The following is a 64315-nucleotide window of genomic DNA, read 5'->3' as shown; positions in this document are numbered from 1 at the left end:
CCTTGGCGATGTTCTGGATACTGGGTTCACCGTAGAGTTGCGCCATTTCATGGTTCATTTTCCTTCTCCATACTCCGTTTTCCTGTACACCACCGTGTTCTGAACACTCGGCGTTCGAAAACACCAAGCGCTTGTGAGTCCTCATCAAGCATCGTCCATGCTTCGTTCCCATAGAGAACAACCGGTCGAATTAGGGATTTGTATATGGTACATTTCGTACGAGGTCGGAGTCTGTTGGACCTGCGGTGTACTTCACTTCGCAGTCAAACTGGCCACATTTTATTCCAGCAACGAATTCAGGTACATATCTGTGAACTAGTCTCATTCTTGTTTGGACGCGTCCATTTTCCCCCACTTTGAAATTCGCGCTACATTATTTACGAAATAAAAGACATACTGAGTTTCATTCTGATAATCTTTCGCTGTTCGAATTTGTGCACTTCAGACCTTAAGGATTTGTGGAGCCCAAATATTGCGCGAATTCCATTGACTATGCATCTTCGAATTTCAGGCTGTTGTTGTTGTCAGTTATCAAGGAGCCATGATAGAGAAATTCCTCTACCACCTCGAGCTCATCGCCGTCGTTCACAACACTACTACAAAGAAAAATTCTGTTGCGATCAGTTCCTCCTGCTAGCATGTTTTTAGTTTTAGACGCATTGATTCCAAGCCCAATTAGCCCTGCTTTGTATTTCAGACGAGTATACAAGTCGGCAACCGTCGCATGTGTTCTTCCGCTCCGTCGTCGGCGGAGCTGATAAATTGATTAGACTTGTTGAAAATTGTGCTCCGCATGGTAAAGCCTGCTCTATGCATAACACCTTCCAGCGCCACGTTGAAGAGCAGACAGGAGAGTCCATCGCCTTGTCAAAGTCCCCTGTGAGTCTCCGACAGATTCCGACGATTCCGACAGCTCACCTGAAACCCGCACAATGCACCGCACACCGTTCATCGTTGCCTGAATCAGTCTTGTCAGCTTTCGGGGAAAGCCGTATTCGTCCATGATTCTCCAAAGCTGTCATCGGCCGATGGTATCATATGTGGTCTTGAAATCAATGAAGAAGTGGTGCGTAGGGACCTGATACTTGCGGCGCTGATAATTTCCAACAAATGTACTTATTATTGTGATGGCACGGTTGTTCCCACAATCCAGCGTGTAACCTTAGGATTACGTAGGATTACGTCTTTCGGGAACATATGGGGGTACAAATTGAAAAACGAAAGTCGACCGCATCGTGAAAAAATGTCCAATTTCAAACGCTTATTGCTCAGTCATTTCATGATAGATTGAGGAGATTTTTGCATCAAACGATTTCGGTACTCTATAACAATTTTTCACCCTGAATAAAATAATATATATCATGTAACTAACTATCGAATAATTAAAAAATCTCAACCCCTATCCTGACGGAAATACCTACTTCTGATTGGTCGAAATTGACGACACATGCGCGGGAGACATCAACACCAAGCTGCCAAGGGGAAATCGGCATTGCAAATACATAAAAGTAGGGGGAGCTTTTGTTCCTATCGAAATGTGTTCCCTAACAGAGACATCAAAACCAAGCTGTCTGGGGGAAATCGACATTGAAAATACATAAAAGTAGGGGGAACTTTTGTTCCTACCGAAATGTGTTCCCTAACAGAGACATTAAAACCAAGTTGCCTGGAGGAAATCGACATGCAAATACATGAAAGTAGGGGATGCTTTTGTTCTCACCGAAAAGTGTTCCTTAAGGCGGCACACCGCACACCGCACACCGGAGCAACAAGCAACTATCAAGCTGCAATACGCAATATGCTACAGGCAGCATATTTTGTTGTTCTTCACATCCAAGAGCAATAATAACGCCTGACATTATGCAAACAATCTACTTAATGTATGAAACTTGTCAAATTATGAGCGATAAGTTGCTCTTCAACCGACACGTCGTGTTGCCAGAGCTGCAATCCATCACCGTCAATGTCACAAAAAAGCTGACCATAGTCACTCAATTCCTCTCACGGCACGTGAGATCCGGATACTCAGTAGTGATGCTCACTCATTTGTTTCTGACACCTAACCAAATGACGGTTGGTTCCAATGCCTCGCACGCCTCGCACTGTCGATCGCTCTGTTTACAATTTTACGTAAAGAGAGTGGTGGTTGTGGTGAATGATGGTAGTGGAAATGTGAGTGACCAGAGAGTTCCAATCATTTTTGACAATCGCGACCGTTACTTAGATCTGTTTGTTGAAGCAGAAGTTGTTGTGTAGAAGAAAAGTAGAGAAAATTGCTTGTTTTGCTGTCGCAAAAGTAAGATCGGGGCTGTCGATCTCGGTTTCTGTGTTTAGTGTAGTTCATCGTCACGGCAAAGTTGTAAGTTTCTGTTTTTTTGTTTTCTTTTTATTTACTCTATTAGGCTCGAGTAGAAGAGTCATCATCTAGCACAGCTATACTCAACGGGGTCCCCGCGGATCGCCTGTGGCCCATTAGGCTCTTTAGGTTGGCCCGCCTGGTCCATTTTAATTTTGTATGAGAAACAATCACGAAAACATACGAGATAATTTTGGTAACATAAGATGAGAATAACGGAGTTTAACACATTACACATTACACATCTAGATATTAGTTGTCTAGAAAAGTGGTATTAGTAGATTAAATGTCTTCCGATCATTAGGGCTAATCCTGAATAAAAATCAAAATATCAATATGAAAATATTAATATGAAATCATTACTTTTTTTTAAATAAGACTAAAATAAGTCTTTCAGTAATGGTAACAAATCAAAACAGTCTGTCACCGTTTTCTATGAAATAGTTTTACCGTTAATATTTATTTTAGCTATGAATCAATTTTGATGGTTTGCATTCCCATCGAAGCGAACATTGTTGATTTTTTTCAGCAATTTAAACGGTTCCCATGAATGATTTATCCCTTTAACGGGTACCGGCATCTATATTGCCACCAACAATTTTATTAATTTCTCTTGAACAATAAATTATCACTTCGGACCTTATGTGGTAACTTCTTCTGATGTCTAGCAACATGCCTGATTTTTTTGAGCGCGAAAAAATCAAAAACTATTCATTTTAGAGCCATTTTTGTGTTAACAACTCTCAATTTAGAGCAGCCAGAAAAAAATTCCCGTAAAGTCATTGGAAAACAGTCATTTTGCTGAAGTTTCCAATGCATATTAATCGTTTAGGACCTGCTGAGTCTGATCATGGGTTTTATTGATTGTTCTTGTTGAAATTAACATCAAAAATTCGGATACAAAACCATTTTCACCTAGAGTTTTCAGCTAGACGGCAGGTGGCAACTATATTACCACCAATTTTTTTAAATGTTTTTGATTGTTTTGCGTATTGAGGAAAATATTATTATTGCTTTCGTCTCCGCAGCCACCACATAATAGGTTCGGTTCGGATTTTCTGTTACCGTTCTGCCTCTGCTGAGATGTTTCGTTCTGCGTTGGAGATGTAATTTTGCTAGGAGATACTGAAAAAATACTTAGATATTCAAGTAGCTCAGTATTCCAGTTTCAGTGCTCTGGACAGTGAGCAATCAACAGTACATGTTGATGTTTAGAATTAATTTGAGAATCTACTCAAATTGCTTCGTGAAACGTTCGCGCTCCGCACTCAGTGAAAGTATTGCTATGTCATTGCTATCAAATATTTTTATCAAAGAGTTTTATTATGAAATTTCTTCAATGTTTGTGCTCGCCGGTGATAATTTCTTAGCTCTTTGTTAACAGTGCCGTCGTGTCTTGAACATTACCCTTCTTCATTATTTTTTTTTCTTTGCGGCCCGCTGCACCATGGTTAACACGTGTTTGTGGCCCCTATGAAAAAAAAAGGTTGAGTACCGTTAGTCTAGACGGATAATATTAAAATTGTGGAAATTCAAATCCTCATCAGGGGAAAGCCTGCCTCTAGGTTTCGGTTTTGGTTTATTTCTTGGAGTAAGAAACAAAAATAGGTGCAATGAGATAAATGTCTTTTCGTCTTTTTCCTGTAGATTTGCTGAGTCCGAAAGAAAGAAAAAGACGGGTGGGTAATGTCGGGGACATAACCGGAGTGACGTAGGACTATATAAAGGGGACAGCTTTTGTTAAATATATATTTTAAATATATTGTTTTAATTCCTTCTTCTACGTGAATACCTACCTATCTACCTGAAAAATGGATTAGTTTACTGTTTACTGTTTATGAATATGTTGATGGTTCTGAAAAGAACCTTTGGTGTTGTGTTTTTGTTCTCACTCGATATTCCCATCTTGTTCGGTTAAACCTTCCTGTTTAGCTATTGCGTTTGCCACTCGCCACAGCTTTCACAGTTGGAAAATTTCTTCCCATCCAGCTTGTGACATGTTGTTCAGTAAATTACATTTAATGCGACGTGCCGGAGAAACACTTTGCCACTCACTGAAACTAATTGTTGCCTTGATGAGCGCCGAACCGAAGCTGCTCTGTTCTTGATGCGGGTTTTCTGATTTTCGTGAGCAGCTTTGCAAGCCAACTCGAGCACTCCGACGGCCGAAACTCTATAATCGCTGTTAGGTATACTGGTGCTCCGGCACCAATCCGTTCGGCCTAGTTACCCTTGCGGAGCAATCAGTGAATGCGACCAACAGGGAACTGGAGACCTGCACGGTTCGAATGGGACTTTGCCTTTCCCTTAACTTATCCTCCTTTGTTACGTCCACGATGCCGATGCCGTACAACCACACGGGTTTACGGTTTGAAAGAAAATAAGATATTTTTTTTGGGTCCGCGTGTTTTATACTCTAGCGGTACACACTCACAGGATAGAGACAAATCGGCAGACTCAGCCAGAGGGGCGAGTCCAACGAGACGAACGAATGAGCGTTAAAAGGGAGCGATGGCAAAAAAATACATTCATTACGATTTGTTCGCTCGTTGGATTCACATGCAGGCTAAAAAGGGTCCTTTTCAGGATCACAAAATTATCTTCAATCTAAAGAGTTTATTGTTTTGTTATCACTCGATATCCCCATCTTGTTCGGCTAAACCTTCCTGTTTAGCGATTGCATTTGCCACTCGCCACAGCTTTCACAGTTGGAAAATTTCTTCCCATCCAGCTTGTGACATATTTTACAGTAAATTACATTCAATGGCACGTCGCATTACCACCACTCAGTATCGGATTGGAGGTAATTTTAACCTGTAATTGAACATTTGCGATGACATTGGTACAGTGTCGACTTTCAATGTGGGGTCATAATTTGGACCCCGAACTCTATGTTTACAAAAATGTCCAACTAAATATGTCGCATTACATGTCCGTCCAATTATCTAAATGTCGAGATAAGTGTAAATTACTGTACTTTCAATCTAGAAGCAATTTAAGAATTGGTGAAAATCAATAAGCTCAGAACAACTGCCAAATTCACATACCCATCATATCCTGGCAAACAAATTATGAAACATTGGTCTCGACGAGTGCATGGTTCAAGGGATTGAATGTAGGTCGTGATTTCATTCGCGTGATATCTCGGCTTATGTCCAATCACTACAACCTAAACGCGCATCTCTATCGCATTGGGCTCGCAGCAAACAATCTTTGTGATTGTGGCGATGGCTACCACGACATCGAGCATGTTGTCTGGTCGTGTATCCGGTTCCATGCTGCTCGCTCTCAGCTCTCTAGAGCACTGAGAGCACAAGGCAGACAATCGGATATCCCCGTCCGGGATATCTTAGGTAGCCGGGATCCTGATCTTCTGCTTCATCTATACCTGTTTTTCAGAAACGCCGATGTCAACGTTTAATGATGTTTCCTTCGTTGTGCCCCCGTTTCATATCCCTCCTATCCGATCGATAAACTTTTACTTAGTCGCGGCAATACATACACACACTCTTTACAGATGCACGGGCCGAAGGTTGTGCAGTCCACTGATCATTCAACAAGAGCCAAAGGTTGTACCGCTCATGACAACTCTACACGAGCTGATGATTGCGCCGGCTAGTGACCATTCTATCCTGGATTCCTCGAGGCGAGAAAGACGCACCACGCTAGATATGGGGTACAGACTAGGGGGGCGTTGCTGATTAATGGTCAGCTGCATCCCAATAGGAAGTATCCCGTGTCGGGCACACGTACAGAGCATCGAAGACTGCAACATATCAATTATGAGAACACTTGTAATACTAACCTCGAGCCAACCGCGAGTAATCGGTTACATATTACTAACATAGTTGTAAGACAAAAATTGTCAAAATATTGGACTCCCGGCCCCGTCAGGCTAACGCCACATGTGCCTTAATAAAATATATATTTTGGGAAAAAAAAAATTATGAAAAAATCAATTTGTGTTTTATTATTATTTTGGATAATGTTTTAGAAAGCATTGAACTGTATTTCCTAAACTCTTTTTTGGAAGGTTTAATGGCCCTGAAAAGCGCCTTGTTTTATGGAATGGTTCCAATTTAGAAAACTTAGTACTCGTGGTTTTGAAAAAAAAAACCATTTCGAACGCCCTCGATGCCGCCTTGTTCTGGATTTGCCACCAAAGCAGTTTGTATAAAGAACAAACTTTTTTTCTTCTGCTACCTGATGCCGTTTTGCGATTGCGTTTGCCACTCGCCACTCGCTGCAACTGCCTGTTGTCTTGATGTCCACCGAACCGAATGTGTTCTGTTCCGAATGCGGGTTTTTTATCGTCGCGAGCAGCTTTGCCAGCTAACTCGATCACTTCGGCGGCCGAAACTATATAACGCCGGCTAGGTGGACTGGTGCACTGGTACTAACGCGCTCGGCCTAGCTACCCTTGCGGAGCAATTGGTTCGAGCGGGATTTTGCCTTTCCCTTCACTATTCCTCCTTCACCATGTCCAGACATGGCTGCTTGGGTTGGTTTGTTGATGTGTTGTGATGCGAACCGATGTGGTGTACGGTTTGAATGAGAATGATCGTTACGGAAGGAAGGTATTGTATTATAGAGACTTTAAACTTTTGCAGTTCATTCGTCTCTAGCCTTGAGAAAGGCTCTTTGAAAACTCTATTCTACTCTACTCCAGCGCTACCACCTCCGCCCTCTTGCCTTGAGAAAGGCACTCGATCCCTCGCCGTCCAGCTCGTCCAGCAACGATGTTGTCCAGTCGGTGTCCACACAAAGAATGGATCGTTACGGCAGCGGAGCGGGGATTTTTGAGCTGACTGGCTGGCTCGATAATTACGCATGTGTGAGACTGCGACCAATGTTTCGTTCATTTTTTTCTTTTTCCTTTCCAATCGTGCTACATTCTATTTCGCTGCTGCTCTGTTTGCCCATTTTGGTCGGTACGATTTGAGGAGCATAAAATGGACCAATCAAAAATGGGTACATAGTGCATTTTGACAATGCTTGATATTTCACAATTATTGAATTATTTATCTCAAGAAAAATGAAATGTTATTCATTATGATAGATGCGTAGATATATTTCCTATCAATTGATGCAAAAACCTTTGCGATCTATTGAGAAATGCTCGAGTTATAAGCGTTCCAAATCTTGCATTTTTTCCTACTTGTTCAGTGCCTAGATTTCCATTTCACCCCCTATATCTTCCGGTTAGACGTAGTCCTACGTCAAAAAATGGATACTCCCGGGCCAAGTGGGGTGAGTAAACCAAAAAGAAAGTCATTTAATTCAACTGCTTGGGGATTGGTGTTAAAAGTGGACGGAAAATTCATCTGTAATATTGACGGGAGTTGCCGTTATGAACAAACTAGCTACGAAGGAGGAAACTTCATCCGTCATTTTCGCCTTATTCATCCTGAAAAATCCCGCATTCATGGACTCTTCGCGATGGACAAATCGGAGCCTCCAAAGAAAAACAGGAAGTGGGTTATATCTATGGTATAACCGCAAGGGTGACGTAGGACTATCGTTGATTTAGAGATCATTTGTTTGAAGTTGAATCTGAATTCATTCTGAATGAATGAATATTTGGGGGACTTCGAAAACGAGAGCGTTACGTTGGAGGCACAAGTTTTTATGCATCCAATATTGGATACGGAAATATCCTACTGATGGGGAGGAATAATCTTCAGAAGCTATTCTGTTAATTGCGATTGATTGAAAAATCACAAAATCAAATGTATTTGGTCACAGTGTTACATGGATAGAAAACATTGAGAGAAACTTTTTCACATGAATGTAATTTTAAATTCCCAGAGGAACTGGCAGATTATTTTCAGTAACGATTAGATATTTCCACATTTTCCTCGACACTGGAAGCCCACCAGTGGTTAATGCTAACTCGATAACCATCTGTTAATAGCACTTGATTGAAACATATTTGGTCACAGTGTTACATGGATAGAAAACATTCAAATAAACTCTTTCACATGAATGTATTTTAAATTCCCAGAGGAATTGGCAGACTATTTTCAGTAACGATTAGATATTTTCACATTTTCCTCGATACTTGAATCCAACAGTGGTTAATGCTAACTCGATAACCATCTGTTAATAGCACTTGATTGAAACATATTTGGTCACAGTGTTACATGGATAGAAAACATTCAAATAAACTCTTTCACGTGAATGTATTTTTAAATTCCCAGAGGAACTGGCAGATTATTTTCCGGATCTTTCTCGATGCTGAATGGCATCCAAACGGAAAAAAATCCGCGCGTGTATATGTGTGTGTGTGTAGCGGCTGCTTCGAGATCTTCCCGGGGAACCGTTCTGGCCTAAGGTGCACAAACAGGCTCTTGGTGACACCGTTCATTCGCACTTTCATGATAAACGAAGAGCTTCACCACAACAGCGGTAACATGCTCCAATCGCTGTTCAATTGGAACTGAGTAGATTTCCGAGCGGCGCTCGCTTATATACCGATTGGTGATTTCAATAGCCTGTTTTGAAAGCAATTTTAAGACTATTGAAACAAGTTTTTGGATCAGAAAGTAACAAGTATAGAACGCGTAGACATTTTATCTTTCGAATGAAGTGTTTATCATACCATTTCGTTCAGTTGTTTAGGAGCTATTAACGCTCAAAATCTCGGTCTCCGGCGTAACGCTTTCGTTTTCGAAACTTTGATTTTACACCCCGGTATAGAAATGAAAGACGTAGTCCTACGTCAAAAACGTGTAGTTGCGAAACGTATGGTAGCAATTGATCATCCAACTCTAGTACAAGCCTGTATCGAACTGGTTACGAAGCATAATATGCCATTTAGTTGTTTTAAATGGTCTGGTCTACGGAAACTATTGAACCCATTATGCAGTGCACTTAATATTACGATTAACCGAGAAAATATCAAGTCACACATTCAAGCGATCGCTGGGAAAACAACGGAGTGGCTAACTGCTGAAATGCGGGGAAGATTATTGTCATTAAAAGTTGATTCTGCCGTATGTTTCGGTAGGCACGTCCTAGGCGTAAATGCGCAATACGAGATCAACGGAAATATCGTATGTCGTACTCTTGGTAAGAAAGACTTTTCCAAATATAATACACATTACACATACTATTTCTGAATCCTACAGCTATGTTGGAAGTTCACGAGTGTCAAACAGCAAAGTTTCTCAAGAACAAAATACTTGATATACTGAAGAAGTACCATCTTAATGTAGAACAAGTGTTTTCGATTACAACTGATAACGGCTCGAATATGCTTGCTGCAGCAAAACAATTGCAACAAGAATATGCTTCTCAAATAATAGAGCATGAAGACGAAGAAGATGATCAATTCATAAGGAATTTGACTGCAGAGCTTGGTGAACAGTTCAACATTATTCGTTGTGCCATACACACTTTGCAGTTGGCTCTAAATGACGTAATTGGTAACGCAGATCCGAAAATGCAAGCAGTAACAAATATGGTTAAGCAAACGAGAAAAGTGAAATATAAAAATTTCTTCGAATATCACAATGCCAGTTATCCTCCACTTTGGTCAGCCACGCGCTGGTGTGGAAAGTATAAAATGATAGAATCTGTTATGAAACAAGAGCAATTTTTCATTGCACTTGGAGAACAGTATCCCGAAACAGGTACGATATGATTATATAATTTAGGGAAAACTTAAATTAATTGATGTTTTTTTTCAGCTATCGACGATGATACTTGGCGCTTCATCAAAGAATACGAGACTGCTTTCAAGCCATTTTATAAAGCAACAAAAATGATGCAATCGCAACATCAACCATTTTCGGAGTTTTACATACAATGGCTTAACGCAGTTCTGGAACTGCACAAACTGGAAAGTAACAGGTTCATCGCCCCACTTTCTCAAAGTTTGATGAGTAGATTTGAGAAATTGAAGCAGAATAATGTTTTCCGGGCAGCTCTATACTTGGATCCTAGGTTCAACTATTTGAATTCTACGGTATTCACTCCAGAAGAGAAAGAGGAAATTCAGGTAATTAAGAGAAAAAAACAAATACGAGAATACTCCAGCTCAATTCAACCATTCCATGCCAAACCGAAATAGTGGTTCTCAGATTTTAGTGAAATGTGGTAGTTTTGTTTTAAATATCAGACACTTTTTTTTTGTTAGGATGACCATTTCCATTTTGGGGTGGTCCGAAAATACATTTTTTTTCTCATATTTCCCAAAAATGTCCAAAAATTCATAACTTTTAAATTACTGAACCGATTCAAATTAAAACCAATTAGTCTTCCTTGAAAAAAATATCCCACTTGGGAAAAACTAGCCTCTGGTTGCATAGTTCTAGCCTAGTCGCATGGAAATATTTAATTAAGACGGAAAACATAATCCAACAACGAAAAAAATTGTTCTCTGATTTCAAGATATGTTATGTAAAACATCCTCAGCTTTTCAGAAAAAATATAAAAAACTATCGGGTGCTGTATTTTTTTAATATTTTTTCTTGAAAGTTGAGGATTTTCCACATAACATATCTAAAGTTCAGAGAGGCGATTTTTCCGTTTTTGAGAAATGATTTTTCAAAAATCGTTTTCCCCTTTTTTCCAAAAAATAACATTTTTCAAAAAATCATAACTTTTGAACTACTGGAATGATTCAGGTGATCGATGTACCATCTATCGATGTAGTCAATGTAGTCAAACAAGAAAAGAACACCTCTCTGATATTCGAATATGCTATGTGAAAAAACCTCAGCTTTCAAGAAAAAATATAAAAAGTATAGTATCCTTGGGTCCGAAAATATTGGTCTAATTTTGAACAGAATTACTACTTTTCACGAAAATTTGTGAACCATTATATCGGTTTGGCATGATATTACTGCATAACTAGTTATATATTTTATCTTGAAATAGATTAGTAAAACTGATATAAGAGAACTAACCACAATTATATTTTGGTGATCTATTCTATAGGAATATTTAATACGCTTATGGGAAAGAATGACTACATTACGTGAAGCTACTGGAAGACTACCATCGCTGGACATATCGAGCAACGAATCGTCAAGATCTATAGTCGTTGACGATATGGACGACTTCCTAACAAATTTGTTTGGTGGAACACTAACTCCAGCAAGTTCTTCGAAATCGTTGGACAACATACGTCAACAAATCAAAATGTTGGAAATTGAGCCACGACAGCCTCATACGTATAGTGTTTGGAACCATTGGTTAGCAAGAAAGTCTTCACATCCAGAGGTATATGATGTTGCTATGCTGGTTCATTCATCACCATCCAGTCAAGCTTCTGTTGAAAGAGCATTCAGCGCACTTTCGCTTGTTTTAACTAGTCGACGTACAAGTATTACGGACGATATACTGGAGAACACGCTTTTACTGAAATTAAATGCGGACATCGTTGAGCACGTTGCTCACGGCTCCTTGGAAGGATTCCAATAAACAGTTAACAAAAATTAAAGACAACATATTGTCTTCTGCGATTATCTAAAACTGCTGTTTTTTTTCTCAAAGATAACATTTCCTTTAATTTAGAATATGATTATATAGCACATACACAATCAGATTCGTTTATTTCGGTTTTTAAGCTCAGCTAGAAAGGCAGCAATGAAAGGAATTCTATTAACATAATCAAATTAAAATAATAATCGTTTTCAAATAAATTTAAAAATTCATCGTATCATTACGAAACTGCTTGAACACAATATATGACTACATTATTCTGACAAAATCACATATTTCACCATTTTTACTTTATTTTCATTCTCTTCCATTCTCACCTAACAACTATCATTTTTAGAATGCTTTATTGAATTGCTATTACATTGCTCTACAAAATATATTGAGTCTAATGACAAGCAAGGACAATGGCATGAAGATAATCAGATGTAAATGTTAATGGCCCTTGATTGAAAGTAACGAACGATTCATATGGGATAATCATATTGTAGCAACTGAGCAATTCCAAATGAAATGACGAAACATGAGTATTTTCGATTCGAACGAAAGTTTGTATTCCGTTTGGGTTGGAGGAAGTATGAGTTTTCCACAGCATTTGGGAATTTTTTAACTCAAGTGTAACTTTTGAAAAGGGCGTATCGAATTAAGTAAAAAAATCCTTGATAATTTATATCTCAAAAACTATGAGTTCTACCGAAATAGTGTCTTGAAAGAGTTATAGAGTATTGATGTCCAAACGTGAAAAAAATATACACTGATAAATCTGGCGTAGTGATAACATCCATACCTCTCACGCAGAGATCACGAGTTCAATTCTCACTCCCAACATTCTTCCAAAAATGGGATTAAAAGTGACAAACCAGCTCTTTATCAATCTCCTTCTAACGCGTTCGCTTACTAAGCGATCGATCGTGAGTTCAAACTCCGGGCCCTCAATTGACCATCTTTGTGTTGTTATAGAATAATTACGTCCACGCAACCATCATCAGCTATGGAAATCGATCCACGGTGGAACAAAGATCGATTCATCCATACAACTGCTCTGCTCTGCAAGAAACATCGGGCTGCTGTTCTATAAATAACCCAACAATGGTCAATATCAACTGTCTCCGCTGTCCGGTCTGCTGAACAATGGAAGAACAGATAGAATACCCTTACGCCGAAATGGCTACTAGAGTGTAATTTACCATAATGTAATGGAACAGAAAACCTAACGCCTAAATGGCTACTACTTCTACTGTGTAATTTACAATTATTAGAAACATAAACATATGTACATCTACACGATAAAAACCCGGCTCTGTTACAGATAAAATGCTAATGAGCCTGATAAATAAATAAATGGGATAAAAAAAAAATAAAAAAAAACTCCTTCTAAATGCTGCCATTCTCGAGATATTTGAAAAAAAAACAATTTCTAATTTATTGTCTTTTTCAATTGATTTTTTTTAAATTTATATATGTATTTAAAAAAAATTATATAAATTAAAAGTCATGTAAAAAAATTAAAAAAAGATCGTAAAACTATTTTTGATGAACTTTTTTTTTATCCCTTTTGTTTATTTTAGGCTCATTAACATTTTAGCTGTAACAGAGCCGAATTTCAATCGTGTACATGTCACATGTTTATCATATCTATAATTAGCACATTACACAGTTCCCATGTTTTCGGCGTTAGAGTATTCCCTTCTATACCATTGCATATGGTACACATTTATACAGTTGCCATATAGGCGTAAGAGTTTTCGTTCTGTTCTTCCATTATCCAGTTAGACCGGACAGCGGAGACAGTTGATTGATCATTGTTGAGTTATTTATAGAACAGCAGTCCGATGTGTCTGGCAGAGCAGAGCAGTTGTATGGATGAATCGATCATATTTCGACCGTGGATCGATCTCCATCGCTGATGATTATTGTTGCGTGGACGTAGTTATTCTGTAACAACACAAAGATGGTCAATGAGGGCCCTGAGTTTTGAACTCACGATCGATCGCTTACTAAGCGAACGCGCAACCAATGTGGCTACGGAGACCCCCTTTGATGAACTTTGTGGAACATCAAATTTTCATGAATTTTCGTGTGTTAACAATCATTTTTAACCACAATCGCACTATTGTTCATTGATTGATCTTCTAATCTACCCTTTAAAATTACCTTTTACTATAAATTTCCTATCAGATTATATTCAGACACAATTCTCGTTCAAGATTTTTCAACCACTTGCAAATAACAGGTTTCTCCGTTACTTTACATGCCAAATTTGGTTTTATTTGCTCGAATAATTATCGAGTAATGCAAAAATTTGTTCTCCTTAAGAGAGGGGGAGGAGTATCTAACCACCATAGATTCATTTATTGCACTCTAAAACCTCCACATGGCAAATTTCGTTTCATTTGCTTAATTAATTCTCGAGAAATGTAGAAATTTGTGTTTCATTTCTATGGCAGCCTCCTTTAGAGAGGGGGGAGGGTCCATAAGAATCAGACAGACAGAAAGACAGACAGACATCACTCCATTTATATATATATAGATAGATAGGCTCTTTTAATATGTATGTCGTGTTATACCGCCATGTTCATGAAATTGTATGAATTTGTTTATAATTTTCAACAACTTTTCCAAATGCATCATTATGGTAAAACTATATGTTTAGGAGGTACGTTGAAAAATATCGTCTTCAAATGTTTTTCTCAGTATATATTTTTTCGTTTGAACATCAATACTCTATAACTCTTTCTAAGACACTATTTCGGTTGGACTCATAGTTTTTGAAATATAAATTATCAAAAATTTCTCTTACTAAAATCGATACGACGTGCCACTTGCGGAGAGCAACATGAGGGGAAATCCTGCAGTGCGACTGAGCATAAGTGTCCATATTGCGGAGGATCCCCACATGCGCTCTCAGCTTGTGAAACTTACAAGAGTCGCTGGGAGAAACAGAAGCGCTCTTTAAAGGAACGCTCGAAGCGCACTTTTGCGGAAATTTTAAAGGGCGCTTCTCCACTGGCCCAACAACAACAACAACCAATCTCAACACACAATATCTTTTCCACGTTGCCAGTTGATGAAATGGAAGCGGACACAGCTAGCGGGGGCACTCCGTTTATTTTCAAAGGGAATCCCCGGCGCAAAAATGTGACCACTCCCAAAGTTCAAGAACAAGTCCCCCCGGTGATACCCCCAGTTAGCTTGCCTAAAAAATCGAGTGCAGCGGACAAGCAAAATCAGGTTCCTCCTGGCTTCCGTGGGAATAGTTCACCTTCGAACGACCCAGCACTCGAGGGGACATCCAAAACCCCAACTGTCCCTGTTTTTCCGTCCAGCTCAACTTCCCAATCGGGATTTATAAAGTTGTCTGACCTTTTGGATCAAATCTTCAAGTGTTTTAATGTTTCTGACTCCATCAGAACCATTGTCATCTCAATGCTTCCAGTATTAAAGACAATTTTGCAACAATTGATGCAAACATGGCCCCTTCTTGCAATGATTATCTCTCTTGATGTCTAATTCAAATAGAGAGGTCGGAGATATCACTGTTTTACAGTGGAATTGTCGTAGTCTTATCCCTAAATTGGATACATTCAAATTTTTAATTCATAAGTTCAATTGTGATGTTTTTGCTCTGTCCGAAACTTGGCTTTCTTCGCGAGATGATCTCTCTTTCCATGATTTCAATATTATACGCTTGGACCGTGATGACAGATACGGAGGGGTGTTATTGGGGATCAATAAGTGCCACTCATTTTTTCGAATTGACCTTCCACCTATTGGAGGGATTGAAGCTGTTGCTTGTCATGCAAACATCAGAGGAAAAGACCTCTGTATTGTCAGCTTGTATTGGCCTCCGAGAGCTGCGGTTAGCCGCAAGCAACTTGTTGACATGTGCTCACTTCTTCCTGAGCCACGATTGATCTTGGGAGACTTCAACTCTCACGGAACTGCCTGGGGGGAACAGTACGACGACAATCGTTCATCGTTGATATATGACCTTTGTAACAGCTTCAATATGACCGTTTTGAATACTGGGGAAACAACACGTGTTCCTAAACCTCCTGCTAAACCAAGTGCTCTTGACCTCTCGCTTTGCTCGAATTCACTATCGTTAGATTGCAAGTGGAATGTAATCCAGGACCCCAACGGTAGTGATCACTTGCCAATCAAAATTTCCATCACCATTGGGTCGAATTCTTCTGAATCTATAAACATGGCATATGACCTCACAAGACACATTGACTAGAAAAAATATACGGACGCGATTGCTCTAGCCATCAATTCCAGAGATGGTTTACCTCCATTGGAGGAGTATAACTTCCTTTCTCGTTTGATCTATGACAGCGCGGTTCGCGCTCAAACGAAACCCATCCCAGGTTCCACTATTCGTCGAAGGCCTCCCAATCTATGGTGGGATAGCATATGTTCCAAGCTTTATGTAGAAAAATCGAATGCATTTAAAGCTTTTCGGAAACGTGGAACCATTGAGAATTTTCAAACGTATTTGGACCTTGAAAATCAGTTCAAAAATTTGATCAAAGGGAAAAAACATGCTTATTGGCGAAATTTCGTGGGAGGTTTGTCACGAGAAACGTCAATGAAAAAATTATGGAAAGTGGCTCGAAACATGAGAAATCGCTCTTCATCGAATGAAAGCGAAGAATATTCACATCGATGGATTTTTAATTTTACACGGAAGGTTTGTCCCGATTCCGCTCCTGTGCAAAAAATTGTTCGAGATATAGGTAGGTGCGTACAAGGTAGGTTCGCACAAGATAGGTGCGATCTTGATTCCGAGTTTTCGATGGTAGAATTCTCTCTTGCTCTCCTTTCTTGTAACAATTCTGCTCCAGGAACGGATAGAATTAAGTTCAACTTGTTAAAAAACCTCCCTGATGTGGCGAAACATCGCTTGTTGAATTTATTCAATCGGTTTCTGGAGCATAATATTGTTCCAGATGATTGGAGACAAGTGCGAATTATAGCTATTCAAAAACCCGGAAAACCCGCGTCCGACTTCAATTCGTACCGCCCAATAGCAATGCTGTCTTGTATACGGAAATTGTTGGAGAAAATGATCTTGTTTCGCCTTGATCATTGGGTTGAAACGAATGGCTTACTCTCAGATACACAATATGGGTTCCGCAGGGGCAAGGGGACGAATGATTGTCTTGCGTTGCTTTCTTCAGAAATTCAAATGGCTTACGCCGCAAAAAAACAAATGGCTTCAGTATTCTTGGACATAAAGGGGGCCTTTGATTCTGTTTCAATAGAGGTTTTGTCAGACAAATTACACTCTCGGGGTCTGCCGCCTCTATTGAATAATATGTTATATAACTTGCTTTGTGAGAAACATTTGAACTTTTCTCACGGAGATTCGGCAGTAAGTCGGGTCTCTTACATGGGACTCCCCCAGGGCTCATGTTTAAGCCCCCTTTTGTACAACTTCTATGTAACCGACATCGACAATTGCCTTACACAAAATTGCAGCCTAAGACAACTTGCAGATGATGGAGTGGTGTCTGTCGTAGGATCAAACGAATCCGACCTGCAAGGACCCTTACAAGATACTTTGAACAATTTTTCAAGCTGGGCCATTGGGCTAGGGATCGAATTCTCCACGGAGAAAACAGAGATGGTGGTTTTTTCTAGGAAGCATAGGCCAGCAAAACCAAAGCTTCAACTTTTGGGTAAACCGATCACTCATGCTATGTCATTCAAGTATCTTGGGGTCTGGTTCGACTCCAAATGTACTTGGGGGCCCATATTAGGTATCTGAGTAAAAAATGTCAACAAAGAATAAACTTTCTCCGTACAATTACCGGCACCTGGTGGGGAGCCCATCCCGAAGATCTTATTATGTTGTATCGAACAACTATTCTCTCAGTGATGGAGTATGGCAGTTTCTGTTTTCAATCAGCTGCCAAAACACACCTCATTAAACTCGAGCGAATTCAGTATCTTTGTCTCCGTATTGCGTTGGGATGTATGCCCTCAACGCATACCATGAGTCTCGAGGTTTTGGCAGGCGTACTCCCACTAAAAGATCGCTTCAATTTATTATCTCTTCGGTTCCTCATCCGGTGTAAGGTTATGAATCCATTGGTGATCGGAAATTTTGAGCAATTGATCGAGCTAAATTTTCATTCTGGATTCATGAATTCATATCATGAATTCACCTCTATGCAGGTTGTTCCTTCTTCGTATATTCCCAACCGTGTTTGTTTTCCTGACTACATCAATTCCTCTGTACATTTCGATCTGTTCATGAAGGAGAAAATCCATAAAAATCCAGATTATCTTAGATTGGGGTTCGTTCCTACAATCTTCAATGCAAAGTATGGGCGTATCAATTGTGATAATATATACTTTACTGATGGGTCCTCTATGAATGAGTCCACAGGATTTGGAGTGTTCAACGTATTTTTTAGCACCTCACACAGTCTTCAGAATCCTTGCTCGGTATATATTGCTGAATTGGCAGCGATATACTGGGCGCTGGACAGCGTCGCCTCACGACCTGTTGAACACTATTACATTGTAACGGATAGTCTTAGCTCTGTCGAAGCTATCCGTTCAGTGAGGCCGGAAAAGCACTCGCCGTACTTCCTTGAGAGAATACGAGAAATTTTGAGTGCTTTATCCAGACGCTGTTATGTCATTACCTTTGTCTGGGTCCCTTCACATTGCTCAATTCCGGGTAATGAGAGGGCTGACTCATTGGCAAAGGTAGGTGCAATTGAAGGCGATATTTATCAGCGTCAAATCGCCTTCAATGAATTTTATTCTTTAGTTCGCAAAAATACCATCGCTAACTGGCAACGCAAGTGGAATGAAGATGAATTGGGCCGGTGGTTTCACTCGATTATCCCTAAGGTTAGCCTCAAACCGTGGTTCAAAAGTCTAGACTTGAGTCGGGACTTTATCCGCACCTTCTCCCGACTCATGTCCAATCACTGTTCGTTAGATGCGCTACTCTTTCGTTTCAATCTTGCCAGCAGCAATCTCTGCGTTTGTGGCCAAGGTTATCACAACATCGAGCACATTGTTTGGTCGTGCGAGGTGTATTTGGCCGCCAGATCGAATTTAGAAAACTCCCTTCGGGCCCGAGGAAGACAGCCCAATGTGCCGGTGAGAGATGTGTTGGCTCGGTTAGACCTTGATTACATGTCCCATATATATGTTTTCCTTAAAGCTATAGATCTTCGTGTGTGATTGTCCCTACATCCTTATACCCTCCTTTCCTTCCTTTGCGGGTAATTCATCCCCTTGCTATAAATAGTAGAATAAGTTGAAATGTAAATAAACTATAGATATACGAATAGATTTAAGAATTGAGTGCTCATCAACATTGTTACAATTTCCTTATATCCCATCCTTCTCCTAAAAATATGTCACCCTTCTAAACTCGAGTACACCGCGAGTAATCGGTTTTCCACCTTACTAACCATAGATGTAAGAAAATTGTTTCTATATATATATATAGTTTTAAAAATATATTTAAGAATTCGGCTCCTTTAAACTTAAGTAACTGAGCCTGTAAAAATAAACGAATTAAAAAAAAAAAAATAAAATCGATACACCTTTTTCGAAAGTTACACATGAGAAAAAAAATCCCAAATGCTGAGGAAAACTCATATTTCCACCAACCCATATGGAATGCAAACTTTCGTTCGAATCAAAAACACAAGTTTTTAAAATCTGCATTTTAGTTCGATTCCATTTGGAATTGTACAACTGTAAAATAAATTAATCAATTAATTCCTCGTTGATGACAGTGAAGGGTCACTTACTGAAGTTTCAAAATGGTTTAAAAATGAAGATTGATGCGAATGGAACGTGAGAATATTCCTCAAACATCGGGATAGCAGAAAACACGGTATGTTATTCTGATTAAGTGTCGTCGCTAACAGTTCTACGTTGTAATGACGTACGTGTGTCTCATTTAGATTAGTACGCTGGAAAGCAGTTTATTTTTTTTAATCTTCTGTGAAAATGATTGATATATATTCTCTAAATACCTGAAGGCCTATTCCTGCCTATTACTCAATAGCTATTGAAAGAGATATTCAATATTTCCTCAAGTTCACTATTTTAATATGAAATTCAACTTAAATCATCCGTTTCCATTGAGGAGGCTTTATTGTGTCACTTTTTATACAGTGCCATAAACTGCGACACGAACACTGCCAGTATGTCAGATTCGGTACCAATCCACAGAATATAACATCCGATAGAACGCCTTGGCAGCAGCTCGTTAGCCGTCCCAACACCGCTCCCAGCTTTTGTGGACTTTGCTCGAGGACAATCTGATTGGCGGTTTCTCAGAGGAATATTTGCCAGTCGATTCCCGACACCTTTTGGTTCACCGAGAACGGACACTGTTGTACCTTGCAAGCTTCCAGCATGAGGATAGCTTAATTCTTTTAGCTAACTCCGAAGGAATGTGCTAAAATGCAAATAGTATTGTCACATTCAAGAAACAAACAATTGATAATCTTACATTCAACATTTTATGAATATCCTCCTAAGATGGAGGCGGCACTATTATTCCCAAGCAACGACTTCTAGCCGCGGGAATAACCCGCGAAGTAAAATTGACGCACAAAATCAATCTGCACGTAGACACATACTCGGACAAGACGAGTCGTATGTCCACTCTACCCGCTGCGATCAATTTGCTTCATCAAATCCGACACGACCACCCTGTCTTATATCCCGGCAACCGATGGATTCAACTCGATGTGGTAATTACTGCTGATGGTCCTGATTCCCACCTTCCGGTTCGAGGGTGTTGTGAAGCTTATTATTTCATTGCGTAGCCGTTCCACGCCCGGTCGGTGAAGTTCCCGCAGCAGACACATGGTGAGAGTTTTCATACTGACCCGGAAGGACCATAGAACATGAGATGCGGGGAGGCCTCCCTGGGAGCAAAAATTAATCAGATGCGTAGCATTTTGTGCCATTTCAGTTTGAAAAGCTGGTGAGGTCAGTAGCGGTCAACCCAGAGATACAAAAATATACGATGAATAAAGAATACAAAAATACTTGGTGGTTTGTTGTTTTCGTGTCTGGAGATTTTTAGCGCAGAAAATCAAGTCATAAAGAGAATAAATGCCATATCCCTGCAGTGTGCAACTCAAAATATAAGTCTACTACAGAACAGACAGGACTTAAATTAAATATCAGTAAAATTGCGAACATGTTTGCAAATTTAGCATCCTTGTAATGATGAAAAACAAATATCGAAAAAAACATAGTCAAACGAGTTACAAAAAGCATAATTTTGCTAATTTCAAACCCAACGGGATCCGGAGTAGAGGGGATCAGAGAGTCATTGCGTGTCATTCCACAAACTAAGTACTAATACAAATGACACGTGTAATATTACGTTGAGACGGCGAAGTTCCGCTAAAAATGTTGAGGCCTAAAACGATGAAAAGAAAATACATGCCTGAAAACACAATATTCTTCAAATTGTATTTGAAATGAAACTGTATATTCACATCTGGCATCCCTAGTCGCAAAGAACGAACACAAACAGGCGAATGTTGTGAATATCGAGACACCAAAACCATCAGCTCGGCTTTTGAGTGTCGCCCGATTCTGACATTTCAGCAACAGGACACTCACCAAGGAGCTCACTTTTCTACTGTCAAGTAGAAGCTCACCATGCGTTAGTGTTGTGATAATACTTTTCTCACACCATTGGACTGGCTTTGGGATGGTCACCAAAGATGATCGTAGTACAAAATTTGTTGATTATCTTTAGGTGAGTACCATCGTTTGATTGTCACGACAAATCGCAGCTCTGCGTGTTGCTAGCGATATGTGTTGCTTTGTAAAGGCGATAGCGATATCGTATTGCGTCGGTGCGAGATCACCAAAAATCATATCGAAAAATCCATTGGCGATAATATTGCTTATTGCATGTTAATAGTTGCTAATTCCTTATTGCTCCGGTGTGAGAGCCGTCTTAGGCAACTAGCAAGTGCAATACGCAATATGCAACAGGCAACATATTTTGTTTTGCTTCGTATACCAAAGCAATGAAAACGCCTGACATTATGCAAACAACCTGCCTAATGAACGAAATTTGCCAAATTATGGGCGATAAGTTGCCTTTCAACCGAAACGTTGTGTTGCTAGCAATATGTGTTGCTCTACAAAGGCGATAGCGATATCGTATTGCGTTGGTGTGCGAGATCAACAAAAATTAAATGGAAAAACCTATTGGCGATAATTTTGCTTATTGCATGTTGATAGTTTTTAGTTGCTTATTGCTCCGGTGTGCGGGCCGCCTAACAGAGACCAACCAAGGTGCCCGAGGGAAATTGGCATTGCAAATATATGCAAGTCGAGGGCATTTTTATATTGCAAGTAAGGTGAGTGATACGATTATTTCTAGCAAATAAAATTTAAATTTGGAGCTTTAAAGTTGGTTGCTTCGTGAAATTTGATATCAATGACCGATCGTGTATTGTGAAAAATTTAGCAAAAACGATTTATTTAAATTTTCATAAATACAAACCAAGGTGTGTTCCCGCTCGAGAACGGATCGTTTGGTTTAAGCTGTCTGTTTTGGTGTGTTCGTCTTCACCCAAGGAAAGTTTATACATCGAGAAAGATTGGAAGAAATATTAGAAAAAGTGATGCTCTACATATAGAATTAGGTGTTGTAAGTCCAGTTAAAATTCGCATTGGATTGAATAAACACTCAGAAAGTAAAAATTATAAAAGAAAATTACCATCCTTCTGTCATCATCACTCGGTAAACACTAATAGAGTGAACCAACAATACCCAACAACCAAACAAAACGGCTCTTTCCAGGACCACCGGATCATTATCAAAGAGTTTAACGATGTAATTCTTCAAACATATCCAACATTAACAGATAGTCTAACGGAATCCTACGTCAACTATGCGGTCGTGTCTCGGACACAACCCTCCTGTGACTTTGTAGCATTATTAGTCAGATGTGCTGCAACAACAAAATGTCACACGCAAAGCACACAAAATCATATATGCATACTCTCCCATGCAACTAAACGCACCACGCTTGCGAGCCAAGCTCAGCAGAACGGCACACTGCCAACGCTTATGTATGAGGCACAGCGAAGGAAGCGAGAAAGAAATTCCTCGCGCTTTCACAAACACAATCATCCAGCGAGAAGTTTTAGCGACACGAAGCTGAACTCGAGCGAGAAAGGGCACTGGTTCTGCAACCACCGGCGTGCACGGACGGATCAAGTCGGTCGTCTGTTTTTTATTCTCCGAGACGGGAGAACGGATAGTTTTCGTGGAAAATTGATTGAGTTTTGGGTGGCGATCCGACGCAGCCCCAATTGCTGGCGGGGTCACGGAACACAGTGTGGTTATATATTTGGGTGGATGCGGAAAATCGTGTTGCCGATCAATCGCTAAATATTTGCGGGGTTCGGCCAAAGCGTGGTCGCAAAGTTAAGTAGAAGTGGCACGCGGTTAAGTAGTGGTTTATCGAATATGTGGCTAGCTCGAGCAACGCAAGTCGAGGGGCTCTGACGAGATAGCTCGACAGCGCTTTGCGAAGAAAAGTGGACGCACACGAAGTGCGCAGTGTGAGAAACCTTTGTGAAGAAAAGATTATCGCACACGTGGTGCGCAGTTGGAGAAGACAAAATGGCGGCTGGAAGGAGTTGCGGAGTGAGCCGGCGGCTTCCGGTGACCAACGAAAAGAAAAGGCTTGGTGAATAGAGAAGAATGACGCCCATGCGGTGCGCAGTGTGAGAAGACAAGATGGCGGCTAGAAAGAGATAAGGTGCATAGGAATAGGCTTGAAAAGAAAGGAAAGCACGGTGAACGGTGAAGAAAATCACAGGGAGTACGGTGGCGTCCGGTGAGAGAACGGAAAAAGAAAAGAGTGAAAATAATAAGTAGTGTGGAAAGGAGAGAGGCGGTTGAATACTGGCCATTGGTCGGCCACACCGTGATCTCAGGAAGAAATCACGAATCGGTGGGAAGGAGAGTGGAATACCAGTACGTCGGAGGGAAGGAGCGAGAGAGAGGAGCTTGGATTTGCGGGACGGAGTGAGGAGGAGATAACCAGTCGTGCCGCTGTCAGCCATCGGGAGGAGAGTCCAGACCAAGCAAGGTGAGTGCGAGCGTGAGAGAGAGAGTGTATGGGTGTGCGTGTGGCTTTGACAAACACAGTTGCATATATCATTTCCGGCATAATGGCGGCCAGTGAGCTGGCCGTGTGAGATGCGAAACTTCTCACAAGCTAGTTCGCAAATGAGCAGATGAAATTTCGTAACAACTTTTTTTTATAGATGGGGCAGATTACCCCGACCTTCCATTCCTTCGGTAGCTGTTCTGTGTCCCAGATCCTGACTATCAACCGGTGCATAGACTCTACAAGTTTTTCCGGATCTCCCTTTAAGAGCTCTGCTAGAAGGTCATCCTTACCAACTGATTTGTGGCTTTTTAACCGATTAATGTCCTCCATAACTTCACCCATCATCGGGGTGGTACGTCGTTGGTCACTACACCGGTGTAGTCCTCATCAACTCCGTCTTGGTCTCCTGTTCGGGTGTTCATCGGAGTGCTGTCTCCACCTTTCGATCACCTCGCGTTCGTTCGTCAAGATGGCTCCTTCTTTGTTTCTGCACATTTCGGCCCGTGGTACAGAGCCTTTATGCGAGGCGTTTGGTTTCTTGAAGACCTTTCGCGATTCTCGAGAACGATAAAGTAGCTTCATCTCTTCACACTCTTTCTCTTCCAAGCGGGACTTTTTTCCCCGAAAGAGATTTGTTGCTTCAACAACGAATCGGAACACTTTCCGTAATTTTAATATTTATTGGTGATAATATATTATAATTTCCCTACAACAATATTACATATTGCTTTACTTCATAGATATCGAAATTAATGAATTCTTGCATTTGTAGGTTCTTAGTAATTCCTCATTTGAATTTTTTGTGTCTTTCCTCCTCTCTTCTCGACTTCAATAAATCTAAATTGTAGATATTCTAGATATTCTAAATTGTAGATATAAATGCACACCGAAATACATTAAATAATATCATGAAACTGTGTTGAGTTTTCGTATCTAGCAATCCAATCTCTACAATTCTCTTCTATCTACGACTTCTATCACTGGCGCCTTTATTTGAATTTCCGCTATTGAATTCGAATTTCCTTTATCTGCCTTTCTTCAATCTCATAAAACCCTTCTGATCCCTATGTTATGTTACTGTGCGTTACGGTGTGGTACATGGGGTTTTGATAGAGTTGTGTTGTCATAGTGAAGCTGTGTGCAACAAGATGTGTTTGCTGCCTTAGCTTCAGTCTGTATCGTTCCACGTTTTGTAGAGTCGCTTGTTGCAGCATGGCTGAGTGTGCTCTATTCTTCTTGTTCAGGCAGCGAAGTCGATAAGTCTTAGACCGTTTTCGTTGGTTCGCTGATGAGCGCCGAACCTACCAATTACCGGTCTGAACTCCTCCTCTTGGTCGACCTGAGCGTTCAAATCACAGATGACGATTTTGATGTCACGTTTTCGGTAGCGATCGTATTAACGCTCTAGCTGTGTGTAAAATTATTCTTTATCGTCATCACTTACCCCGAGGCAACTGCGGTTACATCGTTACATATTACTAATATAAGTAAAAATAAATAAAAATTGTCGAAAATGTAAATTCTCTCACAAGTTCTGCACAGATGTGGAGTTCCAGGAATTTCGAATATCTTCTTGTAAAATTTGTGTCAGAAAAGCGAACGAACTGCTCTCTCGGGCAACTGAAAACATTCAAAAATAGTTACATGGTCTGACCCAAGGCTCATGTCTCATGTTCCCTACTTTGTAATTAAATAGTTTTATTAACTTGACCTGTTTGCATGTATTTTTGTGTATGTTTGTATGTCTGTAGGGTTTTTTTTTTTTATCTTCGCTTATTTTTCGTCGGCCTATTTCCGCCACTTTAGTGCCAATCACCGACATCAGGGAGGCGACTCCACCTGTTCCTACCTATCAGACTCAACAACTCATGAGCCGGGCCAACTTCTTTTACTTCCGCTCCGAAGGAAGACGTAACCAGAGATTTTTCGCCTCAGAAAATCCCAACGACGCCAGCTGGGATTGAACCCAGGCCGATCGGATTGTGAGGCTGTTACGCTAACCATACAACCACTGGCGCCGTCTTCTGTAGGGTTGTCCCACATAAATAAAAATTTGATCCCCTTCCTGTTGACTGACTGATTTTAAAAAATATATATATAAAACTGCGTATGCCACGATCTTGAAAATCTGCCTCAATGCCATAGCCTGCCATAGGCTGCCATACAAATGAAACATAAATTTCTGCATAACTCGAGAACTAATCAAGCAAATGCAATGGAACTTGACATATAGAGGTTTTAGGGATCGATAAACGTTTCTATGGTGGTTCAAAATCTTCCCCCTCGCAAAAGGGGGCTGTCATACAAATGAAACACAATCTTCTTCATAACTCGAGAAAGAATCAAGCAAATGGTGCCATGTTTTGGGCGGGACGAAGTTTACCGGGTCAGCTAGTAACATATAAATTAACAATTAGTACTTGCTGCTTTCTTCGCCCCAACTCGTATTCACTGATGACCTAAAATTCTGCCATCGAGTCTCCCTCAGATTGTGATGCACTCCAGACAGATATCATCACTATGTTGGCTTAGTGTAGTGACAATTGTATATTTCAACAGAAACAAGTGCAAATGACTTCGGCCATTACAACAGTCGTGTTATTCATCTGTATTGAATGGGAACGACAAAGCCAGATCCGGTAAGCACGTGATCGTTATGACCGCGAATGCTTTTTCCGTATAGGTCACATATATCAACGCATTGAAAACACTTTACTGTTGGCTAGTTTGTATCACACTGAAGAGTGCTGCTCCAGTTTGGTTCCCTTATTGCATTGTCCACGTTTCATTGATCGAGCGGATGCGAAAGAAGTTTTTACGCTTCGCTCTTAGTCTTCTTCCATGGGTCGATGCGACCAACCTTTCTCTGTATCCTGACAGGTGTCAGCTCATAGGATTGAAAGCATTATAAGCTAGTAGAGTCACGATGCAGCAGTTATTTATCTTCGACATTCTCAGAGGTTCCATTGACTGTCCAGAATTGCACAGATCCCGTTCAACATTATTCAACAACGTTCAACACGATTTCGCAGCTTACCACATTACCATAGAATGAACTGCGTCTCAACAACCCGTTAGATTCTTGCCTTCGCCAACTCGATATTATTTGTGACGAGCAGGGTACAACATTTTCGAAGACGAAACATGAAAATCGACTCTCCTCTCAATCGCTTCACTTCGAGTAGAACTAAGGTAAATGATGTTGGTTTGTCCACTTTTTTAATACTCTAGTTCAGCGCATCGGTGTTAAATCAGGCATTCAAATGTTTCAAAACACATGAAAAATGGTTTTTTTTTCATGATTTACAGTAGTTTTATTTATATTTATATATTTTTACGGATTCACATGTTTTAACCCTTTGCGGTCGTATTAAATTTGGGCATGGGTGTCGTATTGGTCGGATGCAAGATTATGAAAAATAAACATTTTTTTTATACATATGGTAACTAAAAATGTGATAAACCGTTGAACGAGTAAATAAATATTATAGCTTTCACATTTGAGGTTTCACTGAATGCCCAGCTCTCTTTCAAGAATAAGGTCGAATTTTATCCTCGGTAGTTGTTTTACATTTATTTCCCATCCAGACACTGCATCATTATTGGTCAAATCACTTTTTAAACTTCTCTTTGTAAGAAAGATGTCACATCATCAGAATACTTTTTTTGTTGGATAGTTATAGTTTGTGAACTTAACCTTCGCATGTGATTTAATTTTCAAAAGAGCAGACCAAATGCAAACGCTTCGATAGGCTTCGATGGGTCACGCATCGAGTAATTTCACTTCTTTGCTGAGCGTCTTAGCGCCTTGTTATATAGGCGCTAGCGCGCAACGGGAGAGACTCGATGTTGTACGCTCTGGCACAATCATTTCACATCGAGTGTAGTTTGTGTTATTGGATTGGTCCTTTCAGGACCAAAGAGGTATGGAATTTTCCATCGCATGCGGCACTGGGCCGCTCGGAATCATTCCATGGAAGCGTACCCTCTCCTTAGTAGCATAACTGCTATTTTGGTTGAGATTGCCACATTCGTTGACTTTGCGTGTCAGCCGCATGGGCGGCTGTGGAAAGTTTTGCATCAATCACGTACAGACAGGATCGCAGTTTAAATACAGTCCACTGCTTGGTGAAATAACAAATGGGGTTGGCATTTTAGTAGGATCGAACGAAAGATGTTTGAGCGGAATACATGACAATACGGAATACATGATAAATATTTCATTGTCAAGTCGATCGGAATATTTCGAGTCGATCGGAATGCAGAATCGGAGTATTATCACGGTTTATTATATTAAATCGACAATTTAATTATCAATTGTCTATTGATTATAATAAACCGTGATAGAATTTTATTTGATCTAGCTCGAAGAACAAGCCCGAAATGCAAACTGAATTTGTGAATAATATGGATAATTTACTAAATGAAAATGTGGAAAAAAAGATAAAATAATTTTTAGCTAAAAAAAAAAATTCAAAGAATCGACGATTTAAGTTTATTCCCATATAATAACTGTTTCCGCAAGACTGTTCATTAATCAAAGTTCGTCCAGAATCAAATTTGCACTCAGACCTTCGTTTGATTGCAATGTAAAAGCGTTCTTCCGGTAAGTAAGTTTCTCCGGGGTAGATTCCGACCGTCCAATTCTGTACGTTGAGAGTATTCTGACGACAGCAACCTTCACCTGTAGTGTGCCGAAGTGCGATCCAAGACACGTTCTTGGACCTACACCAAACGGCATGTAGCTGCACGGTACAATGTTGTCCAAATTTTCCTTCGCAAATCTTTCCGGATTAAAACGCAATGGGTCGGGGAAAAACTTCGGATCTCGATGAATGGCATAGATGGGTACTAGCACCGGCATTCGGTTCGGAATGACAAAATCGCTGAAGGGTTCCAATTTATATCCTGAAACTCCTACCGGGAGAGTACATTGGCGTTCGATGAATGGTAGGACGGGATACAGTCGAGCCGCTTCCGAAATCACCATACCGAGGTAAGGCATTTCGTTTATTAGACATTCGTATGGCAAATCGGAGCCATATTTCTGGATACTGCTTCGTATTTCTTCGCGTAGACGCTTCTGTATATTTGGCTGTTGGTAAGATGTTTATTGAATTATTTGAATTTCAATTATAAGAGATTTCACCTTACATTTTTCGTTAGTTCATAGAGTGTAAACGACAATACTGAAGAGGTTGTCTCGAAGCTGGCCATATAGAATGTGGCGGCCTGAGCTACCAGGATGTCGTCTTTCAGAACTAAATATAAACATGATAAAGTAGGATTGAGAATTAATTGAAAAGAATAATGTATTACTCACGGATTCGGTCATTTGTCCCAATAAAAGCGTTGCTTCTTTTCAAAGAGATCATTGAATCAATGAAATCCCCTCGTGTTTCACCATTTTTCTCTCGTCGAAAAATCTCCTGTTGAATTATTGTTTTCAAAAACTCCTCTGTATCCCTCGGGAACAGCTTTAACTTCAAATATGGTACTAATTCTGGCAGAAAGAAAAACGTAGCCATGGTGAAACCCCGCTTTGGTCCATACTCGAAGATCTTTCTGCCGTAGTAACGGAATTCGGATTGTTCGTCCATTAGACAATTGGCCTGGATACCGAAAAATGTGCTCGCAATTACATCCGTTGTAAAACGGGCGCATAGTTCTTTGAATTCCACTTCTCGAACTTGTGGTCGCTTCTCCGGAAGGCAGGAAAGGTGATCCAGCATGTCCTTACCGATCTGAAAAATGATTACAGTGTAACAGGGCAATTATCAGGTAAGCACTCATCCTATTGAATTCAGCTAAAGGAGATGGAACCTGTTCGATAAGTGGCTGCATTCGCTTGAGTTTGAACGATGTAACTTCTGGTGATAACTTGGCTCTCAAATCCTTCCACAAAGGTTCTTTGATCATAAGTAGATTGTAATATCCGAAAAGATCACTACTGCTGTCTGTACACATTTGGCGATTGAGGAAATAAGTCGCATCCTCTGCCAGCAATTTCTTTATCATGACTGGACTTCGTATGACCAAAGCTTTCCGGAAAAAAATATTCACTCCGAAAAAATCTGCGTCCTTTGTTCTCGCATGATTATAAATGTGTTCTATATAATCAAACATTGAATGTACTTGCAACGGTACCGAGCTGAAGTTTCCTACGATCGGAATTTCGAGGATGTAGCTCACACCATGCTCGTTCCAGAAGTTGTGTCTATTCCAGCCATAGTACATCAGCACTGCGATTACTGTTATTATCAAGAGCAACATTGTCGCCGAGGAGCTCTGCGCGTATACTGCTCAATAGTAAATGAAACTCATGATGTTAGAATCGTGATTATCAGCTGTTCCCTATTCTTCATTTGAGTGTCTACCACGTAATCTGTAGAGCTAGTGATTAGATGGTGTATAAATTTACCTGATCAACGAGGGTGTACATTTTTTTTATTTTGTTCAAACTCAGGGATGGCGTTAGGTAGGATCGCAACTGCTTCCAGTGGGGGTTTTTGATCATCAGTAGATTGTAGTAACCAATCGGGTCGCTAGAGGGATCAGTGCACATGTGTCTGTGAAAAAGATAAATTATTTGAATCTCAACTAAACAACAACATAATATGGTCTATGTATTAACTCTTTGAGGTCGCTTGTCTGCTCTCAGCCACCACAGCAAGAAATCATACTAATCTTATACTTTATTCAGCCATGTATCAATTTAGACCTTTTCTTAACGAATCTTAATGCCTGGAGAAACTGTGCACGAGTTAATATGGTGCTTCTAAAGGGTGTGTCACATCAAATTGCATCACGGAAAAAACGCTGTAGAAATTCGCCCAGTAGACCGATCCTTTTGAAAATTTTAGACAGTAAAATAAAAACTATTAAACAACTTTTGGCATTTTCTTTTTATTCATACTTCGAGCCCAAGCCCGTATGCTCGCACCTTCCTCTTTACCCCGTCCATAAGGTTCTGTACAACGTCAGGTTGTAGTTTTTTTTTGAACAGAAATCCATTTTCTCTTGAAGTCCGCCTCCGATTTGACAACTTTTGGGTTCTTCCGGAGGGCCTGCTTCATAATCGCCCAATATTTTTCTATTGGGCGAAGCTCCGGCGCGTTGGGCGGGTTCATTTCCTTTGGCACGAAGGTGACCCCGTTGGCTTCGTACCACTCCAACACGTCCTTTGAATAGTGGCACGAAGCGAGATCCGGCCAGAAGATGGTCGGGTCCTCGTGCTGCTTCAATAGTGGTAGTAAGCGCTTCTGTAGGCACTCCTTAAGGTAAACCTGCCCGTTTACCGTGCCGGTCATCACGAAGGGGGCGCTCCGCTTTCCGCAAGAGCAGATCGCTTGCCACACCATGTACTTTTTGGCAAACTTGGATAGTTTCTGCTTGCGAATCTCCTCCGGAACGCTGAATTTGTCCTCTGCGGAGAAGAACAACAGGCCCGGCAGCTGTCGAAAGTCCGCTTTGACGTAGGTTTCGTCGTTCATTACCAGGCAATGCGGCTTCGTCAGCATTTCGGTGTACAGCTTCCGGGCTCGCGTCTTCCCCACCATGTTTTGCCTTTCGTCACGGTTAGGAGCTTTCTGAACCTGGTATGTACGCAGGCCCTCCCGCTGCTTGGTCCGCTGGACGATTGAACTTGACAAATTCAGCTTATTGGCGACATCCCGGACCGAACTTCTCGGATCACGTCTAAACTGCTTAACTACGCGCTTGTGATCTTTTTCACTGACGGAGCATCCATTTTTGCCGTTCTTCACCTTCCGGTCGATGGTTAGGTTCTCGAAGTATCGTTTCAGTACTCTGCTGACCGTGGATTGAACGATTCCCAGCATCTTACCGATGTCCCGATGTAACAACTCCGGATTCTCGAAATGAGTGCACAGGATTAATTCACGACGCTCTTTTTCGTACGACGACATTTTTCCAAATTTACGAAAAATTGACAGTGAAGCATGGCCAACGTGATCTATACACTCTTATCTGATTATAAGCGAAAGCTGAAGATATAATTCTTAAAAATTAAATTTCTACAGCGTTTTTTCCGTGATGCAATTTGATGTGACACACCCTTTATGAATAATGGATAACGGTACTCAGTATAATTAGCGTGGAAACATAAGAGGATAGTCACGATTCTGAGTAGCTACGATACAACGGATACAACAGTTATAGTAAAAAGGATGAAACGAGGCGGCACCGTCTACGTTAGTAACCCAAATTTTATTTTAAACTATGATATGAATAGGGGAGGAGTCCCAAAATGTGTACGAAAGTTGGTGGAATGTTTTGTAGGTCCATTGCCTTCATTCGAGAGATTTTCAGCCGTAGGCTTGTTCGTAAGACTTGAGTTTATTCTCATGTGATATACACGTTGTTTAGTAATTGTTTAGTAAGTGCATATTTAAAATTCACAGGAAATCTTATTTAGCTTTCATAATCCTACATGATACATGCAGTGATATATGCTCCTTCAAGATAAATTAATTCCGACCAGTACGACACAAATATAAAAATTCAATACGACCGCAAATTGTTGAATATTCAGGGCGGACTCGATTACATGCAATCTCCGATTTCTTTTTATTGTATATAATTGAGTCAAAAAAATTTTTTTTTATTTGTTTTTATGCAGATATTTTTCATTTGTTGAATATGAAAGAAGAATTTAATTTGTGATTCAAACCCTCAAAGTCATAAAATACCTTTCTCACATAAAAAATCCGTTTTTTTATGAGGTGATAGAGGATCAAATTTGATGAAAAAAAATCCTTCTACGCATATGTTCGAATTTCAACAATGACAGAATTACTGAACTTTTCCTCTGCTTCGGGCTCTGTTTGTATTAACCTGGTTCTAATTAGAAAAAATACGCTACGTAAGACAATGCTGAACTATACCCATCTCGGTCTGGGCCGTGTACATATGAGGCGAAGTAATGTATGTTTATTTGAAACGTGTCTTTTGTTTCGCTCGCTCGTAGTAATCTTATATTGCCGTACCATATATATTCTACAAATGCTTACCAGTATTTGTGAGTTATGGCATTTTCTGTCATTTTTACGCTCATTTAATGTAATAAATCGGGATGATAACACATGAGCTAAAATTCAATTTTGGGTGTATACGAAAAACTTCTTTCGAAGTATCGACTCCGTTTTTACTTTTCGATGCGCTATATTTGACGGTCCGGCAGTCGTCGATCCTCTTCGACTTTCCTTTTCGACTCATTTCTCTTTTTCCAAAGCTCTGTTTTTTTAATCTCCCGTTCTTCTCCTCGCTCTAGATTTCTTTTTCCTCTTTGTTCCAATATCTGGGCCGGAAACTCGCTGACCTGTTGACGAGTTTTAGTTCATACGTTGGTTAGTTTTGCAGGTAAAGGGTGTGTCACATCAAATTGCATCACGGAAAAAACGCTGTAGAAATTAAATTTTTAGGAATTATATCTTCAGCTTTCGCTTATAATCAGATAAGAGTGTATAGATCACGTTGGCCATGCTTCACTGTCAATTTTTCGTAAATTTGGAAAAATGTCGTCGAACGAAAAAGAGCGTCGTGAGTTAATCCTGCGCACTCATGTCGAGAATCCGGAGTTGTCACATCGGGACATCGGTAAGATGCTGGGAATCGTCCAATCCACGGTCAGCAGAGTACTAAAACGATACTTCGAGAACCTAACCATCGACCGGAAGGTGAAGAACGGCAAAAATGGATGCTCCGTCAGTGAAAACGATCACAAGCGCGTAGTTAAGCAGTTTAGACGTGATCCGAGAAGTTCGGTCCGGGATGTCGCCAATAAGCTGAATTTGTCAAGTTCATTCGTCCAGCGGACCAAGCAGCGGGAGGGCCTTCGTACATACAAGGTTCAGAAGGCTCCTTCTTCTTCTTCTTCAATGGCACTAACGTTCCTAGAGGAACTTCGCCGTCTCAACGTAGTATTACTTGCGTCATTTTTATTAGTACTTAGTTGAGATTTCTATGCCAAATAACACGCCTTGAATGCATTCTGAGTGGCAAGCTCTAGAATACGCGTGATCACAGTGCAAGTCGGAGGAAATTTCTTTGACGAAAAATTCCCCCGACCAGAACGGGAATCGAACCCGAACACCCGGCATGTTAGTTATGACGCTAACCACTCGGCCACGGGAGCACAAGATCAGAAGGCTCCTAACCGCGACGAAAGGCAAAACGTGGTGGGAAAGACGCGAGCCCGGAAGCTGTACACCGAAATGCTGACGAAGCCGCATTGCCTGGTAATGGACGACGAAACCTACGTCAAAGCGGACTTTCGTCAGCTGCCGGGCCTGTTGTTCTTCTCCACAGAGGACAAATTCAGCGTTCCGGAGGAGATTCGCAAGCAGAAACTATCCAAGTTTGCCAAAAAGTACATGGTGTGGCAAGCGATCTGCTCTTGCGGAAAGCGGAGCGCCCCCTTCGTGATGACCGGCACGGTTAACGGGCAGGTTTACCTTAAGGAGTGCCTACAGAAGCGCTTACTACCACTATTGAAGCAGCACGAGGGCCCGACCATCTTCTGGCCGGATCTCACTTCGTGCCACTATTCAAAGGACGTGTTGGAGTGGTACGAAGCCAACGGGGTCACATTCGTGCCAAAGGAAATGAACCCGCCCAACGCGCCGGAGCTCCGCCCAATAGAGAAATATTGGGCGATTATGAAGCAGGCCCTCCGGAAGAACCCAAAAGTTGTCAAATCGGAGGCGGACTTCAAGAGAAAATGGATTTCTGTTCAAAAAAAAAACTACAACCTGACGTTGTACAGAACCTTATGGACGGGGTAAAGAGGAAGGTGCGAGCATACGGGCGTGGGCTCGAAGTATGGATAAAAAGAAAATGCCAAAAGTTGTTTAATAGTTTTTATTTTACTGTCTAAAATTTTCAAAAGGATCGGTCTACTGGGCGAATTTCTACAGCGTTTTTTCCGTGATGCAATTTGATATGACACACCCTTTATGTTCATTTTTTGACAGCATGCTTCGTCTTACAGTATGGGCGGTATGTATGGACGGTATGTAGGTAAATATTGGTCATATATTTATTTAAGCCCTTTGCGTATTATTTAATACGTCACACATCAAGTAATTTCACTACTTTGCTGAGCGTTCTAGCGCCCTATGTTATGCAAGTACACCACGAGTGAGGCTTCCCGAACTATTGAAGAACCCGTACAATTCACATTAACTTTGTCCAATTCAGTGTTAGTGATTTTTTTTTGTTCCAGTTTTGCTAGCGAACCGTAACAACACAAGAAGATTTGAACCGGACTAATCGACATAAACACAGGCGACGAAAACGGACGAACGATTGGGAACTCGGGATATTGAACTGTCGATCTCTCAATTTCATTGGAAATACTCGTGTGCTTTCCGAACTATTGAAGAACCGCAAGTTTGACATCGTAACGCTGCAGAAAGTGTGTTGGAGAGAATCTGCAGTACGTACGTTCCGCGATGGTCGTACCATCTACCCGAGCTGCGGCAATACAAACGAGCTAGCTACTGCTTTCATTGTGATGGGTAATATGCAGAAGCGTGTGATTGGTTGGTGGCCAATCAACCCAAGAATGTGCGGATTGGTGATTAAGGGCCGATCTTTCAACATCTGCATCATTAACGTGCACAGCCCTTGCACCTTGCAAGTCCCGATGATGGCAAGGCGAAATTCTACGCGCAGCTGGAACACGAATACAAACGCTGCCTGCAACATTGCTTCAAGATCATAATCGGAGATTTCAATTCTCAGAAGGAGGAGGAAGAGCTCAAAATGTAATTGGTATGTACAGCACACATCAGTTAACAAATGAAAACGGCCTAAGATTAATCAATTTCGCCACCTCTAAGAATATGGTCGTATGCATTACCTTTTTTCAACACAAATTCCTCCACCAATACACCTGAAGGTCAACACATCAAACAGAATCTCAGACCTACCATGTTCTGATAGACGGTCGGCATTTCTCGGACATAACTGACTTCAGAACCTATCGAGGTGCTTACATCGATTCAGACCACTACCTAGTGATGGTTAAGATGTTTCCAAAACTCTCCGTTGTGAACAACATTCGGTACCGATGCCCCCACGACGGTACAATCAGATACCGCCGAAAACTACGCTTGAAGCTGCGCTGTCGGAAGAGCACCAAATTACTGAATGACTGTTGGAGTATGATTAAACAGCCATAAACAGCATAGCGGAGAACATCCTAGGACACGTGGGACTAAGACGACAGTACGAGTGGTTCGATGATGAGCGTCAGCCATTGTTACACGAGAAGAACGTAGAACGATATAGACAGAAATGGAAACAGCAAACCCAACTCTTCAAGGAAGAGATGGAAGAGGAGGATTGTGAAGAAATCGAAAAAGCTACACCGTTCTCATGAGTCGCAATGATCTACCGGAAACTCAATTCATCCCGAAAAGGCTTCGTGCTACTGGCGGGAATGTGTCGTAATAAGCATGGAAGTATCCTGACGAACGAGAAGTGACCGAAAGGTGGACGCAGCACTTCGATGACCAACTGAATGGCGTACAGGCAGAGGACTAAGGTAACGATGGAAGCGATTACGTTGGTGCAGTAAACAATGAAGATGTGACACCCCAAAGAATAATTAATGTTAAGAATGTCATCAAACAGCCTAAGAACAAGAAATCAACTGGAAAAGATGGCATCAGTAAAGAACTTATCATACAGAACAGCTTCCGGAGGAGTGGAAAGATGAGGATATCTTCAAGAAAGGCGACCGTGAAAACTTTCGTGTAATCGCCGTTCATAATGCCGCCTACAAAGTGCTTTCCCAAATCATCTTCCGTTGTCTATCGCCACTTACAAACAAATTCGTAGCAGGTAATCCGGTCGGCTTCATCGAAGGTCGGTCTGCTACTGACCAAATCTTCACCATGCGACAAATCCCCCAGAAATGCCGTGAGTACAGCCGCGTATGCTTCAATAACACGAAAAGAGCTATGGAGAGTATGGAGAATCATGGACCAAAATGGCATCCCCGAGCAGCTGACAACACTGATTGAGGCTACGATGGATAGAATAAAGTGCTGTGTGCGAATATCGGGTGGATTATCAGAATCATTTGAGTCCCACAGGATGCTTCGACAAAGTGATGGTCTCTCTTGCCTGCTGTTCGACATTGCACTAGAGGGTGTTATGAGACGAGCGGCGTTCAACTTACGCTGTACGATCTTCAATAGATCCAGTCAATTCATTTGCTTCGCTGATAACGTAGACATTATCGGCAGAACATTTGAGACGTTAGCTGAACATAACATCAGACTTATGTACAAAGCAGAGAGAGTTGGACTGAGAATCAATGCGTCTAAAACCAAATACATGCTAGCTTCCGGATCCGAGCACGACAGGACCCGATTAGGTAGTAGTGTAGTGATCGACGGTGATGAGTTCGAGGTAGTGGACCAATTTGACTACCTTGGCTCAATGGTAACGTCTGACAATGATACCAGCCGCGAGATCCGGAGACGCATTACTAATGAGAGATCCTACACTTTTCTCGAGTTATGGTCAAAAACTTGAGACAACGTTTGTCATACTGGATGATTTGGTAGTAGCGTACCATATAACGTTCTCGTTGATAGCAAATGGAATGTTGCTCCCGGTACTCAGTACCACTCAAGCCAGGTGTTTCGTGTTGAATTATTCCGTGTTTCAACCTGACGTGAGGATTTCCTGACGATGTGGGTTCCACACTTCCTAGACCGTTAGCAGAAGGCCCAGAACAAGTTTGGCCAGAGATTATATTCCGGGGACACACCTGAGAGCAGCGGTGTATGTACCAGAGCGTTCCGAGAGTACAAGAATCTCAGCGGCTTCTGAATCGTACTCCTTTTTCACTACACCACTATTCATTTTTTATTAACTTTTTCAAACTTTTCCGTCTAATTCGCTCACTATCTCTGGCATTCATGTTCGAACCAATTCTTTTTGCTCTCCTTCAAATTTCATTTCACTCCCCTTTTCCTTCTCTCCCTCCTCTCCCTTCTATTCCTTCCATCCTACCTGTTTCCAGTCATTGTGATCAAAGCTTTATATCCGCTAACTTGCCGGCAATCCAAGCTCTCCGTCTAACAAACTTGCTGTCTATAAGTGGATTGTAGCACCTTCAGTTTTTTTATGGAGTGCAGTGGACTCTGGTCCTGATGGTTACAGACACGCCAGAAGCGAATTGATTTCAGTCTCTTTTGTAACTGGATGGAACGGATCCATATATTAACTATTCGGTGATATATTCGTCGTTAGATTCATACATTCAAAAGCAAAATATAAATGTTTGACTTTCGTATAGTTATTCGCTAAATATAAAAGTCATACACATACACACTTGTGAAAGAATTTCACTCGTGGAAGAATTGTGAACAGTAAACTATAAACTGATCGGTAGCTTATGGCAGTTACAGTTACAGTTTCGGGGATATTTTTTTATAATGGACAATATCGACAAGAAAACAAGAAAAAGAAAAGGAAGTTCCTAGAAATCCTTTTATATAATCTTTTTATGCCCCATCTAAAAAAAGGCATTAATTCTTAGTTTACCAATAATACAGAGAATATTAGAAATATGCAAACGTTATATTCCAGAACTTTTATCATCTGGTGATTATCTAAGGGTCGTTATACATTCTTCTAAAGGGTGTGTCACATCATATTGCATCACGGAAAAAACGCTGTAGAAATTAAATTTTTAGGAATTATATCTTCAGCTTTCGCTTATAATCAGATAAGAGTGTATAGATCACGTTGGCCATGCTTCACTGTCAATTTTTCGTAAATTTGGAAAAATGTCGTCGAACGAAAAAGAGCGTCGTGAATTAATCCTGCGCACTCATTTCGAGAATCCGGAGTTGTCACATCGGGACATCGGTAAGATGCTGGGAATCTTCCAATCCACGGTCAGCAGAGTACTAAAACGATTCTTCGAGAACCTAACCATCGACCGGAAGGTGAAGAACGGCAAAAATGGATGCTCCGTCAGTGAAAAAGATCACAAGGGCGTAGTTAAGCAGTTTAGACGTGATCCGAGAAGTTCGGTCTGGGATGTCGGCAATAAGCTGAATTTGTCAAGTTCATTCGTCCAGCGGACCAAGCAGCGGGAGGGTCTTCGTACATACAAGGTTCAGAAGGCTCCTAACCGCGACGAAAGGCAAAACATGGTGGGGAAGACGCGAGCCCGGAAGCTGTACACCGAAATGCTGACGAAGCCGCATTGCCTGGTAATGGACGACGAAACCTACGTCAAAGCGGACTTTCGTCAGCTGCCGGGCCTGTTGTTCTTCTCCGCAGAGGACAAATTCAGCGTTCCGGAGGAGATTCGCAAGCAGAAATTATCCAAGTTTGCCAAAAAGTACATGGTGTGGCAAGCGATCTGCTCTTGCGGAAAGTGGAGCGCCCCCTTCGTGATGACCGGCACGGTAAACGGGCAGGTTTACCTTAAGGAGTGCCTACAGAAGCGCTTACTACCACTATTGAAGCAGCACGAGGGCCCGACCATCTTCTGGCCGGATCTCGCTTCGTGCCTCTATTCAAAGGACGTGTTGGAGTGGTACGAAGCCAACGGGGTCACCTTCGTGCCAAAGGAAATTAACCCGCCCATCGCGCCGGAGCTTCGCCCAATAGAGAAATATTGGGCGATTATGAAGCAGGCCCTCCGGAAGAACCCAAAAGTTGTCAAATCGGAGGCGGACTTCAAGAGAAAATGGATTTCTGTTAAAAAAAAAATTACAACCTGACGTTGTACAGAACCTTATGGACGGGGTAAAGAGGAAGGTGCGAGCATACGGGCTTGGGCTCGAAGTATGAATAAAAAGAAAATGCCAAAAGTTGTTTAATAGTTTTTATTTTACTGTCTAAAATTTTCAAAAGGATCGGTCTACTGGGCGAATTTCTACAGCGTTTTTTCCGTAATGCAATTTGATGTGACACGCCCTTTATTCGATAAAAGACCCGAAAAACACGCAACAACTGCATGAAATGTAAAAAATATGCTTGTTTCGAGCATGCAGTTATGCTATGTTCTTATTCTTACTCCAATGAAACCACAATCGATGAATACGTTTTTATGTTATTTTATAGCTCTTTATACTTACATGAATTATATTCAGTTGTTTACTTTTAATTAATAACAGTGAAAAATTCGAATTTCGTTATTTGTGTTGGAGGATCAAAAATTACACTGTTTTGAGGAGGCTGAATTAGGTGACTATTAAAACATAATAATATTTTTTGGAGTTTTTCATTTAATCATACCCTCTTCTTCAAATAAATGCCAATAAAGCCTGAAAAATACACAATGGCAACATTACAGAGAAGTTCAATTTTCGGTCTGTGACACCGTGCGCGAGTATACGTGTTATGACTTTGCACGCGAGTACAGGAGGGTTAATAAAAATATATATTTTGGATGAAAAAAAATAAAAAAAAATCGATATGTTTCGAGGATTGGTATTTCTGTGCGGATTTCGTTCAACATAGTGGGTAATGAATACAAAATTCTCGATTATAAGGAGTCTAGAACTACGTTAGCTATACAGAAGAATTCAATATTAAATTAATTATATTTTACAAAAGTAGAAAAATTAATTAATTTTGGAACAGTACCTGTTGCCAAAATATTGTGCATCCTTTACTAAAACTTGCTTGATCAGTTCTGGATCCCTCAACACTATCGCCGGCTGCATTAATATGCTGATTCCGAACAGTTCGCTTCCGGCAACCTTGACGTCATTATAGAGTTTATCCATCAGGTCGAAGTTACTCTTTCTAAGCAGCAATGCATCGAGAAAGTTTCCAGCGAACGGTTTCCCCTCGATATACGGTAAGCTGTGAGGTTTCCAGTATCGCGATCCACTCGTTGACGCAAACCAAACGAAGAACCCGGCGAGACAAATTAACGCCAGCGTGAAGACGTCACCGGGCGCACTCAAGCTGATGTAAATCATCTCCGGTAGGTAACTTTTAACAAAAAAAAAAAAGGTAATGAAATCGCACTTATGCTCGGATTCTTTTTTTTTTTGTCAACACAGAAACTGGCCACCTGATACCCGAAGATGAGCACTTCCACATTTGTTTCACCAATCGGAACTGAATATTGAAATGCGACAATGCTAGTGTCTCGAATTCGCTCTGTTCGTGTCACACGATGAGTAAACTGGAGAAGCTTATCAAGTTTCTGCTGGTGACCATTTTTTGCTGTAGTGCTTCTTTTACAAATTTTGTTCACGAAAAAAATTGGATTAATTTCAAGGCAGTTTGGACTGATTCTATTGGATTAAGCATTTCAAATGCTCAAATCTTCAACAATAGAAAGTAGAATTAATCTCAGATTCGGATGGTCAATATTTTTAGTGTCCAGCCACAATTAACAACATGTGGTTTGTCATGTTGAAGTTAACTAGTGTTCGGTCGGATTAATAGGTGTAGCTTTGCGAGCAGGGCAACTAGAACGCCAATAGCGGGAGTTCTGCAATTGGAGGTGAAGAATATTTGTACTATTTTTGCTCATACACGTTTATTTTATGTTTCAGTGTGTTTCAAGTAATTATCGCTCACAGTTTTTTTACTCGAAACTGGAAGGCTTCTCTCTGTCCATACTTTTTGGAAGTGGTTCTCAGGGATGGAACACTCATCTATATTCTACTGCCACGTTGTATTTGTATTTTTGGTTGAAGGTACGCGTAATATCTTAGAGTGAACAAGGAAATACTCGCCCAGCATATTTGCAAGACATAGCCTCTTCAGATTACCAATAAATCCGAACGAAGCAGATGGCAGATGGACAAGTTAATCATAGACATTGGTATGGCATTCGTCAGTAATTTACTTTTATTTAATTATACTTTCCATAGATTTCGAGGAGCGATTCTAGGAGTATATCTTAGACCAGCGGTACTCAACCTTTTTTTCATAGGGGAAACAAACACGTGTTAGTCATTGTGTCGCGGGCCACAAAAAAGAAGAGCTACCGCTTTGTTAACATAGAACTACAAAATTATTGTAGTTCGAGCACAAACAATAAAGAAATTTAATAGTGAAACTCTTCGATACAAATATTCGATACCAATGACAAGGGCCAATAAAAGAATGGTTCGCGAAGTAATTTGAGTAGATTGTCAAATTAATTTTAAGCATTATCATGTACTGTTCATTTTAGAAAACGTCGAACAGCAACAGAAAATTAAAACCGAATCTATTGTGCGGTGCAGGCGAAGGCAAAAGCAGAAGGCAAGGAGGCAGAAGGCAAAAAAAACAGTTTTCAACCGAAGAACACAACTCTCAACGCTGAAAAATACATTTCGTCAATTTTAACCTTAACCCGAGACAATAATTAAAATAACGAAAATTCAATGATCGATTGAAAAAAATCACGAATAGGTCATTAAGCTAGCAGCTAGCGTAGCATAAACCTCATAGCAATACATTCCAAATGGTATTTCTCAAGGCCGAATATTCGAACGACCGATTAATGCTTTATACATACGGCCACGGGAACAGGGAAGGAAAATGTGTTTTCTTTTAATTTTCGTTAATTAGGCTATTAGGTCATGGAATCATAATGGATGTAGTGTACCGATTTTTTTTAAGAATTTCCGATTGGATTGGGATGCAAACCATCAAAATCCATTCAGAGCTAAAATAGTTATTAACGTTAGAATTATTTCATAAAAAACGTGACCTGTTTTTTGATTTGGTGCCTTTATTGAAAGACGTAGTCTTATGTCAAATTGTAGGTAATGATTTCATATTCATGTTTTTACATCTATATTTTTATTTTTATTCACTAACGTCAACAGAATTAGCCCAAATGTTCGGAATCAATATATTTGAAAGATATTTTATCTACCAACACCACTTAATTAAATAAATATTTAATCTACTAACACCGCTAGACAATTAACCAATGTGTAATTGTGTAATGTGTGAAACTCTATTATTTCTATCTCATGTTTCCTAGATGATTTCTTAAAGCCCTGGCAACCCTATCTCAATCAATAAAAATTTAGCGCAGGCAGCATAAAACTAGGGCTCCCACAGGGCTCACGTATTGTTTATTGTTTGAAGTCAATATTGATGCAAATGTTTTTTTTTAATTTTTTTTATATCTGTATTATAGTGATTTTCAACTCATTTGGCTGGTTCGTCACTTTTTACTTCCATTTTTGGAAGAATATCGGGGATGAGAATTGAACTCGTGACCTTCAGCGTGAGAGGCATGGATGTTACCACTACGCCAGATCGCCTCCTGATGCAAATATGTTCAGCATTTGCGATGGCCTGTAGCCAATTATTCCGTTGGATAGTTATTAGATATGTTTGGATATCCATCCGGAAGCTTTATTTGCGATTTGCGATTAAAATACTGCAGCAGGATCGCACGGAGCACTTATTAATTATAGGCTATGATTTGTACACCCAGAATTAATTTCCAGCACATGCTTTAGCCACCCGATTTATTACATTAAATGAGCTAACAGCTAAACAGAAAATGTGCTACTTTCCCATACTGGTATAAAGGGTGTTCGGATCAAAAAGTGGTCAAACTAAATTGCGTGTAAATCGATTATTTGTTTATTAAAAAAATCAAAGTATTTTCCTTTTTGAAGTTCAATTATCCACTTTCTTCGCCGCAGAACGCCAGTTTGCTTTGAACTGCTTCTCGCTGCTAACAGTTTTTTGGGTCTTCTTGAGGTTCTGCTTAACTATCACCCAATATTTTTCGATTGGGCGAAGTTCTGGTGTGTTGGGAGGGTTCTTATCCTAGGGCACAACCTGCATCTTGTTGGCGGCATACCACTCCATGGCCTTTATTCCATAATGGCAGGATGCCAAATCCGGCCAAAACAGCACAGACAAGTAATGTTTCTTCAGGAAAGGCAGCAAACGCTTTTGAAGACACTCTTTCACGTAAATTTCCTGGCTGACGGTCCCGGTTGCAACGAAAATGTCGCTTTTTAAGCCACAGGTACAGATAGCTTGCCAAACTAGATATTTCTTGGCAAACTTTGATAGTTTAATATGCTTGAACATGTCTGCCACCTTTCCCCTTCCGGTTGCTGTATAATACTCTTGTCCAGGAAGCTGTCCGAAGTCTGCCTTGACGTAGGTTTCGTCGTCCATTACCACGCAATCAAACTTTGTCAACAATGTCGTATACAGCTTCCGAGATCTTGTTTTTGCCGTAAGGTTTTGCTTATCGTTGCGATTTGGAGTCACTACCTTCTTATAAGTCGATAGTTCGAATCGTTTTTTAGCTTCATGCACGGTTGTAGACGATATTCCCAACTTATTTGCGACATCTCGAACGGAGAGGTTGGGGTTGCGCTTGAAAGCGCTAGCCACTCTTCTGTTCGTCACTGCGGCTCCCGGCTTTCGATTTCCTCCAGATCCAGGCTTTCTAGTTGTCGACAAACGTTACCCGAACACTTTTTTACTTTGGTGACGGTTGATTTGGCCACATTCAACGATTTTGCTATTTTTGCGTGCGTGTAGTTTGGATTTTCACGACGCATGTACAAAATTTTGGTTCGTCGCTCCTTTTGCTTTGACGCCATTTTGATAACTAAAGATCTAATGTCAAAATCCATCACACCATTCTACACACACACACACACATGAATGATTAGAAAAAATACGGCGAATTTAAGTTGACCACTTTTTGATCCGAACACCCTTTAGTATTTATATAATATATATGCTATAGTAATATAAAAGCAATATGAACGAGCGAAATAAGAGATACATTGCGAATAAGTACGCATTAATGCGTTTCGTATATTTTGCCACATACACGGCGCAGACCGAAAAGGATTCACGTTTATGCTCTCCTTTTTACTCTCAGAAAACACTTTCTAACTTCCAGCTTCCGTTTTTTCTGGGTACAATCTCAAGCTGACGTTTAGTCTGAGAGAGAGAGATGTCTGCTCCCATACATACAAACATTTTAAATCTTTTAAAAAAGGTGCTTTTAATTGTTCATTTCACCCTTCAACACACTGTAGCGGACCGGGTTTCAAAAGACAACCCGGAATCTACGGCCAGCTCGAAGAAGGCTAAGGCTTTCCCACCCGACCTCTCTTTAGCGATTGGCTTAAGCGCCACCTCTTTTGAGGACTTTTGAGGCCGCGTTCGATTGCCCAGCTAGAGACCTGACACGCGGACCTACATTATGTCCTTTTATAAGGATCGGGGAACGATCGAGCTGTACCAATTCCAGCAAGTGAAGGCTGACGGAAGACACTCGCAGAAACACCCGAGGAAACGTCAAACGCCTGAGAATCACTCCAAATTCGACGAAAAACCTCTACAGGGTTTTTTCCATCTCAGACAATGTTCAACAAAAATCCATCAGACTGGCACGGCCATCTGGGAAACAAAAATGCTGACAACAAAAGTTCCAGAGATGAAAATAAAAATGAACAATCACAGGATCATATCATGTATTACCTTTCACTCCTAAACATTACAATAAACGACACACTTTCTGACTCTGGGTGGGCTATGGATTTTACATGATCTACATTTATTTGTACATTGATTATTCTTAAACTAACGGGACATCACATGTGCACTTGGATAATTAAACTACACAGGGTACCTGAGGAGTGCAGTGAGGAGACAAATTTCCTCACCCACTCCTTGTAGCTTCTCTGCGACGGGTCCTTCGTCGGTTGATAGTTTCCAGCGGGTCCGTTGAAGACGTGATTGTAACGGCGCAGCCTTTTCTCCGACGTTTAGGGTTTGGGTTTCGCCAAGATGAACTTCCCTGTCGTAATCGCTTGTTGGCTAGTTATATTTTATTGAACGTTTGTGTGTTAACTAGCAACAAATGATGACACTGAAACAATTCAACTTTATCACCACAAAGACTTCACGTTATATAAAAAAAATTACAATTAGCGATCGCGAACAAAACACACAATGGTTCCGCGATGTCGAACAGTTCTTGGCAAAATGGTCGAAGAAAATTGTATCCCTCAGATAGCCCGCAGGGTATCTCGCGATTCAGAGCTCAAGCTCAGCCAAAGACGAATTTCCCAAAGCATACCCTTATGTGCATCTTGCTTCGACCAGCTATCCTTAAATACAGCCTTCTTATTTCCCTCCCCAAACTTAAGGCCACGAAAGTAAGCGCTGCGCGAACAGACACTCATTGACCGAGCAGCCTTGAAGATTGAGCTTTCGCCCTGCTCCAGGGAGGTGGGATGGGAAACCTAAGCTCTCTAGCGTATAATTTCTGGAGTATCGAACATTTTTTTTGCTTGGCGGTAAGGTGGTCACCTAGTGGGGGCAAAGTGGTCACTCGCACATATCAAGCTAAGTGGAATAGATTTATGGAAATTTGTTCAAATCATATTTAATATAGTAGGTGAAATAAGCTTGGCCTATTCACCTATAGTTTCAATTTAATGAATTAATAAATAAGTAACTGTATAATTGCATATACACAAAAATATTGTAAATAAATAAATTTAGAAATTAATGAACAACACATAATAAATATGCACACCAATGATAAATAAGTAAAAAAATAATCCAAAAATATTACATGATGAAAACATTTGTGGCAACTGTTACAACACGAAAAAGCATTTTTCTGCTGAAGCTGAAATGTTTCTGCCAACACTAGTTTGGGTGTATGCTCATGATTTTCTATGTTGGCTACAAAAAGAGCGGTCATCTTAGAATCCCCTTGTGATTTATTAAGTTTTAGTGATTGTTACACATACAAAATGGAAACGGGCATGCTGCCACCAAAGCAGTTTGTATAAAGAACAAACTTTTTTTCTTCTGCTACCTGATGCCGTTTTGCGATTGCGTTTGCCACTCGCCACTCGCTGCAACTGCCTGTTGTCTTGATATCCACCGAACCGAATGCGGGTTTTCTTATCGTCGCGAGCATTTTTGCCAGCTAACTCGATCACTTCGGCGGCCGAAACTATATAACGCCGGCTAGGTGGACTGGTGCACTGGTACTAACGCGTTCGGCCTAGCTACCCTTGCGGGGAACTCCAGATCAACACGGTTCGAGCGGGATTTTGCCTTTCCCTTCACTTTTCCTCCTTTACCATGTCCAGACATGGCTGCTTGGGTTGGTTTGTTGATGTGTTGTGATGCGAACCGATGTGGTGTACGGTTTGTATGAGAATGATCGTTACGGCAGCGGAGCGGGGATTTTTAAGCTGACCGGCTGGCTCAAGAATTACGCATGTGCGAGACAGCGACCAATGTTTCGTTCATTTTTTTTCTTTTTCCTTTCCAATCGTGCTTCATACTATTTCGCTGCTGCTCTGGTTGCCCGTTTTGGTCGGTACGATTTGAGGAACACAAAATGGACCAATCAAAAATGGGCACATAGGGCATTTTGACAATGCTTGATATTTCACAATTATTCAATTATTTATCTCATGAAAAATGAAATGTTATTCGTTATGATAGATGCGTAGATATATTTCCTATCAATTGATGCAAAAACCTTTGCGATCTATTGAGAAATGCTCGAGTTATAAGCGTTCCAAATCTTGCATTTTTTCCTACTTGTTCAGTGCCTAGATTTCCATTTCACCCCCTATATCTTCCGGTTAGACGTAGTCCTACGTCAAAATAAAATAGTGGTCGATGGACAATGTTTCAATGATCCCTAATGCGTAATATATCGCACCCAGTTCAGCGACATACACGGAACAAGGATCTTTGAGTTTGAAAGAGGCACTGGAATTTTCATTGAAGATGCCGAAGCCAGTGGACCCGTTTATGAATGAACCGTCAGTAAAGAACATTTTATCAGATCTAGCTTTCCCATATTCTGCCGAAAATATCGGCGGAATAGAATCGGAGCGTAGGTGATCTGGGATTCCATGGATTTTTTGTCGCATGGACAGATAAAAAATGACAGAGGAATTGCAGAAGTATGGGAAGCAAACTTGGTTGGAGATGCCTGGTAAAGGGTTCACGTCGTGGGTAAGGTACTCATGGTATAAAGACATAAAACTTGACTGAGGAGTCAGTTGGAGTAGATTTTCGAAGTTATCAATCACCAATGGATTAATGATCTTGCAACGGATGAGAAATCTGTAGGATAATTCTGTGAACCGAAGAGTAAGCGGGGGTACTCCTGCCAAAACTTCGATACTCATCGTATGTGTCGAATGCAAACACCCCATTGCTATACGCAAGCAACGATATTGTATTCTCTCCAGCTTGAGAATATGAATCCTGGCAGCTGATCGGAAACAAAAACTGCCATATTCTAACTTTGATAATATCGTTGTTTTGTACAACTGAATGAGGTCTCCTGGATGGGCACCCCACCATGTTCAGGTAATTGTTTGGAGAAAATTGATTCTTTGCTAGCATTTCTGTTTCAAATACGCAATGTGTCTCCCCCAGGTACACTTAGAATCAAAATATACACCCAGGTATTTTAAAAACATAGAGTGTTGGATCGTTTTGCCGGATAGGTGAAGCTGGAATTGGGCGGGTTCGTGCTTCCTAGAAAAAACGACCATTTCAGTTTTCTCCGTAGAGAATTCGATACCCAGCTTGAGGGCCCACGTGAACAGATTGTTCAGGGTATCTTGCAACGACTTTTGCAGAGCGACGGGATTAGTACCCGTGATGGAAATAACTCCATCGTCTGCAAGTTGTCTCAGCGTGCAGTCTCTAGTGAGACAATCATCCATATCATTGACGTAAAAACTATACAAGAGGGGGCTTAGGCAGGAGCCTTGCGGTAGGCCCATAAAACTGTATCGAGAAGATTTCAAGCTGCCATGATTGAAAAACATGTGCTTTTCTGACAGTAAATTGTACAGGAAATTGTTGAGAATGGGTGAAAGTCCACGATTATGAAGCTTCTCTGAGAGAATTTCCATGGAAACTGAATCAAATGCCCCTTTGATATCGAGAAAAACGGAAGCCATTTGTTCTTTGCGAGCAAATGCGATTTGGATTTCAGAAGATAGCAGCGCGAGACAATCATTTGTCCCTTTACCTCGGCGGAAGCCAAACTACGTATTTGACAGCAAATTGTTCGTTTCGACCCACTTGTCCAAACGAAGTAGAATCATTTTCTCTAACAATTTACGAATACAGGATAACATTGCAATCGGCCTATACGAGTTGTGATCGCAAGCCGGCTTGTTGGGTTTCCGTATGGCTATCACTCTCACTTGTCTCCAGTCATGCGGGACAATATTCAGCTCCAGAAACTTGTTGAACAAATTCAGCAAACGCTGTTTTGCCAAGTCGGGAAGATTCTTCAACAAGTTGAATTTAATCTTGTCCGACCCCGGAGCTGAATTGTTACATGAGAGAAGGGCAATTGAGAATTCCACCATCGAAAAATTCTCATAATCGCTTTGAAGTGGAATGTCGCGTACGACGTTTTGTGCAGGAACGGTGTCGGGGCAAACCTTCCTTGCAAAGTTAAAAATCCAACGGTCAGAGTATTCCTCACTTTCGTTTGTATGGTTCCAGCCACGCATTTTCCTAGCCGTATTCCAAAGAGTGCTCATAGCGGTCTCCCTTGACAAACCATTGACGAACTTCCGCCAATATCCACGCTTTTTTGCTTTAATCAAACCTTTTAGTTTGGCTTCTAGAGCTTGGTACTTTAGAAACCATTCCACTAATCCAGTTTTCCTGAATTTTTTGAAAGCGGATGATTTTTCAAGGTAGACCTTTGAACATTCCTTGTCCCACCAAAGTGATGGAGGACGACGTCGGAAAGTGGTAGCCGGTACACGTTTCTTTTGAGCTTGAAGTGCGCTTTCGTAAATCAAACTCGATATAAAGTTATACTCTTCGAGTGGAGGAAGTTCATGCATTGAAACAATTGCTTCAGATGTTATTCCCGCAAATGTTCTCCAGTCAATATTCTTCGTGAGGTCATACGAAATATTGACTGACTCACGAGAGCTTGATTCATTAGCGATCGATAAAATTATTGGTAGGTGATCACTACCGTGGGGATCTTGGATTACCTTCCACATGCAATCCAGGGATAACGAAGAAGAGCATAGAGATATGTCTAGCATGCTTGCCCGTGCAGGAGGGTTGGCTATTCTGGTTGCTTCCCCAGTATTCAAAACTGTCAATTTGAAGTTGTCGCACAGATCATAAATCAAAGTGGCACGGTTGTCATCGTAGAGTGATCCCCATGCTGTTCCATGGGATTTTTTTTTCTTCTTTTTTTTTACATTTGATTATACGTACGTAACTAAGGATAGTTTATATGTGAGGAATTCAATTGCTCATATAAATTACATAACTAGATTTAAAATAAAAATAAAATGTAAAGATTAACCGCTAAGGCCGCAATTCATCATATATATATGTCACTCTTTCGCCTTTCTAAAGGAAACAATTGCACTTCGAAAATTTCAACAACAAATTATTTATTCCTGAGGACATTCATGATAACCTCATCGACGGTATGATTATTTAACAACATCTTGATGTTATCGTCATCCATTGTCAACGAGAACAGAATTTTTGTGTTTTCTCGCATGCGAGTTGTATAATCGCCAGCATCTTCATCGCTAGCTGGCTTTTGACCACAGCGGACGATAACATTGCTCAGCACTTCTTCCACAGGTGCATTCGGCCAACCAAACTCTGTTAACGTATCCTCATCGATCAACAGATGAAGTAGCTCTGAGATTTAAATTTTCAATATCTCGTCGCTTAGGAATATTGGTATCGAATCGTCTCGTTCCTCAAGCTTGATTCTAGACGCTCGACTTCCGGTACCCTCCACCGATGAACGCTTGTTCTGCTGGAACACGTGTTGGGTTTGTTTCAATTTTTGCTTTCTTGGGCGTCTCTCGCTTCTGCTTTTTTGATTCCTTCGGTACATCTTTTTCTGTTTTGGTGACAAGAAGAGTATTTACCTTCGAACTACCAACTGGAATACTTTTTGACACCTTCTAGGTTTCCTTCAGATTTTCTGCTGAAACCTGCTCTGTTGGATTGTCTGAAGGGGGAATAAGGGTTACAACCTCTAGTATCTCAGGTTTATTATTGTTATCAAGTTCAGAATTTGTTTTTATGTCAGCGTTTGATTTGATTTGTACGATTTGTATATCATCGACTGGTGTTATTTGATAAACTTCGCCATCAATTTCCAACACTGTAGGATCCGCTTCTGGGCAGGCTGGATCGTTCATCACCTCTACCAGGACGGTGCCGTCAGACGTGGGGGCGAGATTTTCCTCAGTTCTTTGGCTATCATCTTTCATGTACTCTTCCCGATGTCGGGTTCGTAGGTGTCTCACCAAGCAGTCCTTACGGATGAAGGTACGTTCGCAAATGTGACACGTGGCCGGCGCTTCCACTGCATGAGTTCGCTGATGAAGCTTCATTGCAGTTCTGGACACGAAACGCTTACTACATTGATCGCATGCAAAGTTTTTCACATCACTGTGAGAGTCCATGTGTCGCGATAGATCCTCTTTGCGCATGAATCCTTTCGAACAAACCTCACATTGCAAGGGGTACTCCTTGTTGTGGACAAAACGTATGTGCTCATCGAGTCGGGCTTTCCTGTTGAATGCCATTCCACAATTGTCGCAATCGAACCCATTTTCGCCTGTGTGATGAAACATATGGGAACGCAGTTGGGTTGCCTGTATGAACCGTTTGTCGCACACTGTACACTTGTGGGGTTTCTCGCACTTGGAACAGAGTATGTTGCACATAAAATCAAACAAACTACGATAAATTTAGCACTACCTTTGCCACAGAACTGAACAAGAATTAAAACAATTAGAAATTATAACACGGCTGCCACCTAACAGCGTTCCGTCACATCGCCCTCGGTGATTACAAAAAATCCTGTGTAGGAAATTTAGTAGCCATAAATTTCTAAAAATAACGATTTTAAAAACCACTTAATGAAAAAATTGATAAATATACCTTCCGAATATACTAAAAAACTTGTAGATAAGGCTAAAGACAGCTAAAGATAATTGCAATGAACAAGGGATACCATACTATGATGGAATACGAAAATAAGCCAGCACCTTCGGAATCGAGTTGAGATTTCAACCAGCGTACGATTATGAGTTTGAGTCAATTTTCATACATTAGTACATACATTAGCAATTTTTAGAGAAATAAAAACCATTATTCTGAAAACAGATGGCAAACCTTTGAACTCTCATATGACACTATGATTTTATCTAAATAGAATGTTCCGAAAGCTTGTTTTCGACTTTCAAAAGAAGGGAAAAAAGATCTGCGTGGTGGAGTACGATTACGGATTTGAGTCACTGTATATATAATATGAATGAGCGTAAATCGATTGGATGGTATATTGAAAGTAGATCATGGAAACGATGAAGGTTTTGAAATAAAAACACACATACATCAGTAGATTTCACTATTCCACACATCAGCGGATTTGTTCTTGGCAGTGACTGAAGGGGTGATGCCAAAAAATTAATTATAAATAGAACATTATTCGCGAACAGAGAACACCCTCGAACGTGATCACGTGTATTTACTTTTCATAGGAGTTAATATAACGAAATGGTGTTGAAATTTTCACTTGAACTATATGATGTTGAATATTCGCAGAAGCGAGATTGTGGCACGCTTCAGCTAAATATTCGCAAAACATTAATCCTCTTCTTTTCCATCCCCCTCCAGCATCACTTTTCCTTCTTCCCGTCGAATGAGAAGAATCCACAAGCTAACATTAGTTTCCAGCGCACGCGTCTCCGCACGATTCTCGACTTTGACATTGAACGATTCTAAGCGAAGAACATATCCCGATGTTTTTCAGTTTCGCTAATGATCTTCAATAAAATCAGTGACAGTGAATCTCTGAAAAAAAAACAGCATGAGAAGCAAGGTCCATTTTCTCACTTCAAACGACATTTGTGAACTATTTTTACCTAGACCCTGAAGGCATCAGCGCACAAGGGCTGGCTGCATAGAATGAGCCAATGATTTTCGGCAGAGCACCAGCACCAGCTGTCTCTCGTGGTCTTCCGAGACAGATGCTCATCCATGCGCGAAATGACAGTGCTCAAAAATAGCGTCATGAAAACTGCATTTTTTCTCCATCGAATTGAGCGCTGCGCGTGGGTGGACAAATAAAAAAAACAACTTATGAAAACGATTCCCATAGCTCGCGAGTCAACAATCTTGGAGCGAAAATTCGGAAGCGTTCGTCTCGTGTTCCATTCGTTTCACCGGGTGTGGCGTCATCTATTTTGAAGCGGCTTAAAATATGTTTCGGTTTTGTTTACAACTGTCGAGGAACTGTCGTTTTTATCTGTAATGTCGTACCTAGGCGGTTTTTTGTTTGTATTGCTCAGTTGTAACAGATATAATTACGAATGGTGGCACGCTTGTGACAGAAATTGATATCGACAGAAAGTGTAGGTTGGTATTCTTGTGTTTATTAAAAGGTTAAAAAGGTGCACCAGAGTAACGGCCAAGTTCAAGATCATACGCACAACGCAAAAACACCATATCATATGGCACATACAAAGGTGGCATCGGTTCCAGTGGGGAATTCGATGATACGTTTTCTATTTCAACGGTTCCGCTAGATGATTTTTCTTTGCTTTTAGTATAAAAAACGCTAGGAGATTTCTCACAGCCTATAGATGGGGTTTTCTCCTTCTCACTGTTGGATACTTAAATGCAAATCAGTATATGAATTTAAAGTTGTGGTATATATGTAGGCAAGTATCAAGCGAGTGGATGAATAACCGGGCGTCACCGGCGCGGAACGAATCCTCATTCATATCGCACATATGCTCTTATAGATTATACCTGATATGCGTTACAAACAATTTCGGAACAATGGTAAGGAGCGGGAAGAATGCAGCAATGTATGTATGAGTTTTGCTATTTTGTCGGATTTCATGAAAACTCTAAATTAGGGTTCTGTGCAATAGTGGGCTGTAATACATTGGAGACAGTTTCAACTTATTACATTTTGAACGAACAAAAAGCTGCCTGAATGATAATGATTCATTAAGGTGTTGAATGATTCTGTTTGAGTTTTGCATTTTGAGACTAAAGCTTTGTTAGGTTTTCGAATAAAAATTATATGAGCCTGTAAAAGGTGAAATGTTCTAAATTTGGTCAACTTAAATTTCACCCAAAGTATATGTGTATATCAAAAAATCCAGAGCACCCCTTTTTTTGTAGCAGTGTGCGTGTACGTTATGTTGACAGTTCCCAAAATGGTGTCTATGAAAGATGATTACTGCTTCAAAATTTTGCTCGTCCAACGCCAAAACCACGTATGAAGGATGTCAAAATCGGACTTTGTCAGTTGAAATTTAAGAAATAACGCTTAACCTTCGATTCATAGGTCTCTACATATTTTTAAACGAGGAGACGAACTCCATAGTTGTGATGAGTCGTATGAAAAAGCCATAAGAACATTTAACCCATTTAACGAACATCCTTCAACTTTATGCCACATATTTCCATTGAATTTGAATATCGACAACACTTTCTGTATTTGCGTTAAAGGTTAGCAGAAAATCAAGCAAAATGTTTAGTCGTGTGCAGAGTATCATGTTGCTAAATTCCACTTATCTTCCGATCTGTTCCTTCATTTTCCTCTCTCGCCTGTCAGCAGTATGTTTGTTATCAGTGTATTTTGGGAAAACAAAATTCATATTTATCACAACATTTGCGATGTACTAATAGTCAACGTTCAAGTTATTGCCAACAACATTATTTTGGATTTTTTTTTGTTTATCATTGGTCGAAGCATCACTTTGGATAGTTATCTGAAGCGAAGAATGCTAACAGTGCATTTGAAGTTCTGCTCCTTTTCTGAAACCTTCAATTCATGGAGAAACATGATACGGAGTTGTTTTAGAAACAGAAAAAAAATCGTAAGGATATTCAAATTAAACATATAGGATAAACATGTTTTGTTTTAACGCCGAACCGTAGTTCAGTGTCTGCTGAATGATATTGAAAAATAAAAAAAAAAACTCTTTGGTATAGCTTATTTAGAATTTTGATTGACAACTCGGATTGTAGCTGAAAAAGCGAAATAGAAAAAGACTACATTGAAAAACAGTTATATGCACCTCTATTGAACCTATTGCACAATGGGAGAAAACGCACGCGGTCTGTCAACAATATGGTGGCCTACAAATAGGCTAAGGCTTAATAGAAATGAACTGCATAATACATTCAACACATGATTAACCCCTTCGAGTCATTCTTCGGCATAAGCTTCGAGTAACCGGTCATGTGCTGTGAACGTCTCTGTTAAAGCATTGTTCTCGGTTACCGTTGGCTGTTATTTTTTTGTTATCGCCCGGGTGTGCTTTTTTCGCGCGTTTTCGAACTGTTCGAAATATCGTAAAACGCAGTGTGAACTCGGAATTAGTGAGAAAAGCAGAATCATCAAAGCCTGGCAAGACCAGCCGGCTTTCAGTTTTCGCCGATTTGTCGCCATCGCAATCGAAGTCGGACATCGGTGGTCAGTTGCACGCACACAATACCAGCGCGATTTGCTGCTCACTTACAGCAGTGTGAAGGAGAGCATCACTTCTTAGTGGTGTGTGATAGTGCCGAGCGCTCAAGCGCTCCGATTGAGAAGCAAGCAGCGGTTGCCAGTTCATCAGCACTGGGGTGCATTGTGAATGGCAGAAGGAGGGGGAGGATCTCCAGATATGGAGATCTCTGATGATGACTCCCCTCTGGTTGAAAAAAGTTCTAATAAAGGAACAGCGAAGACACTTAAACGCGTTCCTACATCAGAGGATGTTTCGTCCGGGGACGAGTCTGCTAACTCTAGCAAGCCCCCCTCTAAAAACCTGCAAATATCTCCTCTCCAACCCCCCTCGCTCCTACCCCAGCTCAGATTTCGCCTCCCCATCCTGTTGTCCCCGATCCCCTTGAATCCTCGTCATCTCCTTCTCCTCCTGTTGTCTTCTCTCCACGTGTCAAGATCTATCCTGAAGATGCACCTGGAACTGGTCCGTGGGTTGTTTTCTTCAGGCCTAAGCCAAACGGAAAAGCACTTAATGTTATTCAGATCATGAAAGATCTGGCAAGATACTCCTCCGTGACAGAAATTTCGAAGGTTAGACCGACCAAACTGCGTGTTGTCGTGGCTGATCGGAAAGACGCAAACGGTATTGTCGTCGACCAGAGGTTTACCCTGGAATATCGTGTCTACGTGCCTTCCCATGACGTAGAAATCTCGGGGGTGATAACCGAAACGGGTCTGACGTGCAAATCAATTATGGAAGGAGATGGCAGATTTAAAAAGCTTCCTTTGATTAAGGTTAAAATCTTAGAATGCCGACAACTCGGCAAAGTTTCCCAGGAAGGGAAAGAATCGAAATTTACGCCGTCCGACTCGTTTAGAGTCACTTTTGCTGGCTCCGCCCTCCCTGACTACGTTATGGTGGACAAATTGAGGCTACCGCTGCGACTCTTCGTGCCAAAGCCCATGACTTGCCTGAAATGCAAGTCAGTTGGTCACACAGCAGCTTACTGCGCCAACAAGGAGCGCTGTGCCACTTGCGGAGAGCAACATGTGGACAAATCCTGCAGTGCGATTGAGCAAAAGTGTCCATATTGCGGAGGAACTCCGCACGTGCTCTCGGCTTGTGAAACTTACAAGAGTCGCTGGGAGAAGCAGAAGCGCTCTTTAAAGGAACGCTCGAAGCGCACTTTTGCTGAAATTTTAAAGGGCGCTTCTCCATTGGCCCAACAGCAACAACCTTTAACCGCAAACAATGTCTTCGCTTCGCTGCCAGTTGACGAAATGGAAGCGGATACAGCTAACGAGGGCACACCGTACATCTTCCAAGGGAATCCCCGGCGCAAAAATGTGACCACTCCCAATGTTCAAGGACAAGCCCCTCCGGTTATACCCTCTGTTAGCATGCCTAAAAAATCGAGTGCAGCGGACAAGCAAAATCAGGTTCCTCCTGGTTTCCGTGGGAATAATTCACCTTCGAACGACCCAGCACTCGAAGGGACATCAAAAACCCCAACTGTCCCTATTTTACCGTCAAGTTCAACTTCCCAATCGGGATTTATAAAGTTGACTGACCTTGTGGCTCAAATCTTCACATGCTATAATGTTTCCGACTCCATCAGAACCATTGTCATATCAATGCTTCCAGTATTAAAGACAATTTTGCAACAATTGATGCAAACATGGCCCCTCCTTGCAATGATTATCTCTCTTGATGTCTAATTCAAATAGAGAGGTCGGAGATATCACTGTTTTACAGTGGAATTGTCGTAGTCTTATCCCTAAATTGGATACATTCAAATTTTTAATTCATAAGTTCAATTGTGATGTTTTTGCTCTGTCCGAAACTTGGCTTTCTTCGCGAGATGATCTCTCTTTCCACGATTTTAATATTATACGCTTGGACCGTGATGATAGATACGGAGGGGTGCTATTGGGGATCAATAAGTGCCACTCATTTTTTCGAATTGACCTTCCATCTATTGGAGGGATCGAAGCTGTTGCTTGTCATGCAAACATCAGAGGCAAAGACCTCTGTATTGTCAGCTTGTATTGGCCTCCGAGAGCTGCGGTTAGCCGCAAACAACTTGATGACATGTGCTCACTCCTTCCTGAGCCACGATTGATCTTGGGAGACTTCAACTCTCACGGAACTGCCTGGGGGGAACAGTACGACGACAATCGTTCATTGTTGATATATGACCTTTGTAACAGTTTCAATATGACCGTTTTGAACACTGGGGAAACAACACGGGTATCTAAACCTCCTGCTAACCCAAGCGCTATTGACCTCTCGCTTTGCTCGAATTCACTATCGTTAGATTGCAAGTGGAATGTAATCCAGGATCCCAACGGTAGTGATCACTTGCCAATCAAAATTTCCATCACCATTGGGTCGAATTCTTCTGAATCTATAAACATGGCATATGACCTCACAAGACAGATTGACTGGAAAAAATATGCGGACGCGATTACTCTAGCCATCAATTCCAGAGATTGTTTACCTCCATTGGAGGAGTATAACTTCCTTTCTCGTTTGATCCATGACAGCGCGGTTCGCGCTCAAACGAAACCCATCCCAGGTTCCACCATTCGCCGAAGGCCTCCCAATCCATGGTGGGATAGCCAATGTTCAAAGCTTTATGTAGAAAAATCGAACGCATTTAAAGCTTTTCGGAAACGTGGAACCCCTGAAAATTTTCAAACGTATTTAACCCTTGAGAATCAGTTCAAAAATTTGACCAAAGGGAAAAAACGTGCGTATTGGCGAAATTTCGTGGGAGGTTTGTCACGAGAAACGTCAATGAAAAAATTATGGAAAGTGGCTCGAAACATGCGAAATCGCTCTTCAACGAATGAAAGCGAAGAATATTCACATCGATGGATTTTTAATTTTGCACGGAAGGTTTGTCCTGATTCCGCTCCTGTGCAAAAAATTGTTCGAGATATACCACAAGGTAGGTGCGATCTTGATTCCGAGTTTTCGATGGTAGAATTCTCTCTTGCTCTCCTTTCATGTAACAATTCTGCTCCGGGATCGGATAGAATTAAGTTCAACTTGCTGAAAAACCTTCCTGATGTGGCGAAACATCGCTTGTTGAATTTATTCAATCGGTTTCTGGAGCATAATATTGTTCCAGATGATTGGAGACAAGTACGAGTTATAGCTATTCAAAAACCCGGAAAACCCGCGTCCGACTTCAATTCGTACCGCCCAATAGCAATGCTGTCTTGTATACGGAAATTGTTGGAGAAAATGATCTTGTTTCGCCTTGATCGATGGGTTGAAACGAATGGCCTACTCTCAGATACACAATATGGGTTCCGCAGGGGCAAGGGGACGAATGATTGTCTTGCGTTGCTTTCTTCAGAAATTCAAATGGCTTACGCCGGAAAAAAACAAATGGCTTCAGTATTCTTGGACATAAAGGGGGCCTTTGATTCTGTTTCAATAGAGGTTTTGTCAGACAAATTACACTCTCGGGGTCTGCCGCCTCTATTGAATAATATGTTATATAACTTGCTTTGTGAGAAGCATTTGAACTTTTCTCACGGAGATTCGGCAGTAAGTCGGGTCTCTTACATGGGCCTCCCCCAGGGCTCATGTTTAAGCCCCCTTTTGTACAACTTCTATGTAAGCGACATCGACAATAGCCTTACACAAAATTGCAGCCTAAGACAACTTGCAGATGATGGAGTGGTCTCTGTCGTAGGATCAACAGAATCCGACCTACAAGAACCCTTACAAGATACTTTGAACAATTTTTCAACCTGGGCCATTGGGCTAGGGATCGAATTCTCCACGGAGAAAACAGAGATGGTGGTTTTTTCTAGGAAGCATAGACCAGCAAAACCAAAGCTTCAACTTTTGGGTAAACCGATCACTCATGCTATGTCATTCAAGTATCTTGGGGTTTGGTTCGACTCCAAATGTACTTGGGGGGCCCATATTAGGTATCTGAGTAAAAAATGTCAACAAAGAATAAACTTTCTTTGTACAATTACCGGCACCTGGTGGGGAGCCCATCCCGAAGATCTTATAATGTTGTATCGAACAACTATTCTCTCAGTGATGGAGTATGGCAGTTTCTGTTTTCAATCAGCTGCCAAAACACACTTAATTAAACTCGAGCGAATTCAGTATCTTTGTCTCCGTATTGCGTTGGGATGTATGCCTTCAACGCATACCATGAGCCTCGAGGTTTTGGCAGGCGTACTCCCACTAGAAGATCGCTTCAATTTATTATCTCTTCGGTTCCTCATCCGGTGTAAGGTTATGAACCCATTGGTGATCGGAAATTTTGAGCAGCTGATCGAGCTAAATTTTCATTCAGGATTCATGAGCTCATATCATGAATTCATCTCCATGCAGGTTGATCCTTCTTCGTATATTCCCAACCGTGTTTGTTTTCCTGACTACATCAATTCCTCTGTACATTTTGATCTGTCCATGAAGCAAGATATCCATGAATATTCAGATTATCAACGATCGAGGATCGCTCCAACGATCTTCGATGCAAAGTATGGGGGTATCAGTTGTGATAATATGTACTTTACTGATGGGTCCACTATAAACGAGTTCACAGGATTTGGAGTGTTCAACAAAATTTTCAGCACCTCCCATAGTCTTCAGTTTCCTTGCTCAGTGTATATTGCTGAATTGGCAGCGATACACTGGGCGCTGGACAGCGTCGCCTCACGACCTGTTGAACACTATTACATTGTAACGGATAGTCTTAGCTCCGTCGAAGCTATCCGTTCAGTGAGGCCGGAAAAGCACTCGCCGTACTTCCTTGAGAGAATACCAGAAATTTTGAGTGCTTTATCCAGACGCTGTTATGTCATTACCTTTGTGTGGGTCCCTTCTCATTGCTCCATTCCGGGTAATGAGAGGGCTGACTCATTAGCAAAGGTAGGTGCGATTGAAGGCGATATTTATCAGCGTCAAATCGCCTTCAATGAATTTTACTCTTTAGTCCGTAAAAATACCATCGCTAACTGGCAACGCAAATGGAACGAAGATGAATTGGGCCGGTGGTTTCACTCGATTATCCCTAAGGTTAGCCTCAAACCATGGTTCAAAAGTCTGGACTTGAGTCGGGACTTTATTCGCACCTTCTCCCGACTCATGTCCAATCACTGTTCGTTAGACGCGCTACTCTTTCGTTTCAATCTGGCCGGCAGCAATATCTGCGTTTGTGGCCGAGGTTACCACGACATCGAACACGTTGTTTGGTCGTGTGAGGTGTATCTTGTTGCCAGATCGAATTTAGAGAACTCCCTTCGGGCTAGAGGAAGGCAGCCCAATGTGCCGGTGAGAGATATGTTGGCTCGGTTAGACCTTGATTACATGTCCCAAATATATGTTTTCCTTAAATCTATCGATGTTCGTGTGTGATTATCCTTATATCCTTATACCCTCCATTTCTTCCTTTGTGAGTAATTGGTCCGCTTGCTATAAACAGGAGAATGAAATGTAAATTCACAATAGATGTACGAATAGGTTTAAGAATTGAGTGTGTGTGATTATCAACATTGTAATAATTTCCTTATACCCCATCCTTTTCCTGAGAAAAATATGTCACCCTTCTAATCTCGAGTCCACCGCGAGTAATTGGTTTCCCACATTACTAACCATAGATTTTAAGATTTCGGCTCCTTTAAACTTATGTAACTGAGCCTGTAAAAATAAACGAATTTATAAAAAAAAACCCCTTCGAGTACGATTTAGTTTTCAAAAAACTGGACCAAATGCAAACGCTTCGAATAGGTCACGCATCGATTTATTTCACTTCTCTGCCGAGCGTCTTAGCGCCTTGTGATATGCGAGAGAGACTCAGTGTTGTACGTTTTGGCACAATTATTTCACATCGAATGAGACTCGATGTTGTACGTGAAAGGGTCCGGACTTCCGGACAGAACCCAATTCAACATGACGGGTAACTTTTGTGTACAAATGTTCTTCGTTTAAATGTGCAATCCGTTGATGACAGAGTCGAGGATCAGCGGATCGCCATCAAGGAGGTCTCATTGCAAACAGCGAGAATAACCTGGGTAAACTACGCACCCGGAGAAAGCAGTGGATCTCTGAAGTCACCTAGAGGAAGGTAAAGGAACGAAGATATGCCAAATCCGATCCAAAGGCGACGAGTTAAGCGCTTGTGTAGACGAAACAAAAGAGCGTATACCGACTTTCTTGCCACCGAATGGTGCTGGTGACACCCGTCTCCTTTTTGATTTTTCACAACACCTGAATTGTGTTAGAATTAATACGAGGGTCACTATTTATATTTCGGGAATTGGCAACACTGATCTCATGTGAGTCCATCTGACGGTTCCATCGTAAAGTTTGACATTATTGACGATAAACGTACTCAGAACATTTTGTCATACGGACGCTATTTGTTTATTTTATATTTAGTTGAAAGTTTGGTCTCGGCAAAAAAATGGAACTGAATCGTGAACATTTTCGTGCAATGATTTTTTACGACTTTCGACGTGGATTATCACAACAAGAGTGCGTCAATCAACTAAATTTGACTTTTGGCGATGAAGCTCCATCAAAAACCACTGTGTATCGCTGGTATAGTGAATTCAATCGTGGTCGTAGTTCGCTGTCCGACGAGTTTCGTGGAGGTCGTCCAAAATCGACTGTAGTGCCAGAAAACATCGATGCTGTGCACGAAATGATTAAGCAAGATCGTCATGTAACCTATTGTGAGATTGAGGCATCCCTAAGCATTAGTTCCACCAGCATATATGCGATTTTACATGAACACTTAGTTGTGCGAAAATTATGTTCACGTTGGATCCCACATAATTTGACAATCGCTCAAAAAAAAAGGCTCGTGTCGATTGGAATAAATGCTTTGAAAATTGGTTTAAGTGCATGCAAAAGTGTATCGATCATCGTGGCGAGTGCTTTAATAAACAATAAAAATATATTCGCAGCTTAACTATTTGTTTTTGTTCCTATTCCCGAAATATAAATAGTGACCCTCGTACAAAGATACCTATAACGCGACTGGTTAGTTGTTTACCGACTCAAATGATCAATCAAACACTGGTTCAAAAACTTCGAACAGTTGCTCCATGTGTCGATAGTCAACCAGCCACGGACGCGTTGGTAAGAGCCGTATCACCACCTTTCGGAAGCTCAATAAGCAATCCGATTTATGAAATCCAAAGCCTCTGGTTTTGACCCCATATCAGCAGTGAAGTCAGCAAAGTCAATCTAGCACTTACCGCGCAATTGTTGCAAAATTTATTCTGTAATATCTGGACACCGCGACTTTTTTGGCCAACTCCACTATAAACGATAAATGACAACTCCTTTAGGTTCTCTTTGGTTTTCCTGGTTGAGTACTTGAACTGCACTTGTCAGTCGGTAGGTATACTACAACTTCCGTATCTTTTAATTTTTTCAAAGAGGTTCGGAAAGCTCTACCAGTCTTATCTGGGACTGATTAACCAATATGTCGTGTGGGGCTCGAACCCACAAAAACCAAGCTCTCTGCTCGTTGCCTTAACCCCTCGGAACCACATCTAGGCGATTAACTCGGGGGGATGCGGTGATCATGCGCTTATCGTGTTTGCAACACTGACCTTCTTTGTTTATACCCTTTTTCTCTATTTATCTCACCCACGTTCAGTTGTTTTCCGCAACGCTTATCCATTGCACAAGCTCCCGATTACCCGTCGAGACGTGTACCGATTAGGAATTGCTCTCCAACATTTCGTGTAACCCGACACAGTCACCCTCGCAGGATTTCTCTTCCCAGCGAAGCGCCGATTGGGTAGTTTCCTCCAACATCACGCGCACCCCATCACGGCTACTCACGTGGGGTACCATCTTTCAGATCATTCGTTGTCAGCACGCTGGTCGGCCCTCCACTTCCGCTGCAGCTCAGACATGATATGTATGATGGCGCTGTTCACTGCGTTCCAAGTGCCCTCTCAACGACACATTTTCTCCACGATATTCCCTGCATGAAGCAGCCTTGCGGTGAATCTGGGGCATACAAAAACGACGTGCTCCTGTGTTTCCTCCACATCTCCACACTTCGGACAGAGGGTTGACATTGCGTGCCCGAGCCGTATAGGTATTGCCTTAAGCAGCTATGTACAGACAGGTACATATTTACCTTCGACCAATGATCCAAAAAGGTGACCACTTTTGTAACCGCAAATCATTTGGTTGTCATAGTTGTAAGGTATCCACTTTTCATCACCAGTCACCATCCACTTCAGAAATAGATCGAATAACGTTTGCATTAAAAAATGGACAACAATCAGAGCATCGAAAGAAAGTTTGGTTCCGGGCGGCCGACGACCCTGAGCGACATGAAGCTCCAAAGGATGCTGGAGAGGAAGATCGAGGGGAAAGTGGCTACATCGCTGCGTGCGCTTGGTCGGGAGGTCGGTGCAACAGGCCAAACAGTGAAAAAAGTAGCTGGCGAGCATGGACATACATATCAGGAAGCGGAAGTCCCGTCCACTGGTCTCGGAGCTGCAGGCAATGACGCACCAGCAGCGGCTGAATAAGGTGGTCAAGCCGATTTTATCGGCGAATCGCGACGTGGCGGTGGTGATGGACTACGAGACCTATCTCACCCTGGATAGCAACGACTGGCAGGACACTTCGTATTTTACTTCCCCCACGAAGGAAGTGAGCTCCAATGTGAAGTTTATTCCACACACCAAGTTCCCCAAGAAGGTGCTGCTGTGGCTGACAATCAACGAGAAGGGGATGTCAAAGCCGGTCTTCCTTAGCTCCGGAATGGCCGAGTACGGGGAAATTTATAGTACGAAGTCGAAAGTTGCGTCGTTCATCAAGAA

General features: G+C 41.2%; 3 protein-coding genes and 1 long non-coding RNA gene across 7 annotated transcripts; 2 read left to right on the top strand and 2 right to left on the bottom strand.

Annotated features, from left to right (window-relative positions):
* The first annotated feature begins 9488 nt into the window (after positions 1-9488).
* LOC129766202 (uncharacterized) lies at positions 9489-11785 on the top strand. The gene is made up of 3 exons (XM_055766713.1): positions 9489-9990; positions 10048-10358; positions 11300-11785. Exons 1-3 carry the CDS (start codon positions 9489-9491, stop codon positions 11783-11785), a joined length of 1299 nt encoding a protein of 432 aa, XP_055622688.1.
* Positions 11786-28424: 16639 nt separating this feature from the next.
* On the bottom strand, positions 28425-41223 carry LOC129764547 (probable cytochrome P450 6g2). Of its 2 annotated transcripts, XM_055763742.1 has the most exons (6): positions 41036-41223; positions 40600-40953; positions 30374-30521; positions 29276-29696; positions 29107-29213; positions 28425-29047 (listed from the first exon to the last, which is right to left on the bottom strand). In XM_055763742.1, the coding sequence occupies exons 1-6, from the start codon at positions 41062-41064 to the stop codon at positions 28490-28492; spliced, it is 1617 nt and encodes a 538-aa protein (XP_055619717.1). In that variant the 5' UTR covers positions 41065-41223; the 3' UTR covers positions 28425-28489. The 2 variants fall into 2 exon arrangements, with proteins under 2 accessions (XP_055619717.1, XP_055619718.1); XM_055763743.1 differs by lacking the exons at positions 30374-30521; positions 40600-40953; positions 41036-41223 and adding an exon at positions 29776-30324.
* LOC129764549 (uncharacterized) lies at positions 40761-43329 on the top strand. Of its 3 annotated transcripts, none has more exons than XR_008741174.1 (5): positions 40761-40945; positions 41025-41473; positions 41553-41797; positions 41847-42093; positions 42152-43329. It is a non-coding gene; the product is annotated as an uncharacterized LOC129764549 (long non-coding RNA). The 3 variants fall into 3 exon arrangements; XR_008741173.1 differs by having other exon boundaries at positions 40762-40945; positions 41526-41797; XR_008741172.1 differs by having other exon boundaries at positions 40767-40945; positions 41025-41797; positions 42152-43248.
* Positions 43330-50924: 7595 nt separating this feature from the next.
* Positions 50925-51695, bottom strand: LOC129766201 (gastrula zinc finger protein XlCGF7.1-like). Its single transcript, XM_055766712.1, has one exon. It carries the CDS (start codon positions 51693-51695, stop codon positions 50925-50927), a length of 771 nt encoding a protein of 256 aa, XP_055622687.1.
* Between the last annotated feature and the right edge of the window lie 12620 nt (positions 51696-64315).

Source organism: Toxorhynchites rutilus, chromosome 2, assembly GCF_029784135.1.
Source record: "Toxorhynchites rutilus septentrionalis strain SRP chromosome 2, ASM2978413v1, whole genome shotgun sequence".
Lineage (NCBI taxonomy): Eukaryota > Metazoa > Arthropoda > Insecta > Diptera > Culicidae > Toxorhynchites > Toxorhynchites rutilus.
This window is presented reverse-complemented; position numbering and strand designations above follow the sequence as displayed.

What these genes read in the sequence shown, in the direction of transcription:
- LOC129766201 (XM_055766712.1), bottom strand. Translation starts at nt 51,695, where the DNA reads ATGTGCAACATACTCTGTTCCAAGTGCGAGAAACCCCACAAGTGTACA.
- LOC129764547 (XM_055763742.1), bottom strand. Translation starts at nt 41,064, where the DNA reads ATGTGGAAGTGCTCATCTTCGGGTATCAG. An exon ending in GCACAATATTTTGGCAACAG is followed by an intron (nt 30,522 to 40,599) that starts GTACTGTTCCAA and finishes TCTTTTTCACAG; the next exon opens with ACACATGTGCACTGATCCCT. An exon ending in TGGGACAAATGACCGAATCC is followed by an intron (nt 29,214 to 29,275) that starts GTGAGTAATACA and finishes GTTTATATTTAG; the next exon opens with TTCTGAAAGACGACATCCTG.
- LOC129766202 (XM_055766713.1), top strand. Translation starts at nt 9,489, where the DNA reads ATGTTGGAAGTTCACGAGTGTCAAACAGCAAAGTTTCTCAAGAACAAA. An exon ending in AGAACAGTATCCCGAAACAG is followed by an intron (nt 9,991 to 10,047) that starts GTACGATATGAT and finishes GTTTTTTTTCAG; the next exon opens with CTATCGACGATGATACTTGG. An exon ending in AAGAGAAAGAGGAAATTCAG is followed by an intron (nt 10,359 to 11,299) that starts GTAATTAAGAGA and finishes TCTATTCTATAG; the next exon opens with GAATATTTAATACGCTTATG.